General features: G+C 38.6%; 1 protein-coding gene and 1 long non-coding RNA gene across 2 annotated transcripts; both read left to right on the forward strand.

Moving 5' to 3' along the window:
- The first annotated feature begins 12,705 nt into the window (after nucleotides 1-12,705).
- On the forward strand, nucleotides 12,706-32,677 carry LOC124288770 (uncharacterized aarF domain-containing protein kinase 5-like). The gene is made up of 11 exons (XM_046725299.1): nucleotides 12,706-12,863; nucleotides 15,270-15,716; nucleotides 16,785-17,049; nucleotides 17,701-17,841; nucleotides 18,706-18,819; nucleotides 20,358-20,489; nucleotides 22,343-22,426; nucleotides 23,375-23,627; nucleotides 28,080-28,257; nucleotides 31,521-31,595; nucleotides 32,470-32,677. Exons 2-11 carry the CDS (start codon nucleotides 15,313-15,315, stop codon nucleotides 32,675-32,677), a joined length of 1,854 nt encoding a protein of 617 aa, XP_046581255.1. The 5' UTR covers nucleotides 12,706-12,863; nucleotides 15,270-15,312.
- Nucleotides 32,678-33,581: 904 nt separating this feature from the next.
- On the forward strand, nucleotides 33,582-37,806 carry LOC124288773. The gene is made up of 2 exons (XR_006901515.1): nucleotides 33,582-33,916; nucleotides 35,000-37,806. It is a non-coding gene; the product is annotated as an uncharacterized LOC124288773 (long non-coding RNA).
- The last annotated feature ends 34,283 nt before the right edge of the window (nucleotides 37,807-72,089 follow it).

Below are 72,089 nucleotides of genomic sequence, written 5' to 3' on the forward strand. Positions count from 1 at the left end.
TGCAAGTTTGATACGCTATTGCCGACGGATATAAGAGGTGTCCATATGTCTTTATTCCCAACCTCAACCATATGGACTCCCTGTGTGATTGAGAACATCCCAAGTGAGTCTTGGGTCAAGCCAGGCCATCTTGAGATATCCAACTACTGCTAACACTTGTGTGACGGAGTTCAAGTCTAGGATCGTGATTGGAGTGAAGGCCAGTGAAACGTCCACTGACGTCGAGTTTCCTTGGAACGGTGGAACAGCCTTATCCTGGCGTCCGAGATCGATTCCCCACATGGTTACAATGTGTGAAGCCCATTCTGGTGTTCCAGATATTGTTAGAAGCGTTGTAAAAAGTCAAATCACTCATTCACTCACTCATAGAGTACTTTCTGTGCAGTGAAACCGACCTAATTCTGTAGCATAGACATGCACCTACCATTGAAGATCCGGGATAGAACTGATCTTCAGTAGCCCATGCTTGTCGTAAGAGGAGACTAACGGGATCGGGTGGTCAGATTCGCTGACATGGTTGACACAAGTCGTATCCCAATTGCTTAGATCGATGCTCATGCTGTTGATCTCTGGATTGTCTGGTCCAGACTCGATAATTTACAGCCCGCCGCCATTTAACTGGAATATTGCTGAGTGCGGCGTAAAACTAAACTCATTCACTCGCATAGCCACCAGACACTGGATCAAATCGACCGTTGATTAAAACCCGACGAACTGTCTACATGACAGCTCTCCCTCGACTCTTGATTAACCTTTATCAATAATGGCTGCGAGATACCCCAGTGATTTCCCAGTCCCAACAGAATCATTAGCCAGATGCTCACTTGCCTAAGGTATCACATGTGCCCCGTTGTGGGACAGGGCTGAACTTCTAGAAACTCTAAGGGGTTAAGCTGCCAAACACGGTCACCCATCCAAGGACTCTTCGTGCCCAACGTTGCTTAATTTAAACTGCTTTGTGGCCTGAGCTCGATGCACAGGACCACACACCACCATCAAAACATCCTCATGAAAACATTTTTATTGTTTGTTTCATTTTAGAAACAATCATGTATAGGTGCATGAACTCGAAATTATCAAAATATAATAGACACATTATTGCCCTTACATGTGTCGAAACGTACTGTCGTGCAGTATCGTAAGGTGCAAAACAGAAATAAGTTGCTGTAATGGTCCTGTCCCGAGAAACCAATTATGGTATGAAGTTCGAAAGTACTCAAAGGTTTCAAATCACAATTGTCATGTCCGATAGATGCACTGTTTTGTTCAATGCAAAAACAGATTACCAGGAAATGTTCAAAGATAACCAGTTAATGTTATGTTTAACATCGTGAAACTCAATTATTCGTTACAAACACATTTTGTTGAGTGTAAACACAGATTACTAGTAAATGTTCACAGATTAGAAGTAAATGTTCACAGATAACCAGTAAATTTTCACAGATATCCAGTTTAAGTCGTAAAACTCACTTATTCGTTACAAACACATTTTCTTGAATGTAAACACAGATTACCAATGCATGTTCACAGATTACCAGTAAATGTTCACAGATTACCAGTAAATGTTCACAGATTACCAGTAAATGTTCACAGATAGCCAGTTTATGTTCACAGATAGCCAGTATATGTTCACGAATTACCAGATGATGTTATGTTTAACATCGTGAAACGCACTTATTCGTTACAAACACATTTTGTTGAGTGTAAACACAGATTAGAAGTAAATGTTCACAGATTAGAGGTAAATTTTCACAGATAACCAGTAAATTTTCACAGATATCCAGTTTAAGTCGTAAAACTCACTTATTCGTTACAAACACATTTTGTTGAATGTAAACACAGATTACCAATAAATGTTCACAGATTACCAATAAATGTTCACAGATTACCAGTAAATGTTCACAGATATCAAATTTATGTCGTAAAACTCACTTATTCGTTACTAACACATTTTGTTGAATGTAAATACAGATTACCAATAAATGTTCACAGATTACCAATAAATGTTCACAGATTACCAGTAAATGTTCACAGATTACCAGTAAATGTTCACAGATAGCCAGTTTATGTTCACAGATAGCCAGTATATGTTCACGAATTACCAGATGATGTTATGTTTAACTTCGTGAAACGCACTTATTCGTTACAAACACATTTTGTTGAATGTAAACACAGATTAGAAGTAAATGTTCACAGATTAGAAGTAAATGTTCACAGATAACCAGTAAATTTTCACAGATTACCAGTAAATGTTCACAGATGGCCAGTATATGTTCACAGATTGCCAGTAAATGTTCACAGAATAACAGTTACCAGTAAATGCTCACAGATAGCCAGTATATGTTCACAGATTACCAGTAAATGTTCACTGATAGCCAGTATATGTTCACAGATTACCAGTAAATGTTCACAGATTACCAGTAAATGTTCACAGATAGCCAGTATATGTTCACAGATTACCAGATAATGTTAACATCGTAAAACTCATTCATTAGCAATACATTTTATCTCCTACATAAACAGGATCAGGATGCTGCACACAGCCATTATCAGGGACACGGCAAAAAATACACAGTCAAGAAAACGTTCCCGGTCCTGGGTCTTGCACAGCCCGGAAGAAGGTTTTGTGTCCGCCGATGGTATTACCTTGGTCTGGGACATTTCTTTCTGGTGATGAACCACGAGTACAACGATAGAAGCAAAGATGGTGAGGAATCCTTGATCTCGTTCAGCAGCAGGTACAGAGACAGCCTGGATGTGTTATCTGAGGTCGGGGCATGTTGCTGTGGATCAGATTCAGGAACATTGTGTGAGAAACAAACACGGCCATCAGAAAACCAAGCTTCTCCCAGACCCGAGCTGGGATGAGGAACACGAATGGGTTAAGGATTGAAATGATACCCATGGGAAAGATAAAGTTAATGAGGTAGTAAACGTATTTCCTTTCGAATGTGAAGATGTATTCGGCGATTATAAATGTGTCTATTGATGAGATGTTCTTAGAAACGCTTCGAGTTTTCCATTCGCCATTTTCGCCCAAGAAATTTTCTGCTGGAATATTTTGATAATCAATTCTGATATTAATAGAGTATCCGTAAGGGGCGTGAGGAGCAGACGACAGCGCTGAGTATCGAAAGGAAACCGAGCAATGTTTATCTTACACTCTGTCCGAAAATCATCCACTACCTGCCATGTTACGTATCCTGAAGGATTGACGATAAGTGGTAGCTTTGTTTCTACTGGATGCAAGTTTGATACGCTATTGCCGACGGATATAAGAGGTGTCCATATGTCTTTATTCCCAACCTCAACCATATGGACTCCTGTGTGATTGAGAACATCCCAAGTGAGTCTTGGGTCAAGCCAGGCCATCTTGAGATATCCAACTACTGCTAACACTTGTGTGACGGAGTTCAAGTCTAGGATCGTGATTGAGTGAAGGCCAGTGAAACGTCCACTGACGTCGAGTTTCCTTGGAACGGTGGAACAGCCTTATCCTGGCGTCCGAGAAGATCCTTCCTCAGGTGACTTAAAGAGTCTCTTATTTCTGAATCGGATCTTGCACCCAGAAACACAAACACCAAGAGGCACATGCTGATTCTCACGTAAAATTCCATATTAAATAACCTGACTGCAACGCAATATAGCATCAAAACATTAAAATAATCAGTCTCGATTATCTCTCGAAACGGATTCCAAGTGGCGTTGGAGAAAGCACGTCCGTTGGAGGCTAGAGAGTTCAGGCGACTAAAGCACTATAAGCTCTGCTACTTCAGAGAGAGCGATGAAACTATGTTTGGTCATCGGTAACCACAACAAACTGTCCCGAAGCAATTTAATGATTGAAGAGAGAATCCCTATGGAATATGTGCTATTCGATGAGCGTATCATGAAACAAATTACCCCTGCAGATCGATATCCTCTTAAAAGGTATGTTTGTATTCATGTCCATGGGAAACCGTTAGTAATGTTACATGTACATTTTCTGATACAGTCTTTGCAGTTGTGAGAATAGGTTGGCATACAAACTTTGTGTACAATGGATTTGTTTCAGCATTTGAAGTTGAATTATGCATGAATTGTACATATTGTGTCTAGAACACAATAAAACAAAAAATCGTCGTAAAAACATTTCGACAGTCTGGGAACATACTCAATAATTTGCTTACAAGATATCCATATATCCAAAGAAGATGTTAATAAAATGAGAAATGAATGGGGATTGTAGAGTATAATTGCACCTTTCAAGTCCAATTCAAGAGGTGTTGCAATACTTTTCAATAATAATATTGATCTCACTATACATAAAACTCTGGAAGATGAAGGTGGAAATTTTATTATTGCAGACATAACTGTAGAAGATAAAGATTTACCCTCACAAACCTTTATGGACCAAATATTGATGACCCATTATTTTATGTAAAGCTTTTGAAAGTATATCCAATTTTGAGAATGAATCTCTGATTATGGTAGGAGATTGGAATCTGGTTCTTGATCCTTCCATTGATTTAGAAAATTACAAAAATATCAACAATCCCAAGGCCAGAAAAGTTGTTTTAGACACAATTGCAGCTTATGATCTTGTGGATGTTTGGCGTGATTCAAATGATAATCTGAAAAAAATTACATGGTTGAAAAAACATCCAAGACAACAAGCCAGACTGGACTTTTTTAATCTCACAAGATTTGCTGAACCTTACGCTTGATTCCGATATTCTACCAGGCTATAAAAGGGACCACTCAGCTATTAGCTACTCTTTTCAAATACTATTAACCAAGAAAGAGGGCGGGGATATTGGAAATTTAATACGTCTTTATTGTTTCAACCTGAATATAGTGAACTTGTTAGATCCATATTATAGGACACAGTTGAAGAATATTCAGATATTGATGTATATGATGAAAATGCTAATGACCTTAATATAAAACTTAAGATTGATGATAGTTTATTTTAGAAACCTTCCTTATGAATGTTAGGGGAAAATCAATTTCATTTTCAACCTTTCTAAAAAGGAAAACCATTGATAAAACCACAGAATTAGAAACTAAAATTAAAGACTATGAAGAATCAATAAGAAAGGACTTTCAAACTATAGATGAAAATTTATTATCTGAACTTGCAAAATATAAATTTGAACTACAACAAATTAAAGAAGATGAAATAAGGGGTATACAGCTCAGAAACAGAATTTTATGGTATGAAGAGGGGAAAAGCCAACCAAATGTTTTTGCAACCTAGAAAATAGAAATTATGTCAGCAAATCAATTAATAAGATTGTCACGGATAACAATGACGAAATTACTGATAGCTTTTCTATCTTAAATGAAGTAAAAACATTTTACAAAAAATTTACTCTTCTGGCAGGAAATATGAGGATGATACATGTTTACAAGATGTGGTAACTCCCACTTTAACTGACAATCTTAGAAACACATTAGAAAAAAGATATTGTCATGGAAGAAATAACATTGGCTGTTAAACATATGAAAAATAACAAAAGCCCTGGTGTAGATGGATTTTCAATAGATTTCTTTAAATATTTTTGGAAAGACCTTAAATATTGGATCTAAAGATTTATTAAAGAAATTTTTAATAAGAATCAAATGTCTTTCACAATGAAAAGAGGTGTTACTAGTATTACATGTATACCCAAGCCAGATAAAAAACAGAACCCTTTAAAAACTGGAGACCAATAACTTTATTGAATTTACTGTATAAAATAGTAAGTACTTGTATTTCTAATCTTTAAAAACAACCCTGTACTCTCTTATACATGAAAATCAGACTGGTTTTATACCTGGTAGAAATATAAGCGAAAACACAAGATTACTCTATGACATTATGTTTGAGACAAAAAGAAGAGACATCCCAGGTTTATTAATTTTGATCGATTTTGAAAAGGCTTTTTAATACTGTCTCTAAAGATTTTATAAATTTGGTATTAAAAAGTTTGGTTTTGGTCCCCAAATTATTAGGTGGCTAAATATCCTAACCTATAATACAACTTCTTGTGTTATTCAAAATGGACATCTTTCAGAATTCTTTTCAAATGAACGGGGCTGTAGACAAGGGGATCCGTTATCACCATATCTTTTTCCTTTTGTAGCTGAAATCCTTGGATGCATGATAAGACAAAATGAAAATATCAAAGGTATAGTAATTGATGATACAGAGTATAAATCAGGACAATATGCAGAGTTGTTTTTTGGATGGTACAGAAAATTGTCTATATTCTGCTGTTGATGCAATTAATACTTTCTATAAGATGTCAGGACTAAAAATAAATATTGATAAGACTAAACCTATCTGGATTGGATGTAAAGCAGGTTGTGGTGATAAACTATGTCAGGATTTGAATATTGAATGGCTAAAAAAATGAATTTGATGTTCTGGGAATTATACTTAATGCTGAACTGAAGGATCTATGGATCATCAATACAAAGAAAAACTAGAGGAAATTAACAGATTATTGGCAGTGTGGAGAAAAATACATTTAACATTAATCGGCAAAATCACTGCTATCAAGACACTAGCTATGTCAAAATTAGTTCATATTTTCAATACTTTAGCAAACACACCCCAAGATTTTGTTACCTCCCTTGATAAAATATTTTTCAAATTCATCTGGACTGACAAAACTTACAAAATTAAGAGAAGTACCTTGAAAAAAGATTATATACATGGGGTTTAAGAATGATCGACATAAAACCTTTATCAATGCCTTGAAACTATCCACTTTGAGACTTTAATTAAGAAAATCATCAATATGTAATCCATGCAATTTTCCGTTACATGATATCATGAAATTTGGTGCTAATTTCTATAATATTGCTGATATTCATAATCCATATTGGAAAGATGTTTTAAAAGCATGGAACATGTATTGTACTAACATTACCATAGAGGAAAACAACATTGATGAAATTTTAGCACAGCCATTATGGTTTAATCATAATTTTAAATACCAAAATCATTATATCAGTCATTGGGCAAATAAAGGACTATTAACCATCAAAGACATGTGTGATGAAGAAGGTTTGATGTCTTTTGAATCTTTAAAAGTAAATATGCAAATAAAGGGACAGAATTAGATCATAGATATGTTCTAAATAATATACCTGAATCATGGAAAAATACAATAACAAATCACAGGTGTATAAATAACTATGACATTAATCTTAACTCATATCAAAAGAATTTTATGAAATCATTACAAGGATCAAGATTATTTTGTGATATATTGTTATTTAACAATAATAACCCTCATATGTGTCATAAATGGGAGAATGTGTTTGAAGATACTGACTTTGATTGGCCAATGATTTTTAAGTCTTACAGACAAGACATTAATGATGTAAAACTCTTAGAGTTCCAATATAAAATTTTACACGGTATTATCTATACCAAAAGGAACTTCTAAAATGAACCTTATCCAGAGCGCCTCATGCAGCTTTTATAAAGATGAAGATGAAAACTTGTGCCATGTTTACTGGGAATGTAGTGAGACTAAAAAGTTTTGGAAGGATCTTCAAATTTGGATTAACACTTATTTGATACAAAAGTCAATTTGACAAAAATATAAAACCCATTACTTAATCATATAATCATTTCAGCAAAAAGACAGATCTATGTCTCTTCTTTGAAAAACAACATTCCAAAATGCGATAACTTTATAAAGACTTTAAAAGATATTTTTTTCTGTTGAAAGCTTCATTGCCAAAAGGAAGAATAAAATGAAGAAATTTGCTAATAAATGGCATCCATTATTCCCAGTATTCAAACCTGACCTGTGTATGCAGCAACCGCTTCTTTTGTAAAATCTTGATCTGTTTCCCCTTTTGAAAAATTATCTTTGTTTTAGTTATATATTGACTAGTTAGTTAATGGCACTGGTGTAACTTTGGGAACACATATTATAGGTTGGATATAAGACACAATATACAACACAATAAGCCGGATGTTGCGCAATATATAACACAACACATTGGATGTGACACAAGACACAGCATGACATGTCAGAATAATTGTGGCACTATATACAACACATGTTAGATAAGACATATTTACAATGTATATCAGATAATACACTATGTACAACACGATAGATTGGCCGTGACACTATATACAATATGCTATGTCGGATGTTGCACTATATACAGTATGATATGTCAGATGTGGCGCTATATACAACATGGTATGTCAGATGTGGCACCGTATACAACAAAATATGTTGAATGTGTATGTAATATACAACATGATATGTTGGATGTGACACAATATACAGCTTGATATGTCAGATGTGGTGCTATAAACAATATGATATGTTCATATATGATGCTATTTACAACATGACATATGGGATGTAATACTATATACTTATGATATATCAGATATGACATTATATACAACTTATTTTGGAAGTTGCGCAATATACAACATATGTTGGTTGTGACCCATATACAACATGCTATGTCTGATATGAGGCCATATACAACACTGAATACAACATGCTGCGCACGTTGATAAAACATGATATGTTGGATGTGGCACTACAAACAACACCCTATACACCATTATATATCGGAGGTTTAAGTGTGTCACAGCCTGATATGTTGGATGAATATATTCATGTATTTGTATGTGTCATTATGTAACGAATGTTATGATGGAAGACTTTATTGTTTCATGAAAAAAACCCCAAAACCCCAAAACAAAAACAAAACATGTTAAATTAACTGTCCATGTGATTTGTGATTATCCTCTAAATGTGGCATTAATACATGTAGGTGCGCTTGAACTAACAATGACTCATAGCGCTAACAACGAAGCGCCATCTGCTTCATTCACTTGTTATTTTAGTGTAGTTACATTTAGAGAGCATATGTTTACGCCGCTAATTATCTTCCGGCGACTACTTACATTGTACCCATGTTGGGAATTGGAGTGAAGAACGATCGCATTAACCTACTCAGAAATACCGTGGCCGTATTTTCACATTGAAATGCGAGATTCATTGGTCATGTCCATTGTAAAGCGTTTTAATACTCGTCCAATATGATGTTAAACTGTTTGAGTACACACACACTGGCATGCACACACATAATAGACATAACTATTTCAACCATCTCTTGTTCTATTTAAGTGAGGGGCAGTGTAGTAGTCCAGTGGTTAAAGCTTTAGTTCCTCACGCCGAAGACCAGGGTTCGATTCCCCATGGGTACAATGTGTAAAGCCCATTTCTGGTGTCCCCCGCCGTGATATTACTGGAATATTGCTAAAAGCGGCGTAAAACTACTCTCTCACTCACTCACTATTTGAGTGACCACACAAAACCGAGTTCATACATATCATATTGTAGAAATACATATTGCTTCTCGCATTTGAAAAAATATACAGGAGAAGACATGAACTGCAGGAACAAGCCGGTTTTAAATGCAATTAACTTCTTTGAGTGGCATTTTAGAAGTTGGGAAGTACAATATAGAACAAACTTTATGGATAACAACTTCTTTTTATTCGTGAGTGCGACGTTTCGATACAGATTCTTGTACCGTTGTCAATAATAATGAGATGGTTATACAATAGAGTTTATACAGTAGATTGGGCTTGGTGGATGAGTGCATCATAAGCGGATGGAATGAAGTATCCTTGGTCTCGGTTGATAGTGGGCTTTGGCGTTTGATGTGGATGGCTTCGGTGAGCTTGCGTTTAGTGAAGTCAATTTGTTTGTTAGAGAGAATGGTGATGTCAGACCACTCTATTTGATGATTGCGGCTTGCTTTGATGTGGTCGGAAATGGCTGATTTGCTGTCGGAATTGGTAACAGAGGTCTGATGTTCTTTGACTCGGGTGTTGATGGGTCGGGAAGTTTCGCCTATGTAGCTCTGCCCACAATCACAGTTTATTTTGTAGATGACACATTTTGGGTTGTTGTTCTTTACGGTGGCGGGTTTTCTTCCATAAACTCTATTGTATAACCATCTCATTATTATTTGTACATCATTGGCTTCCACGCCTGTCCTTTGTCTACTCTCTGGCTTTATCAGCTTTTGCCTAGCCAATTATGTTAATTATGTTGTTTTTCTTTGTTACATTGTTACATCCAGTATATATATACTTCCCCTTCTTCATGTTCCATTATGCTTGACAACGGTACAAGAATCTGTATCGAAACGTCGCACTCACGAATAAAAAGAAGTTGTTATCCATAAAGGCTTGTTCTATATTTAAATGCAATTCATTTATGCATTACTTTGATGCAGCTGCACCTGACCTGACCTGAAGAAATAGCATAAATATTGTCCCTCAATGCGTGCGAGTCGGCAGGTATGAAGATACGGCAAATAAGTAACGTTTTTCACCAAAATATGTAACCGCCCCAAGGCGTCATTTAAGGGTACGGGGCGGTCCGGTAGCCTAGCGGTTAAAGCGTTCGCTCGTCACGCCGAAGACCCGGGTTATGGGCATATTGTGTGAAGCCCATTTCTGGTGTCCCCCGCCGTGATATTGCTGGAATATTGCTTAAAGCGGCGCAAAACCCAACTCACTCACTAACCCACTCATTTGAGAGTATGCAAAACGTGAAGTACTTTAATTGACAGTCTCAGCCGCCAGCCATGCAGTAAATGTAGTCACGCTTCTGTTGATGACAAATGAAGGGTTGGTTCCTTTCTGCTGAGAAGCCGTTTGAGTTATTTATTAGACAAAAAGGTAATTTTTTTTTTATTGAGATTTATTCAGAAATTTCCCCATAATTGAAACTTGTTGCCAAAGATTAGTTGGGGCAGTGGGGTAGCTTCGTGGTTAAAGCGTTTGCTCGTCACGCCGAAGGCCGGGATCGATTCCACATGGTTACAATGTGTGAAGCCCATTCTGGTGTTCCAGATATTGCTAGAAGCGTTGTAAAAGTCAAATCACTCATTCACTCACTCATAGAGTACTTTGCTGTGCAGTGAAACCGACCTAATTCTGTTGCATAGACATGCACCTACCCGTGAAGATCCGGGATAGAACTGATCTTCAGTAGCCCATGCTTGTCGTAAGAGGAGACTAACGGGATCGGGTGGTCAGACTCGCTGACATGCTTGACACTAGTGTTGGGAATTGGTTGAAATCTCACAATTGATGAATGGTTCAATACCAACGACCAATCATCCAAAAAATTGGTTAGCGTCATTTTTAGATTTTCCTATTCAGGTTGTAGTTGCAGATAAGTATAAAAAAAATTGGTTCTCTCTGTAGTTGTTTTAGAAACTGCACAAATTACATTTGCAGATTTCACATCCAGTGTAAAATGATTCAGTTCCAGCGTAACATTGTTGACACAAGTCGTATCCCAATTGCTTAGATCGATGCTCATGCTGTTGATCACTGGATTGTCTGGTCCAGACTCGATAATTTACAGCCCGCCGCCATTTAACTGGAATATTGCTGAGTGCGGCGTAAAACTAAACTCATTCACTCGCATAGCCGCCAGACACTGGATCAAATCGACCGTTGATTAAAACCCGACGACCTGTTTACATGACAGCTCCCCCTCGACTCTTGATTAACCTTCATTAATAATGGCTGCGAGATACCCCAGTGATTTCCCAGCGCCAACAGAATCATTAGCCAGACGCATATCTGAGGCAGTAATTCTGTGAGCAGAGAGAGAGAGAGAGAGAGAGAGAGAGAGAGAGAGAGAGAGAGAGAGAGAGAGAGAGAGAGAGAGAGAGAGAGAGAGAGAGAGAGAGAGAGAGAGAGAGATGTTTATGCGCCGGTTACACCAGATGCGCACGTAAAATCGCTAAAATCTTGTACGTTCTGTTGTTTCCCCGGGCTCTCTTAAAATCATAATAATAATTTTCTTCGATATGTGATGAGAGTTATTCCGAATAAATTCTAGAATGGAAATACTGCAAGGAAAGGAAAATACACTGCACAATAACAGGTTGTTGCAGCTTATATAGTATAAATTTAGTACCGATTAACAAGAAGCCCAACGTTCGAAATACCTGCCTGCCCGACCGCCCGGGACCGGTTATTTTCAACACGGACTGCCAGATTCTCAAATTGACCTGCCCGACGGTTGGGTTAAAATTTAGACATGTATATGAAGATATCAAGTTCATCATATTTCTGGAAAATTATTTAAATCATTATTAATTCACACTTAAAATAAATGATGAATTCCAATTGGATGATAAACTACGTCGCTTGTCAAACCTAAATTTTTGCGGGCAGGTAAGTTTTGGTCAGAGCTGGCAAGTTTTACATCTAACCAGCCCTGTGGTCTGGCCGAAATTTTGGAGAGTTTCATACCTTGAGAAGCCCCTATTATGTTTGAATATAATTCGAAAGAAATGATTTGATGTCAATGGTAACATTTTATAGTGCCACACATCATGTACTATAAAAGGAAATAAAGTCAAAAAAAGGAATAAAGGTCATGCGTTATGTAACATTTTAGCTTTTTAATTCTGAAGAGATCTGATGTTAACATTCGTAACTACGATTTAATTTAGACCATCAATAAATAAAGAGGATACACTGCTCGTATTCCGTTTTAGAATCACTTGATCCAGCTTTTCTATGGGCTGCTTAGACTGGTATCTTGTCTTTCGGTCCGCAAACCAAGTGCAGTGAGAAGCGCAAACGCTCTATGTATGCAAACCAGTCGACTGTGTTGCCGAAGCCGTCTTTTGTATTAAACCGTACAGGTTACAACGCTTGGTAGGGGGATAGATCTGGATACGACAAGGTTGAGATAAGTGAGAAGACTACCGTAACCGGTTTTGTAGCTCATGTCTTCACTTGTCTACGAGATTCCACCAACTGTGAAGTGCTTGACATTAATTAAGCACATTCATTTGATTATTTCGTAAGTTAAAGCGAGAATGAATGGCGACAGTTCATGTTTCAAGTGACGTTCCTTCGTACACAGAAAATGAGACCTTATCAATCAAAGCTTATGACATTTGCAAATCGCACTGTCATTTTGTTAGATAGGACTCTCGCCTGCTAGAGATTGTGCGAGTGCTTAGGAAGGTCGAGTTTTGAAAGTACTTGTGGACTTGAGTTGAACGTAAAATACTCAAGTACATGACAACAAAATCTGGTAAGAGTTCCGCCCGTAACACTTATTGAACCCGCTGTTCCAGCAATGTCATGGCGGGGGACACCAGAAATCGTGCCCATGTGGGGAATTGAACCCGTGTCTTCAGTGTGATAAGCGGACGCTTTAACCATTAGGCTACCCCTCCGCTCGACTTTTCATAAGCCTTATGAAGGAGTAAGAATATACTCTGAAACATTGTGCTCATCACATCACGAAGTTGAGAGATGATGCAAGAGTGTGAATCTTCTCTCAAAATTCATGTTCCAGCTATTGCAGAAGCTGATAGCCACATATTTTCCCCTTTGTGACAATGTGGTGTTTGACATATTTCGTTCGAACTGTCATTTCAATGTTCATTCTGTAATGGTATTAATGACAATGAGGTGAGGTGAAATTGGGTTTATCGTCGTGCTTGAGAATATTTCGCTCATATGACGACGTGCATGCGTGTGTATGTGGGCTAGGGCGGTGGGGTTGCCTAGTGGTTAAAGCGTTGGCTCGTCACGCCGAAGACCCGGGTTCGATTCCCCACATGGGCACAATGTGTTAAGCCCATTTCCGGTGTCCCCTGCCGTGATATTGCTGGAATATTGCTAAAAGCGGCGTAAAACTAAAACTCAGTCAGTCAGTGTATGTTGGCTGCTTGTACTAGCCCAGACTGAAGCTGGTTTTATAGTGCTAGCACACTGAGATACCATGCCGCTGTGAAGCATGAATACCTCACTCAGACATATTATACTGACTCCGAGCCGACCAGTCCTTGTTGTACCCATTAATGCCGAGAGCCAGGCAGGGACCAACAAGTACCATATTTTAACGTCTTTTGGTATGACGCGGTCGGGGATCGAACCTGCAACCTTCCGCTCTCCGGGCGGACGCTCTAACCGCTACAGCACGGAGGCGGTTATTAATGACAATGAACAGTATTGAATGTGATATATCTAACCTGTCAAAACAGGCAAAACAGATGTTTACAAGGTTAGATTTTATTGATGGAAATATGTAGCAAATCAGTGCTATAAATGCAAGTTATTAAACTATTGAACATGTGACTGAGAATAGTGTGCCCAGTATATTCAAATGTATAAAATGGACACAAAAAAAGAATGTATGTTGTGTCAGGAGGGATAAACAAAATACATGTATTATATCAAATTCTTGCAAAGAAGTGTAAAGTTCCTGTAAGTGAAGGAATAATTAAATGTTAGAGAATTGCAAACTTCATCTTTTTCTTTACAGGATCCGCAATTTTCCTGTAAGGACTCTTGAAATTAGTATTTGGGGGTTCTCCTTACAAGCAGTAGGTGAAGGTCACACCATGGTTGTGTCTAGGGAAATAGATTATCCATCTAGGAGCAGAGTGGTTGTTGGTTTGTTGTTAAACGCCACACTTAGCAATATTCCAGCTATATGGTGGCAGTCTGTAAATAATCAAGCCTGGACCAGACAATCCAGTGATCAACAGCACGAGCATTGATCTACACAATTGGGATACAATGACGTGTGTCAACCAAGTCAGCGAACCTGACCACCCAATCCCATTAGTCGCCTGTTATGGCAAGTTGTTGAAGACCAGTTCTAACCCGAGGAGCAGGGTAGACATTGCAGAGTACAGCTGCACGTTGATACACTCCCTTTGCAATGACCATGACTCATAATATTCCTGTTGGTTCATTAGTTTATGAAACAATGTTAAACAAAGATGTGATGATATTATGTCTTCTTTTCACATTTATGTGATAAATTATATCGGTTTAATGATGTAAAAAACAAATGCTGTAAAAACAAATGATTAATAACAGAAATCTCTTAAGAAAATGATTATGAGAATTTTCTAGTATTCATTGGTTGGCTTTTATTAGCAAGACGTTCACAGCCATTATGTTTTTGCCCTAGATTTATATCTTGCTCAATTAAATTACTGACTTATGGTTTGTGAGTTAAATGCATAATGGGAAAGTATATGAACTGATAAAATAAAAGTACTGTTTGTGCATATAAATTGTATTGCATCCATATTATCAGCTAGCATATTGTACAGTGGGCCCACCATAATATTAAACTTCTTACAAACTTAAATTCTCATAAGGGAAACAAGTTATTTGTACACGTTTAATATTCCACTGTCAACTATGACACTGTTACAATTGCTTTGTATAATTGTTTCAGATTGATGGCCTACAATGCAAACTAAGAAGAAACAAAGAACACCATGTTGTCCAGGACTAACTTAGCTTACAACATCCGTGTCATTCTGCCATCAGTACCGACATGTGTAGAAGCAAGCCCAAGATCAACCTCAATATGTTCAAGATGGCTTATTCCCATAAAACTAGGGCATCGTTTTCACAGCCAGTTGCATTCACAACCAAGTGTAGTGATCAACAGATGCCTGTGCAGGAAACATCCTAGGGCATCACTATGGCAATCTTTGAAACCATTCCGTCATAAAAGCAATGTTTCTAACCCTTCTGCGAAAGTACGTAAATGGCCAAAGCGTTTTTTATTGACTCTTGGAATCAGTTCAGGAGTGAGTGGAACTTATTATGCATATTTGGAAGAGAAAGAGCGGAGGAAAATACGGGTCACAATTGGTGGATTTAGGCGATTCTGGAGTTAAGTTGCATTGTATTTTGTTTGTCTTACGTCAGTATAATCTTTCCATGCTCAATGATCATTCGAGAGAACATTCAACAAGATTTTCCAAATTTACTTGACTTAAAACTGAATTACTTGAGTAGATGCGATCTATCTTGTTTAAATCGGATTGTATGCTCTGTTATGATGCCTCCTTTTATAAAGATCTGACAATGCCTCAAATATGGTTATGTGTCAGGTGACCTTTTATCACTCAATCAAAATCGTAATGTTTAGGTTCTACATTTGTAATATTTTCTTTTGGATTGTATTTGTATTTCATGGAGTACCTCTCTCAGCAGTATTCCTCATTAATATAATGGTGGTCGTATAGATGATCCATTTTGCATAGTATCCTTGGACAAGATACTTAGATTCACATTGTTTCAGTTCACCCAGCTGTAATATGGGTACCTGTGAGGATGTGCTGGCAATGTGAATGTTTAGTTCATTGCGTCTAACAGGCAGTATGATCCCCAGGGAGTTGAAAAAGTATCGGAAGGTATGTTAGTGTCCTACGACCGGGGATAGTAATGTACGTAGCACCTTGAGCAGGCAATGTGTCTAGATATGAGAGCCATATAAGTGGACAATTATTACTATCCAGCCTGGAAGTAACACACTTGAGTTAATGTGAAATGCAAGTGACACCATTGGGATGCATCAATATGCTCTGTACCGTATCACCAAGTCTGACCTTCTCATTCATTCAGTTGGGGTGGTGGTTGGGTAGCCTAGTGGTTAAAGTGTTCGCTTGTCACCCTGAAGACCCGGGTTTGAGTCCCCACTTGGTTACAATGTGTGAAGCCCATTTCTGGTGTCCCCTGTCTTGATTTTGCTGGAATATTGCTAAACCTAACCCCACTCATTCATTTAGTCACGTTTTACAACATGGATAGGTTGATTTAGAACAATTCTAACCTGGATTCCCCATGAATATGGTCAAGCTGTACCTATTGTCATTGTATCATATCACCTCTAGTGACCATGATAATGCTTGATGCGGTTTAACAGCAAATATTTATCAGTATGATTGTGTAATTTTAGGTCTTTAGTGATTGGTACTTTGATCTCTCTGGACTACAAATGGTCACTATGGAACCTGGATGAGGATGGGGAGGAGTATAATGGAGCGATCAAAGGATGTCATCGACGGGCTGCTGAGAGGATGTTGCTCGGCTGCTTACAAAACGGAGGGCTGTATATAAAACTTGGACAGGGTCTTGTGTCTCTGAACCACATCCTACCTCGAGAGTATGTCGATGTGTTGGTTGCTCTGCAGGATAAGGCGCTGGCACGGGGACCACATGAGGTAAGTTGAGCAAATCCATTACCCACTTTACTACCCCACCACCCAGAAACTGACTAACATTTGTATGCAGTTAGAATGATTTAATTGCTTAAGTTCATGCTAATGATGGGTCATTGGTTGTCAAAGCCACTGAGATGGTGTGCAGAGTGGATTCAAATGCCAAATGGGGATATTTCTGTGTATCATTGCCTATTGAGCTACCTCATCTATTTACCCATCAAGATCCGGGTTAGAATATGTCTCTTGCCAACCATGCTTGTCGCAAGATTCAAGTGGGATCGGGTGGTCAGACTCGCGGACTTGGTTGGAACATGTCATATCTCATTTGCGCAGATTGATGCTTATGATGGTGATCGCTGGATTGTCTAGTCCACACTCTTTATTTACAGGCCACTGCCATATAGCTGGAATATTGCTGAGTGCGGCTTTGAACAAGAAACAACAATCCAACCTCATCTATCAGCTTACAAACATGTTAAACATCTGGATCTGTATGACTAACATCACTTCAGGCTTTCTACACTGTGATATTACTACAAGAGGTGTTAAACTAATCTCACTCATGCAGAAAAGTCTTGGTCATTTTATTATTTTTGACCATAGTTTTGCTATATCACGTTTATCAACACAGTCGGTGTATCATGACTTCAGGTTGAACAACTGTTTATAGAAGATTTTGGAAAGACTCCTAAGGAAATGTTCTCTGAGTTTGAGGAGGAACCAATCGCTGCTGCCAGTCTTGCTCAAGTCCACCGAGCGGTCACCCATGAAGGAGAGAGGGTAGCAGTGAAGGTACATCACACATAGGAGTACTTACCATTGCTAACCATGTATAGACCCGTGAAGATCTCAGTTAGAATTGATCTTCAGCAACCCATGCTTGTCGTAAAGGCGACTAACGGGATCAGGTGGTCAGGCTCGTTGACTTGGTTGACACATGTCATTGTATCCCAATTTCATAGATTGATGTTAATGTTGTTGATCACTGGATTGTCTGGTTCACACTTGTAATATCTGCGGTCTTGGAGCATGCATGCGACCCTCGTCCACAGACAACAGTTGAGCATGCATGCGACCCTCGTGCATTGCTTCCTACAGACAACAGTTGCAATTAATGAAGGGGGCGTGGTCATCTGCAATCGCTGTTGTTACAAGACTCAATTACTTCCAGACCGCCTCCATATAGTTGGAATATTGCTGAATGACGTTAAACAACGAACCAACCAACCAAACCAATCTAAATCCTAATAATGCACTGTATTTCTCACTGATGTTGAAATAGATATTTGAAAGGTGAGGTGAGGTGAAATTGGGTTTATTGTCGTTAGCTTGAGGTCAGCTGCAATGTGTATGTGTTGTTACAGCCCAGACTGAAGCTGGTTTTATAGTGCTAGCCCACTGAGAAACAATGCGCAGTGAAGCATGAATACCCCACCCAGACACATTATACTGACTCTAAAGTCCTTGTTGTACCCATTAATGCCGAAGCCAATGACCAACAAGTACCATATTTTCTCTTTTGGATGTTCGGGGAAATAGACCTTCCTATTTGGAAGAGAGCGGTTAGATATTTGAAAGAGAGCCAAGAACTTGAAATTGTAGTCAGTATGACTAGTATTGGTTACCAACACTATTAGATGGCTTGTGTTTTTCCAGGTACAGTACATTGACCTGCGTGATCGCTTCAGTGGAGATATCCGAACTTGTGAGATCCTGCTGCGTCTAGTTGGCTGGATTCACCCCAAGTTTGCCTTTGCCTGGGTCATAAAGGTGACTAGCTAGAAGATTCTTTACAGAACAAATACTTTTAAAGGCTATTTAACTAATAATGATATGATGATGAGAATCATTTTCAGAGAAAAGCTGCTTAAAGGAGATGCCAGTTTTACCAATATGTTAGTATGCTTGGACCCCAGAAATTCACTTGAGTCAAGCTGTAGGATGTGGTTGCTCGTTAAGCGAGACTCACTCGGGTTGGCACGCATCGTATCAAACTGCCAATTTCCATACTATGAACAAGATGTTCGGTGGTTGTAACGAATATCGACTGATCGATTTGCTACTTCTCGCACATTTCAATCTGCCGATATTAGTGTCGAGCCTATAATATCTCGCGCTATTTTGTTTCCATGTTATCAAAATTGTCTGAAGCAGACTTAGCAGCAGTTATCTGTTGCACGTTACTGTGAAGAAGACGGCAGTGACTTTTCTGGAAATGCCAAGCTTATCGCCATCACCGCAGCATTCCTCTTTTCTCTTTTGGAATAATCCCTGCTCGTGATATTCCATAGTGTTTTGTGACTCATATAATGAGCCATGAAACACTCTGTTTCCTACCGTGAAAAATTGAGGTGTGGTTCCTTTGAAGCAGACAAATGCATGTTTTGGGCTTGTATATAAACATTTCCCACGTGAGAACAAAACGTAATTTGATTGGCCGCACCACACCCAACTTGCCAAATAACTAGAACAGGCTCTACACAACTTGTTTGAGTGGCATTTAGAAGTTGGTGTGATGAACATCAGAGAGAGTTCTATGGATAAACAACATTATTTATAATATAGTCATAGAACTCTATCCATTGTTGAGGCTCTACACATTCGTGATGCAAGTTTGAGTAGGCGATTTTTACCAATCGTTGAATTTGATTAATCACTCAGATGATACGGCTTGGTCGGATTCGGCATATCGATTCGACAGGCCGACCCATGTGAGTCCGCCTTTAACCTACTCTTGACAACTGACTTGACCTTGTGCCACGTGGCTATTTCATCGTAAGTATATTGGGGTGGGCGATAATATCGGTTTACCGGTATATGGCAATTCGAACTTCACAATACGATATATTGCGGTACACTTTTTGCGAACTGGTTTACCCGATCGGCAGTTTCCGTGACCATGATCGGTAACTTTCGTGATGTAGTAAAAAAACCCAATAACATTTGTATTTTCTTTCTATTATTATGCATTAATAATTTTGAGAATGTTTATTGGTCATATAACTGTATTTGCATGACTGAAAAAAAAGACACTTTTTCTCGAGTTCCAAGCTTCAGAGCGAAATCTTCTGTTTAGAAACATCTTCAATTGGTCTCTTGTACAATCACATCTGAGTCCTGAAAGTGGCCATTGGAATTGTTTCAAAAGAAAGGAACAGTAATTTCATTACCCTGAACCATGTGTTACACTTTCACAATATAATTCAATACATATTGCAATACGCCAACACATATCACAATATATTGCAATATGAAAAGTTTGGCAATACCCAACCCTAAAGTATATGCATATTTATATATGTTTTTAGGATCTGAAGGTAACGTTAGCTCAGGAGCTGGACTTTGTGAACGAGGGTGGTAATGGTGAGAGGTGCCAGAAGGATTTACAACATCTTAAGTATGTCTACGTCCCCAAGGTACACTGGGATAAAACAAGTAAGGTAGGTGGACTGTGTCGGCATGTTTTTCTGAAGCATATGATTTCACAAAAATATAACACAACAGTAATGACATGTGAATGAAAACTGAGCTTATATGTAAGTGTTGGCTGATATGGTTGTTGACAAATTTGGTTGTTTAGCACATCTTCACCACTGTAGCTTTATAACACTGAATAGAGGTGTGGTTCTCAACTTCTGTACCTCTGTACTCTGATTTTTAGAATATTTGAAGTAATTTTGTGAGCTAAGACTCAAATCTGATTGTGTTTATTGTACTTATCATCACTGAAAAAAAATGTTTAGGTTAAGAGAGAAAGATTTTTGTCCCCGCCAAGGCGGAATGAGGGACTATGTATTCAGCGGCGTCCATCTGTCCGATGCGTAGGTCCCGATTCTTGTTAACGCAATATCTCATGAACTGTTATGAACTGTTGTACCCAATGCTTCAAATTTGGTGACAGCCTACTCTTCAAATTTGGTGACAGCCTACATTGGGGAATTGCGCAGGCACCAGTCGAATTGGGTCACCTTGACCCTATTTTCAAGGTCACCATGACACTTTGACCACTTTTCAAACTCTTGTTAGCGCGATATCTCATGAACTGTTGTACCCAATTTCTTTGAGAGGCATTTTAGAAGTTGTATAGATGAAGGAAACCCAAGTTATATGGATAGTCAACTTCTTTATTGCAATGAGTGTGACGTTTCGTTTATTTCCTCAGCCTATCACCATCTAAGTAAAGATCAGGGGTGGTGGGGTAGCCTAGTGGTTAAAGCGTTGGCTCGTCGCGCCGAAGATCGGGTTCGATTCGCATGTGCACAATGGGCCCATTTCTGGTGTCCCCTACGTGATATTGCTGGAATATTGCTAAAAGCGGTAAAACTAAACTCAGTCAGTCAGTAAGTAAAGATCACCAGTAATCCACCCATACCTCGTCCAGTTGGCTTCTATGCTCCCTTTTGTGTATTGTAATCACATCCAATCAATGTGTACATCAACCTACTCTCTTTAACTCACGATTACCATCTCAGTGTACATCAACTCATCTATTGTATAAACTCATTCTGCATATTGTTTTAATCACCATCACTCTGTACATCAACCTACTCTGCTCAAATCACTAATTAGCAATCCAATGTATATCAACCTTGTCAATTATATATACACACTATGCAGCTATGTATATATTTTCCATGTCAAACTCTTTGTATCACTTGCTTGATAATGGTGTTAGTACCTACACCGAAACGTTGCACTCATTGCAATAAAGAAGTTGACTATCTATAGAACTTGGTTTTCCTTGTTTCACCCAATGTCTTCAAATTTGGTGACAACCTACATTGGGGGGATTACGCAGACACCAGTCGATTTGGGTGACCTTGACCTTATTTTCAAGGTCACCACATCACTTTGACCACTTTTCAAACTCTTGTTAACAAGATATCTCATGAACTGTTGTACCCAATGTCTTCAAATTTGGTGACAGCCTACATTGGGGGGATTACGCAGACACCAGTCGATTTGGATGACCTTGACCTTATCTTCAAGGTCACCATGACACTTTGACTGCTTTTCAAACTTATTTAAACCCGATATCTCATAAAACATTGCACCCAATGTTTCAGTTATGTTGACAGCCTACATTGGGTGATTATGCAGACACCAGTCATTTCAGGCATCTTGTATGTGACCAAAAAATAAAAAGTAGTAAATATAGATATTCCATTCTTTAGCGGTGGGGGACATTGCCATATCAGTGGCAAACACTTGTTAGTGTTTAGTTTCACAGGTTTTTCAGTTACAGTAGACTACATCATGTATTCATTGACATGTATTTGTTTTTCTTTGCTAGAGAGTCCTCACAGCTGAATACATCGACGGATGCAAGATCAGCAACATCGCTGAAATCAAGAACATGGGTCTATCATTGAAAGATGTAAGCAGACTATTGAAAACTATCTTGTGTTTAATACGATATAACTGTCTGCATCAAGACGTCAGGTCACCTCCTTAGATATTCATGAAACAACTGAAAATGACATGGAAACAATAGACTATACAAATATCCACCACAATAAAAGTGTTTGGATTTTGTCAGTTATGTCTGTTTTTTTAATAGGGCAGTAAGAAATGTCTGTCTGAATACTTTGGACACTGGTACCAATTGCGCCTGTAAAACAACTATATGGCTAGATAATTATATTAATGTAATAGAAGTGAAAAGTATTGCTGACAATGTCAAAGTCAGGCATTTTCCTCCCTGTCGCCACTCAAGCAAAGGGAAGTAACTCTAATATGAAGTTGTCAAATTCCATGCTTGTCACCACACATCAAGTTTGGATTCTGGCTGTAGACCTTACTGTGCACAATTTGTGTTTTACTTATAACTAATTGCAACCATTGAATCTTGTTATTATGTATATCATCAGTAATTCCAGTGGTAATTCCATCAGCATTTATGTTTTAATTCCAGTGGTAATAGTATAATAGACAAAATTGTTAATTGTAAACAATTTAAAGTTTACATCAATATAGTTCGATATATTGTTAGACTCCTACTTGTGAAACACATCCTCCCTTCCTGAACTTACTGAAATTAGACATGCGCCACTTTATTAGTGCTGTTATGATTAAATCCTCACATATTTGGTGAATCAAACCATTCCTGAAAAGTTTCCTGAATTTAATTTATTCTTTTAGGGCTCACTACAAACTGAAAAGAAATATTAGTGCTGTTATGATTCATATTTGGTGAATCAAAGGTTTCCTTAATTTAATTTGTCTTAGGGCTCATCCCATACTACCTGGCGAATGGCTGTGTAACTAAGATTGTCCCAAGTTCATTTTATTACCGTCACTACTTATCGTATGTGTTGCTTTTCAGGTAGATACCAAGCTGGTCAAATGTTTCTCGGACCAGATTTTCCTGTCTGGGTTTGTCCATGCTGACCCCCACCCTGGTAACGTGTTTGTACGGCGGTCGAAACACGGCGGTGCTGAGTTGGTGCTATTAGATCATGGTCTCTACGACTCCCTGACACCTCCTCACAGGGAGGCCCTCTGTTATCTGTATAAAGCCATTGTGATGAAGAATGAACAAGACATGGAAACATACTCCAAGAATCTAGGTGTTGAAGGTGACGAGAAAGTACACTTTGACCAGTCTTGTCGTAATTGTAATGGATATTCATGTTCTTTTTAAAAAGTACATTGTGAAATCCGGCTCAATTGGTTTTCAATCATATTAAGCCGAGATCCTCTGATATAACTGGAGTAATGTTTAAGGTGTTGAACCCAACTCACTCATTTACTTAATTTGGGATGCTGTTGAAATTACTATGGCACGCTTATCAGTTATTTATTTTAATCGGTTGTTATTTATGTACATTAATGAACAAGTTCTTGGTAGCCTAGTGGTTAAGCGTTCACTCATCAAGATATTTCTGGAATATTGCTAAAAGGGGCATAAAACAATATTCACTCACTCACTAATGAATAAGCCATAGATTTTACTGATGCATGTAGATAGTCATTTGAAGAGTACCCATGAAGATCTGGGTTAGAATTGGTCTTTAGTATTAATAGTAAACTATACTTGTCAGAAGAGGCGACTAATGGGAACAAGGCTGACACGTCATCGTAGCCCAATTGCTTATATCAATGTTCTTGCTGTTGATCACTGGATTATCTGGTCCAGACTCGATTATTTACTGACCGCCACCATATACAGTAGAACATGGTTATAGCGAACACGGATATAGCGAACAAATTTAAAAGTCCCGTCAACAGTCCTTTATAATATCATTAAAATTATACGTGAATAACGAACTCGTGAGTAGCGAATTAACGGCTATAGCGAACTGATTTACTACCCCCAAGACCCAATTAACGACGTGATTAGCGAACTCACTCAGTGTCAGCTCAGCCACTTAGCGGTACAGTACGGTGAATCAACATTGATTGATGGTCATTAATTAATTAACAAAACAAACATATCGTGTTTAACCCATTCAACAACCGATTTTCGTTGACGAGGACGGTATCCATTGCCGTAGTTTGATTGGCTGCCTTAGGTCACGTGTCTGATTTTGACCAATCACGATCCTTATAGCAGACTGTGGCGAAAAAGCGTCATTAGAAACCAATCTTTATCCAATAAAATCGCTTTTGACAACTGTAAAAATACTCTCGGCGAGGGTACAGTGATATTGTTGATGTTCCAGAGCTGTCGAACGATACCAGACACCACACGATTCGCCTCGCATGTTATTCATACGAAGCTTCGAAAACGGAGGTATTTCCCGTTGTTGTGTCATGTTAACGAACGGAAAGCCTGATTACATAAAAATGAAAATATAAAAGAAAAAGGCACAGGCATGTTATGACATGTCACAAATGGAAAAGAAATCTCTACAGTTTTTGCTTCTTTCGTGGTTTATCTGGACATTATAAATGTAAGCTTGCATTTTCATTAAAAAATAAATTTATTTAAGTTGTAGTTGTATTATTTCAATTTTATTATAAAAATAAACTTCATATTTATCAACATGATATAGGTAATGTCTGTGAATGTCTACATCTCTACAATCCAAGATGGCGGTCAAATGTGAATAACGAACAACGGATATAGCGAACTAAATTTCTTGGTCCCTTGGAGTTTGTTATATCTGTGTTCTACTGTAGCTGGAATATTGCTGAGTGGGACAACACTCAAGCAATCATTTGAAAAGTTGCTACTTTAAGGATAAAAATGTGCTGGGTCAAAGTATCTGTTGAAAGTTGACATTAATATTACAATGCCTTGCTACTCCTCAGATTTCCACATATTTTCCATAATGCTCGTACAGCGGCCAGTTAGAGTGAAGAACAAGCCTTTGCTCCGCACCAAACCCTTCTAGCGTCAAGAGTGGAGAAACATGTCCAAAGAGTTACAAGATCAGCTCAAGAAGGAATTCGTAGTCATTCATGATCGTGTTTTGCAGGTCATGAAAGATATGCCTAAAGGTCTTCTTTTGATATTTAGGTAGGAAATCTCCATGTTAGTTGTTGAGTGGCTTTACTCTATCCTCAATGGTTGGTGTCACTATATGTTCGTCATGACTATTTCTCTCTTTCCACTGTGTCATGTCTCTCAGATTTTGCTGAACAGTTCCACATGTGCACTCTCTCAACTCTGAATGTTGTGATATTATCTGCTTTGTTAGCACGCTATGGTTGTGTTAAGATGCAGGTTGAGATTCATGAGGTTGCAATGGTAGCCATCATGTACTGTAGAACAGTGTGTTGCTAGTCTGCATGTATCTAATGGCAGCTGTTGGGGGACATAGGTTTGTGTTTGCAGGATAGTCATGATAACACTTTCCTTGTTGTAGTGTTATGATGTAGTGCTTGCTAAAGTTCGGCGAATGTAGTTGTAAAATAGAAAGCTGCACCCGTTTGCTTCTCTAGGTCAGTGATTCTGGTTGGTTTACTTCTGCCAGACTTGATTGAATCATGTCCCCTATGCCCTTGAAGTGTGTCCCCTATGCCCTTGAAGTGTGTCACCTATGCCCTTGAAGTGTGTCACCTATGCCCTTGAAGTGTGTCACCTATGCCCTTGAATCATGTCCCCTATGCCCTTGAAGTGTGTCACCTATGCAGAGATCCCAACCACTCCGATTTTGGAGGAGTTACTCCGATTTACAAATACAAAATCCACTCTCCGATTTGTCTATAAAAAACTCTGATATTTTTAGAAAATACAAATATGTTTATAAATTTAGAATATTTGGAAGAATTTTAGTAAATAGCCATTTAGATATGTTCATTTGAGTTAAGTATTATCTGGTTAAGTATGCCCAGAAATTTCATATTTCCAGGCTACATCTAAAGATTTTTCATAGGGGAGGCGCCCCAGATCCCAAACCATCACAAGGGGCCCCTCTCATGCTCACCCCCAACTCTCGCACCGTCAGGGCTCGGGAATTGCTTTTAGCAAGGCATGACTCTGCTTTCATTTGATTCAGGGTTGGCATCTCGTCGGAATCGGCCTAGTGCTTTGTGCCATGTTGTAGTCACGTTGAGTTTTGCGTTCGATACTTATAAAGGTAATAGTGATCGGTGAAACTGACCTAATGAAAGCAAAACAATCTAGACAATAATCCATTTGACAGATTTTTAGAGGGGAATATTTAAAAGAAATGCCATATTTTTAAAGGACATATAGACAGATAGTGTTGGATTTTTAAGTCCAAACTATATTTTACTGGAGAACATAAGGTGGCTGGAGAAAGGAAACACTGCTCGTGCGTTCTTTTTGCTATGGTACTTTTGAAATAACAGATTTGTTTAAGATTACTTTGTATTCTTTGAATGCAAACTTGATTCCTGAACATGTTGTAAGGACGGCTTGGCAAGAACAGTTTTGCTAATGTAGCTTTCATTGGAATAAACGTTTGTTCTGATGTAGGTTGTGAGATGAGTGTCTCAGAATATCTAAATGGACATGTGCAAATGACATTTCTTGTCAGTTTGTTGTTTAACAAACGCATAGAAACCAGTTACAAACAATATTCCTGTCTAAATTGTGTTTTGCACTAAGCGTAACTTGCCTCAGTCAAGTTTGATTTATGTGGGAAGTTATTTTACCTAAAGTAGTAATCTTAGCTTGTAAACATGCTGAATATTAACAAGATTTATTGGTAAAATTTGTTTCAAATGAAGCTGAAAGACATAGTAGGGCTAGGTGGTTCATTTTATATAAATTCAGAAATATGCAATACTTACTGAACTTTGCTGGTATGTGAACAGCTAATACATTAATGTTTTAACACAACTATTAATGTATATATCAGAGTATAGGAGTTTGATTCCAAACAGAAATATCTTAATTACACAACCTTGCAAATGATATTTTCTTACTTAAGGACATGAAATTCTTCAAATGATGGGGGCGGTGTCCTGGGTTCGTTTCCCGACATGGGTACAATGTGCCCATTTCTGGTGTTCCCTGCTGTGATATTGCTTGAATATTGATAAAAGAAGTGTAAATCTAAACTCACTCACTCACTCACTCACTCACTCTTCACATGAAGATTCAGTATTGCATGCTTGCCAGAACATCATTGACTGGCGAAACAGCAGAAACAGTGATTGTTTTGGAATGCATTTGTGATTGTGGACAAGATTCGCTTTTGGTATTTGGTTTTAAGTGACAGTACTGTGTTAGCTAGATTCTAGTGTTACAGTTATATGTTAGTCCCAAGGGTTTATAGCAGAGATTTGCGTTTTTTCTAACCCTAATGTTCTAACAGAAGCCATATTAACCACATACAAGTGATGGAAATTTCCAACCATTTGACAGCTTAACCTAGTTGAAACCTGTTCTAAAACATCGCTAAGCTTTGCAAACAAAGTCTGACCTGTTATTACTTGCATTATGAAGCCAACTCTGCTATCTCTTGAATTATGGCCACTTTGGAAAGACTTGTCAAACTTTAAAACGTAAGTAGAAAATGTAGGTGGAAAGGCTTGTTCTTCATCCTTGGGAAGCGGAGGCTAATGATGATGCTACCATCTCTCTTATCCCTTGGTGACGTTTGTTTCCTTAGACCATGGTGTCTTCTGTGAGATTCTGGTACAACGCCCGATAGCACGCAAGACGCTTTACTTGCCGAGTCGAATGACAGAAAGAGACTTGGAACATATGCGAGTGATGGCAGGCCAACACTTTGACAAAATTATGGCTGTGCTGAAAAGTATGCCACGAAGTCTGTTGTTAGTCATAAGGTGGGTGAACAAGTGGTTGCTTCAGGAGCAATTGTTTTATCGATAGACTTCTTTATTACAATGGATGTGATGTTTTGGTGTAGATGCTAACACCGTTATCCAGGGGTGGAAATAACTTTAAGATTGCTAGTGTACTCTGGCACAGTGGCACATGTAAAATCACTTGCCCTGATAATTTTTCCACTGTACCGTCCGTTTTCTTGTTGATTTTTTAAATAAACAACATATTTAACATTGGAAAGTCAACTGGACACCGGTACAGTGTGATATACAAATTTGCTTGCCCGACAGGAAAAAACACTGGATCGGACTTCGGGCAATGGGTTATTTCCACCCCTGTTATCAAGCAAGTCATACACAACATTATGAACAAGTTTGGTAGGTTGGTTTGTTGTTTAACACCGCACAGCAATATTTCAGCTGTATGGCAGCTGTCTGTAAATAATTGAGTGATCATCCAGTGATCAACAGCATGAGCTTCGATCTGTGCAATTTGGATATGATGACACGTCAAAGTCACGGAGAATGAATATCAAATAACTCAACCCAACGGTCAACAGAGATTAAGGTTATTACATCCCTACACACTAATCAAGATTAAGCAGCCCTTCACTTTGTCCATCTGGCTTCATACCGTTATCTATTATCACAACAACTATTAGTAATTCATCACACTGTACATCAAGCTCGTTAATTGTATGAAATCTAATATCCTTCATGTATGTTTCTGATAATGATGTTAGCATCTACACTGAAACGTCGCATCCATTGCAAAAAAGAAGTTGTCTATCTTTAAGAAAATCGTTCCTGTTCATCATACCAGTTTCTAAATGCCACTCAAAGAAGTGGTTGCTTTGTTGAAATTTGTTGTTATTATCAGGATGTATTTCCAACAGAGTAAGAGGGCTGTTCACTTTGCAGGAATATATCAATGGCATTTGATTGGATGAACAAGCAAACATTTTAGGGCTCGTTTCCATAAAAAGTAAGCCCTGCCTGCTAGCTGATTACTGTTTCTCATTGGCTGTTATAGTGGGTAGAGGTTGTGTTGCATTATCGTGCAGAGTGATTTTGCTGATTTCCTATTGTTTATCCCAATTTGTGTGTGTCAGCGATTAAGCAAGCAGTGTTGTAATGATTAGGAGATGCCTTTTGATAGTTATGTTTACTTCTTTTGTATCTTGACGAGATTGAATGAATTTTCAAGACCTTTTGATCAGGGAGAGTAGTTCTTGATCCTCATGCTTCTGGTTTGTTTCTGGGGCGGTGGGGTAGCCTAGTGGTTAAAGCGTTGGCTCGTCACGCCGAAGACCCGGGTTCGAATCTCCACATGGGTACAATGTGTTAAGCCCATTTCTGGTGTCCCCCGCCGTGATGTTGCTGGAATATTGCTTAAAGCGGCGTAAAACCAAACTCAGTCAGTCAGTCAGTCTGGTTTGTTTCTGGGTATCAAGAATCATTTTCACTTCTCAAGCTTCGGTATTTTCTTGTCATATCTGCAGCAATGAGTCTGTAAATAAAGATGGTAGTATGTCATGCTCATTGGAAAGTGAAATGGGAATCAGATGGACATAATATGAATCCAGTGGACAAATCTGGAAAAAATGTTACAATGGTGATCAGATGAACAAAGTGAGGATCAGATTGCCACAGTGGGGATCAGATGGACAAAGTGGGGATCAGATGCACAAAGTGAGGATCAGATGAACACAATTGGGATCAGATGGTCACAATCGGGATCAGATGGACACAATGGGGATCAGATGGACACTGTGGTATCAGATGGACCAAATGGGGATCAGACGGACATAGTGGTATCAGATGGACAAAGTGGGGATCAGATGGACACAATGGGGATCAGATGGGCAAAGTGGGAATCAGATGGACACTATGGTATCAGATGGACAAAGTGGGGATCAGATGGACATAGTGGGGATCAGATGGACATAGTGGGGATCAGATGGACATAGTGGGGACCAGATGAACTCTGTGGTATCAGATGGACAAAGTGGGGATCAGACGGACATAGTGGGGATCAGATGGACAAAGTGGGTATCAGATGGACATAGTGGGGATCAGATGAACACTGGTTATCAGATGGAACAAAGTGGAGATCAGACGGACATAGTAGGGATCAGATGAACACTGGTTATCAGATGGACAAAGTGGAGATCAGATGGACATAGTAGGGATCAGATGGACATAGTGGGGATCAGATGAACACTGGTTATCAGATGGACAAAGTGGAGATCAGACGGACATAGTAGGGATCAGATGAACACTGGTTATCAGATGGACAAAGTGGAGATCAGACGGACATAGTAGGGATCAGATGAACACTGGTTATCAGATGGACAAAGTGGAGATCAGACGGACATAGTAGGGATCAGATGAACACTGGTTATCAGATGGACAAAGTGGAGATCAGACGGACATAGTAGGGATCACATGAACACTGGTATCTGATGGACAAAGTGGAGATCAGACGGACATAGTAGGGATCAGATGAACACTGTGGTATCAGATGAACAGTGGGGATGAGATTGGCACAGGTATCAGATGGACACAATGAGGATCAGATGAACACTGGTATCTGATGGACATAGTGGGGATCAGCGGACCCGATCTCCTCACAATTTAAGGAGTGAGGATCACATTCTCAACACATAAGTTTGTCGTCTGATTTTTAATATACTGACACAAACCATTCAAAACTACTGATGACAGCACCTGTTTTACTCATATTTAGGGTTGCCACCATTACATACAGTTGGCAGTATATTTACCTCTCTACTGATAAAGCCTTTTAAATCTCGTACTTTGTGGTCCTTCTTTGTACTTGAGATGTATGATACATCATGGGTAGTCTGTAACCCCTGTAAAGGATATATACCCACACATTGTTGAATGTTGTTCGTGCTATCAATCCCTCACTAACATGGTCCAAACAGTCCAGTACACTTAATTTCCAATTTGAAACCCTTCAAGGACCTTTCTTTGTAGTATTGTGAGACATGGGTATTGCCAAATTAACATGCAAAACCTAAAAAAGAAAACTATGGTCATTGATTGAATGTTAAAAACCCCAAGTTTTTCTGTCATTCATTAAAGAATTCTATAATATATTTCTCCAAACAAAGGATAAGTCATTGTGATTTTATGTGTTTAGTTTTCAGTATAGTCTTTGATAACTGTAGGATGATAAAGGAATACTGGCTTTAGAGATGTAGATAGTGCTTCATTTCTGAATGTTTCTTCTCCAGGAATCTTAACACCATAAGGGCAATCACAAGAGAACATGGCCACCCAGTTGACAGATATGGCATCATGGCTCGCAGGTAGGCGACATGGATGCCATTTATACTATGCTATTGTTTACAAATATGGAAAATATGAGTCTCTTGTATGCTATGTGCTTCACCCAGGTCAGATGCCTTTGGTTGTTTGGCCTTGTTTTAGCATGAAAATTTCCAGACACAACAGAATACAACCATGAATACACATTCGTTTTAGAAAGTGGTCTGAAGTGATGAATGTTGCCTTTTGGATAACACTTTCTTATTACAAATTCTAGTACTTAGTTTGGCTGAGTCCCATCCGGATTCAAACCCACGTTCTCAGAGTGAGGCACCTATTCGCCAGCATGCTGAGTCCGCAATCTAACCTCAGCCACGAAGGATTCCAGGAAGTGGATGTCTGAAAACTGGTGGTCTCCTACTTTGTGTACCCCTCTGATTCGAGTAAGCTGCAAGAGCTTCCATGCTGTCAAGATCCGTGTTAGAATTGGTCTTCAGCAACCCATGCTTGTCGTAAGAGGCGACTAATGGGATCGGGTGGTCAGGCATGCTGACTTGGTTGACACATCATCATATCCCAATTGCATAGATCGATGCTCATGCTGGTCCAGATTCGATTATTTACAGACCGCTGGCTGAAATACTGTTGCTTGCGGCATTAAACAACAAACCAACAAACAAATCCATGCTCAAATGCTATGAAAACACCATTCCTTTCAGAAAGTGGTCAGATGTAACCGAAATGTTTTATTAGAGCAACACTTTTTGAACGAAGTACAAGTTCTATTTGTTTGGGGGGGGGGGAATACTTTTTGTGTGCATGAAGTCCACATTGTTAACATTGCTTCCCTACTCTTTTGCACTTTCTTTCTGTAATGTTCAGATTTTGATATGGCTCCCAAATATATTCTTCCAGCGCCATATCAGGGACAGCCCGGCAGCTGACAGGCCGTTTAAATGTTCGTGGGCAGCTTAGGGCATGGTGGGAGAGGTGTGTGTTCGACATCCGTATCCACACTGAGAATGTCAAACACAAACTGACAGTGTTTCTGGCTTTGCCTCCTCCTCGAAAGTGCTGGAGTTTCTGGGCAGAGCACCTTCCTCAAGTCCATCAAACAGATTGAAGAGAAGGAAGAGAAGAGGTATGATGTATTTGTGTTTTATGTTCACTTGGTAAGAGGGGTGATGGGGTAGCTGAGTGGTTAAAGCGTTCGCTTGTCAGGCCGAAGACCAGGGTTTGCTTCCCCACATGGGTACAATGTGTGAAGCCCATTTCTGGTGTCCCCCGCCATGATATTGCTGGAATATTGCTAAAAGCGGCGTTAAACCATACTTACTCACTACTTGCCCACTTGGTAATAGTGAGTGAGTGAGTGAGTGAGTGAATGAGTGAGTGAGTTTCGTTTTACGCTGCACTCAGCAATATCCCAGCTATATGGCGGTGGTCTGTGTATAATTGAGTCAGGACTAGACAATCCAGTGATCAACATCATGAGCATCGATCTATGAACTTGGGATACGATGACATGTCAACCAAGTCAGCGAGCCTGACCACCTGATACTGTTAGTCACCTCTTACAACAAGCATGGGTTACTGAAGATCAATTCTAACCCAGATCTTCACATGTCCACTTGGTAATGCAACTTTATTTTGAAATAGGCAAGCTATTACTAGTATTCTGCACCCGTGAAGGTCAGTAACTCATGCTTGTCGTAAGATGCGACTAACGGGATCGGGTGGTCAGGCTCACTGGCTTGGTTGACACATGTCATCAGTTCCCAATTGCGCAGGTCGAATCTCATGCTGTTGATCACTGGCTAGTCTGGTGCAGAGTCGATTATTTACAGACCGCTGGCTGAAATACTGTTGCTTGGCGGCATTAAACAACAAACCAACAAACAAATCCATGCTCAAATGCTATGAAAACACCATTCCTTTCAGAAAGTGGTCAGATGTAACCCGAAATGTTTTATTAGAGCAACACTTTTGAACGAAGTACAAGTTCTATTTGTTTGGGGGGGGGGGAATACTTTTTGTGTGCATGAAGTCCACATTGTTAACATTGCTTCCCTACTCTTTTGCACTTTCTTTCTGTAATGTTCAGATTTTGATATGGCTCCCAAATATATTCTTCCAGCGCCATATCAGGGACAGCCCGGCAGCTGACAGGCCGTTTAAATGTTCGTGGGCAGCTTAGGGCATGGTGGGAGAGGTGTGTGTTCGACATCCGTATCCACACTGAGAATGTCAAACACAAACTGACAGTGTTTCTGGCTTTTGCCTTCCTCCGAGTGCTGGAGTTTCTGGGCAGAGCACCTTCCCTCAAGTCCATCAAACAGATTGCAGAGAAGGAAGAGAAGAGGTATGATGTATTTGTGTTTTATGTTCACTTGGTAATAGGGGTGATGGGGGTAGCCGAGAGGTTAAAGCATTCGTTCGTCATACCGAAGACCTGGGTTCGATTCCCCCATGGGTACAATGTGTGAAGCCCATTTCTGGTGTCCCCCCGCTGTGATATTGCTGGAATATTGCTTAAAGTGGCGTTAAACCATACTTACTCACTACTTACCCACTTGGTAATAGTGAGTGAGTGAGTGAGTGAGTGAATGAGTGAGTGAGTTTCGTTTTACGCTGCACTCAGCAATATCCCAGCTATATGGCAGTGGTCTGTGTATAATTGAGTCTGGACCAGACAGTCCAGTGATCAACATCATGAGCATCGATCTATGAACTTGGGATACGATGACATGTCAACCAAGTCAGCGAGCCTGACCACCTGATACTGTTAGTCACCTCTTACAACAAGCATGGGTTACTGAAGATCAATTCTAACCCAGATCTTCACATGTCCACTTGGTAATGCAACTTTATTTTGAAATAGGCAAGCTATTACTATTATTTCAGCACCAGTGAAGGTCAGTAACTCATGCTTGTCGTAAGATGCGACTAACGGGATCGGGTGGTCAGGCTCACTGGCTTGGTTGACACATGTCATCAGTTCCCAATTGCTCAGGTCGATGCTCATGCTGTTGATCACTGGATTGTCTGGTGCTGGGTCGATTATTTACTGACCGCCGCCATATAGCTGGAATATTGTTGAGTGCGGCGTAAAGCTAAACTCACTCACTCACTGTAAGTGATTTTGAACAACCTTGCATTTTCAAATTTTCAGAATACTTGTCAAGATGAAATACATCGTTATTCTGGTTACACGCTGATTACTAGTATGACAAGGGTATTGGTTATAGACCACTATCACAGGATTGTCTGGTGCAGAGTCCATTATTCACAGACCGCCACCATATAGCTGGAATATTGCTGTGTGCGGTACAAAACTGTAGTCACTCACTCACTCACTAGTATTTCAGACCTGGAATTCCTAAAGGGGCCTTTGAAGATAAGACAATCGATATGGTTATCCTTGACACTGTGTCATCTTTTACAGATTTGATACATTGTGAGACCTGGCAATGTGAAGCATCTTCATCAATGTGACCATAGTCATCGACAGAGAAAAAACAGCAAACAACCTGGAACTTATTAAAACTGACTGTATGATGACCAGGGTGTTGATCGCATAGCGGAGTGTAATTCTTGTGCTTGGTTTGTTGTGTTACTGGTGTTCAAAGACGGTGTCAGTGCTATAGAAGTTTGAAGCAAAAGCTTTATAATATTAGATGCTATTGTAAGAGTAGATGTTAATAATTAATTTTATGTTTAGAGGAATAATTTCTCCGTGATCATTGGAAATTGATTTGTATCATATAAACATGAAAACATACATCACCTTATACTGAGGAAATATAGGCTATGCTAAGGGACTGATACGTTTATTACCATATTTTCTTGTGTATTTTGCAAACTTTAAAAAAAAAAGTAATTTGAATTTTGATATTTTTTATGATTCATAGTCATTACCACAGACACGTAACACCACAAACGCCATGACAACAAATCCCAAACTAAATTAGCAATTTTCCCCTGTAATTACTCTGCCTAATTATAAAATGTGTTAACTGTATATCTGGAGTTGTGTTTTTAATCTATTTTATTACATTTATTCAAAATTTAACACAGTATTTGGTTAATTGTGTTAGCAAGTTATCGGCAGTGAACCAACCCATCCGTGTATGCAGCAACGAGTCAGATTTTGTCTATTGACACTTTGAAAAGAAACAGTGTGTGTTGGGGCGAGGGTGTCAGTGATATTGGTCTGTATCAGATTTTGCTGGTCCTCTATCTTGTGTAATGATGTTTTATGCCCCCATACATGCAAACAGAAATCATGCACCCCTATAATAAATTTTCCTATTCAAAGATATTTCTTTAATGTGTCTTATCCTTGCTTGTATAAGCACTTAGATCAATATTGAGAGCTTCAGAGATTTGGTTGTTTTATATATAATATATGTATGTTTATTATATAATGTCAAAGATAGTTATTAGTATTAGTTTTCTACCTTGGTCATGTGAAACTGTTAATTTTATTTGTTTCCTGAAATTGTTGACTGTTGATTGTTTATGATTCATAGATATGTATGTTGACAATGTTGCATGTGTGGTCAAATGATGAGGCACCAATGCCGAGTTGCGGATTATTGATAATTGTTTCAGCTATTGAGGGTTTACTCATAAGTTATCATAAACTTTGTGTAGATAGGTTTCTTTTTTGGTATCCAGTACATTTGGTATCCAGTACATGTTTACTGCATTGGGTCCCGTCTAGTGGGTATTTTTAGTCTTATAATTTCACATTTTAAACTTGATTCTTCTTGAAGTCTTGTTTCAGCTGACTTCTGATTATCTTTCTGAGGCAGTCCTAGGAGTATCACTTGTTCAGAAACTGAAAGCAGCGAGATGCATATTGAATTATCTATAAATGAGGTGTATCACTTTGTTTTTATATTATATACAGCAGTGAGCATGTAAATGACAGGAGAGCAAGCTGAAAAGTTGATCCATTGATTAGGCGATGTTGTAGTTTACAATTACTGGGGTTTTGACATTTTCATGCCTATTTGTATGCAGGCAACTCAAATTAAATTTGGTTGTAGTAAATCTTTTTTTTGTATATTGTACAAGAGCTTTTCTGGAGCTTTTGAAAGTGGCATCCCCCAGAGATGACAGAAGCTTCTAGTGTGTTTTTCTAAGCCCTGATTTTTTTTATCCTTTATCTGTCAACACCATGTGGATTTCACCACCTTGGTAAAAGTCTACAACCTGTATCAATGTCGACTTGCAGCATTGAACCCAACTTTCCAGTATTGTTGGCAACTGAAAGAATGAAAAGTATCTGTGTTTTTAAGTTTTTCTAAAACCTCACATAAGGAACAATTTCATATCTGATGGCTAAAGATATGATTTTTAGTTTGAATTAGCAAAAGTAATTTGAGGATGAAATGATATTTTTACTAAATTTTAATGATGAAAACCAAATTATAAGAGTTATAGTTTTGGATTCCAAATATTTGAATAATTATATTGGGGAGTTTTCCTAAATTCTACTTGGAATTACTCCTGTACCAGAATCATTGCTTATATTCAAAGCCAATTTGAAAAATATATGTTATATTTTTGGTTGGTGCATATTGGCTTTAAAGATTTTGAGGATATGTTTATGTCTCATACAGATTCACTGCAATGTATTAATGATAATTATGTCTTCCACCTGAGCAATCAACAAGATCACTGAACAACGAGGAGAGTTCTATGGATATACAACTTCTTTAATATAATATGAGTGACGTTTCGGTGTAGCTACTAACACCGTTATCAAGCATTTGCTTGATTCATTTGCAAGCATTTGCTTGATAATAGTATTAGTAGCTACACCGAAACGTCGCTCATATTATATTAAAGAAGTTGTATATCCATAGAACTCTCCTTGTTGTTCATCACACCAACTTCTAAATACCACTCAAACAAGTTAAGATCACTGAAGTATGTAAGATACTATTTGGTGTGTTTATTGTTTGTCAGAATGTTTTCATCGAAGCAGTATGTTTACCTGAAGGGTATTCAAATATGATTTGTGTGAATAGTTTGATTAATATTCTTCCAAAATGTTGGTTTGCCGTCAAAATGTGAAAATAATGATTCGAAACTGAGTGGTGTAAGATTTGCAAGAATATTACCATAAATACTATACCATGTAGTCTTATAGGTTCAGTGAGTGTGTTTGCTTTTCACTGTGATATGCAAGAGTTTAATGGAGCAAGATAGTGTTGATGAAATAAAATGAGTATGACATCACTTTTGTTGTTCAACCTCTCAACTCAGTTTTTTGCTAAAGATCTTCATGTATATATCGTACAAAGAGAAATGGTGAATTGAGACTAACCTTTCATCTTGGGAGAAAACTTAAAATGAAGACTGAAGTGTTTTTGACTTGGGTATGTTGAAAGCATGTTGTTAAGTGTCACTGTTCCAATAAATTTATACATAACCAATTCAGGGTGGTCACGTAGTGAAAGTGTTTGCTATCTTGGGATCAATTCCCCACATGGGTACAATGTTTGAAGCCGAAACAAGTTTCTGCAGTCCCTTGCTGTGATGTTGCTGGAATATTTCTAAATATGGCATAAAACCATACTTACTCACCGAACTATCAGGTACGAAGATGCACAGACCAGTCATGAGCTTTAGTGTGGATCTGTGAACGATGATGTCTGACCAAACTGCTGATGGAGATACCCAATGCGGTCCTTCAGTTCCACAGCAGCCCAGGGTCGGTTCCTCAAAGCGATCGTAGCGCTACGACTGTCATAAGTCTAATATGTAAAAGTATGGGAGTTACGATCACCTTAGCGCTAAGATCGCTTTGAGGAACGGGACCCAGGCCTGCTGTATAAAGTGTAAAAATAGTTTCCTTTCAAAAACCAACTTGAAGTAGGTTTTCAGTTCTTGAAAAGTGACTGGGACTCAGTTTGTCTGAAGGTGACTGGAAGATTGTTCCATAGAGCTGGTGCTGCTACAGAAAATGCTGTATCACCCTTTGAGGTTTTAGTACTTGGCTGTGTCAGTCTGAGCGTGTCCTGATCTTAGTGCTCTGGGCCTAGATTTTCCAAGCTCTGGTGGGTACATGCAGATGTACAAGCTGGCGAAGGTAGTCACAGGACTGGTCATCGTAGGGGCAGATATGCGTCAGTAGATGAATCTTGAAGAAAATCCTGTACTTAACAGGAAGCCAGTGAAGGGAAGCTGGCCTTGGCCCGCACTGTGTTCCTTGTTGGTCCTTCCATCAAGTATCCGTTTCCAGAGAAAGCCATTGCAGCGCGAGTGCCACAGTGTTGGTAATGAACACGAAGACATTGGCGAAAAGGTTAGAAATGTACTTCAGCAAGCCATGTTTGCGTAAGAGGCGACTAACTGGCTCGGTGACTAGGTTGACACATGTCATCGTATCCCAATTGCGTAGATCGATGCTCATGCTTTTGATCACTGGATTGTTTGGTCCAGACTTGATTACAGTCTGTTTGAGTCAGAAACGGACCGACGAACTGCAAATTTTATCATTGTACAAAATTGCCACATAAATATAAATAGTACACGTTTATCATTTACTAATACCCAACAGCTTTCTTATATTTGAAAAATTTCCGGACTCCACCGAGAAAGTTCTTTAAGAAACTATCATTAAAATTTTGACACAGTTCACTAATTGTTACGAGGGAGGAGTGCAGATAAAGGGACAGCCAGGTGTGCGAGAAAGGATGGAGACGGCACAGCACAGGCTAATGAATCAATAACTTGGTGGGCACTTGTGAAGGTGCTTCTCTAACACCTGGCTGTCCCTTTCTCTGCACTCATCCCGCGTAACAAATAGTGAACTGTGTCAAAATTTTAATGATAGTTACTTAAAGAACTTTTTTGGTGGAGTCCGCGGAAAATTAATAAAACTTGTGACATGACATATGACTCAGTCGTAAGTGTGTTGTTGGTTTTTCCTGAATGATCGTTTTCCATGAAAGTTAACTGGCATATAACTACAACTTTTTTGGGTGGAAGTTTATTACCATTATTCGATGTTGTCATGTGAATCCATAGTAATCAGAGTAGTTCGTTTGTCACAATTCCATGAATACAACCCATGATTATATCGCTTGAAGTTGTTGTGAGAAAATTGTAATCTGTAATGTATTCGAGAAAAATACATCCTGACACGATTGACTGATCAGATTTAAGTCCTTTCTTGTTGGTCCAATAGGAATCACGTGCCTTTGATGTTGAATCGACACTATGGTCCTTGAGAAATGAGTTGTCAATCTGTGCTCTTTGTTCTGTATGGGTTAGAATGTTAATATGATTTTATGAGATATTATTGTGCTGTCTTATTATATATTGTTTTTTTTTAATCATAGCCGAAATTAATTTTCTTAGACTTCATTCCGGCCTACATTGGACGAAGAGCATAGATTGTCTGTTAACACATGTGTAGTATCAACATTGATAGGTGAAGATGGAAACTGTTTCACAAAAATAAATCAGGTGCAAATAATCAAGAGATTACGATAATGTTTTCTTAGAATTGAAGTATATGATAAAAATAGACAATCTTTATCTCTTGATTAATTGTCTCCGTTTTATTTCATTTGTGAATTGAGGGTCTTAGGTAATGGTGGTATCTATCTATTCTATGAACATAGCAAAAAAACAAAACAAACAAATACTTATAATTAATTGTTTATTAAGAAATGATTAAAATATTGATTCACATTAGAATGTCGGATCATATTGGAATAATGACTGACTAATAATGGAACATTGACTGATTACTATCAGATTACACTGATGTAAACACATTCCAGCAAGAAGTCTTCTCTATCTGAAATGAAAGAGTAAAAATATAGAAGACTAATGATGATATATTTACAACGGTCATAGATTACAACTAATGGGGATGATAATCTGTTATCTTGACACATGGTTATTAAGGATAAACTTATGTTCTGATTCACCCGAGAAAACTAGTATATAATGTGAGATTCTAAGATAAAATAATATCAAATAAAACCTTACACCACTTTGCATTTGCATAAAGAACATTTGTGACATTAACTGCTATACAGTCAAGTACATTATCCTTAAACATTTGAAGAATTGAGTAATATTTTATTATTACTCACCTAAGAAGACAGAGATTGTGTCAGGGCTTCCGGCATTTCCTCTCCGTCCTCTTCCTCCTCCTAATTAAATCCATCTTCCATGCAGCAAAAAAATTCAAGTTTGGTGAAGGTGCGATTATTTTTTGATGGGGCCTGTCCCTTGAATACCAGATGTGTTGAAAACTCTAGGGCCTGTGTGTATTGGTTGTTTAGTAGAATATCAAAACGACGAGAGTCATCCTTCTGCGTGTAGTACCTGTGCGAGTTGCTGAAGTGTCTGGGGCTGAGGGTTACGGCGTCGCACCCGTCTGTCCAGGGCATTCCACAGATGTTCGATCGGGTTTAAGTCCGGTGATCTTGAGGGCCAGGGGAGCACATTGATGTTGTGGTTCTGGAGGAAGTCTCTAGTGTGACGTGCTGTGTGGGGCCTGGCATTGTCCTGTTGAAACAACTCCCTCTGGCGATCAATGATTGGAAGAAGGTGTGGGCGTAGGATTTCGTCACAGTACCGTTGAGCTGTCAGGTTGCCCTGGATCATCATCAAATCACTTCTCCTACGGCAGGTGATCGCTCCCCACATCATAACACTGCCCCGGCCGAATCTGTCCACCTGGGGAACGCAAGCGTCGGCGAAACGTTCACGTCGACGTCTGTACACCCGCATTCTTCCATCGCGTCGTTCCAATAGATACCAGACTGAACCAGATTCTACGGTAAGTTCCAGGCCTGAACGTTGGTGCACCATTGAACTCGATGTCGACGATGTTGTTGTCGAAGCATAGGGCCAAAATAAGGTCTTCTGGCACGTAAACCAGCCTCTCTCGACCCGTTCCTGACGGTCTGTGCAGAAAGCCTCCTCAATCCGGGTATTTGTCGAGCGGTACTGGTCGCCGTAGCTGTTCGATGACGCAGGTGATGTACCCGGATGTAGCGATCCTGCGCCGCAGTGATCGCTCGAGGTCGCCCACTACGAGGGGCATCTGCTACCGAATTCTGCCGGCGATATCTCTCCCAGAGCCGTGAAATGGTGCTTTGGTGAACATTCATGTCGGGCAACTGCACGTTGAGACTGGCCAGCTTCAAGCAAACCAATGGCGATATGACGGTTGGCTTCACTTAGACGTGGCACTTTGCGTCGTCAACAATATTCCAAATACAGTGAATAATCGACAGACAGCGACCAACCTATTATACCCATCATTGAGACTATCTCATCCCCAACTTCCACGTGCATTGCATGTGAATTGTGTATTCTGTGACACTACACGCCGAAATTGAAAATCATGCTGTTAAATACGGGTATTTTACGGATGGTGCGTTTTGTTGTGATGTTTCAAAACATAAACACCATAGGACTCATAAACAGAGCAAAACCTTTTGTAAAATGAATCACGTTTTAATTTATTGCTACATGAAATTGCTATTTTCATGATGCGTTTCTTTTTGGGGAGAGTATATTTATCAAAATTATATTGGACAATATAAATATCTGTTGACAAAGGCCAGTAAAATAACAAGGCTATCACAGATTAAGACGTAAAATTGGCATGTTACCATAAAAGAATAGTTACGCACGTAACAATACAATGTGTAAAACCAGGCTATAGATCGCCAACAACTGATGGTAGATCACCATGCTAGGGACCACGGGGACTTACAGTGCCTTTGCTACCTGCATGGACTCCAGCTGGATTTACACCAATCCTTCAGATGTTAGCGATTTTGATGAAGTTGGCCATGAATTAAATGAACACCTATCCTTCGATTAAAACACAGAGAGAAGGGCCCTGTTACACTGGTTATGGTATCTTTAACTGATATAACGGAGTCTGTGGTATTAATGAAGAATGAAAGAATAGGGATTAAATAAGAGTAAGCGAAGTAGCTGGATTTAACGCCGCTTTGAACGGAATGAATACACAATACCATTTAGAAAGTGGTCAGATGTAACAAATGTTATATTTAGTATTACATTTTCTCAGTAAAGTACAGATTGTTGTACGTTTGTTGGGTTGAGTCCCATCCGAGATTCGAACCCACATCCTCAAAGTAAGGACAGACAACTCTAAATGGCAAACTGGAAAAGGCTTATTGCCAGCACACAAAGTCAGAGTCCTAACCAACACAGCCAACTCAGCCAGCGCGGCTTCCAGTAGTCCACTTTTATCATGGAGTGTCAGCTGATGTGGGAGAAAGGCCCGAAATGGAGAGGAAGTTTACCATTTTGATGAAAGCAACAAGGACGAGCGTGGTGCTGATAAACCTAGACACCTAGTCAGGGCTAATGAGGACCAATATTCGATTTCACAATCATACTACGTTTTTGGTGTACCCAAGGGAGACAACTCTGCACGACAAATTGCGACGTATTCGAAGACTGGGACACGCAACATGCCGACCAGATAAGAAGTCAAATTTAAAAGTCAATCCTGTCCTATCGATTTTAGGATTGTTAAATATCCTATGCAAAAAGACGTTTTAAATTACACAGAATTTGGAATCCAGCATAAGTACGGCTCAGATGTTCCAATATAGCTAACAAATGAATTTTTAAGTAACATATGAGGGACCCAAGGGACGCAACTCTGCACAACGAATTGCGACGTCTTTGAAGACTGGGACTCGCACCGTGCCGACCTGATAAGAAGTTAAGTCTCAAAGTCAATCCTGTTCTATCGATTTTGATATTGTAAATTATCCTTCACACAATCACGTTTTAAATTACACAGAATTTGGAATCCAGCATGTGTACGGCTCGGATGTTCCAATATAGCTAACAAATGGATGTTTAAGTAACATATGAGAGAACAGGGCAACTTTAAAGATCATGTTAATCTTTTACAGAGACAGCAATGTGTTTTATATGTTCAATCTCTCATGGTGAGCCAATGCTGGTTTATGAACATATTTTAACCCGAGAACTGAGCCAGGGCCGAACCGTATGCTGGATTCCAAATGGTTTTGGTGAATGGTCATCAATCTCACTGGTGTTCTGGCTGCATAAGACCCGACAGGACGAGTTGATGTCATAACGTAGATTCCTGTTAGATATGTCTCAAGCATCCATGACATAAGCTCTTAAGATCACTGGATAAGAGCAACCTCTACTTTTCCCACATATGTAATACTTGTTCCACTGTGAAATCCAATGGCTGACAGGCCAACATTCAGAATCCCTTCACGGCTCTAAAAGCGATATGCAGTCTTAAGAGGTTTTATGACTTAAGATATTGTTCTGTTATTTTGGTCGAGACTGGAGTCAGGTTTATATGGCTTGATTAATTACACTGAAGAGACCTGTGAGGTTGAAAGAAAGAGACAAGGCAATCAGAGATTTTGACAGACGCCACCGCAAGAACGCCATTGATGGAATTCCCACTTGTGTCACCCTGAGGTGATTTCATCATCCCTGATTGTTCGACGGGCAGCATGTGTCTTCAAAGGAATAATGACCTGCTGCTCTTTGTCGTTCTCCTTACATTATTATTAATGCCAGACTGCATGTGTCTCATTAGCTGTTGAAGGACAATGAGAAACCCCAAGGTCGAAGGAATGTTGACAATCAGAGCTGGAAGTATGGTTGTAAAATGAAATGCTATTACTATTTAGAATATTTCGTAGCTGGACCAGGATCTATGAAGGATTTCGTATGTGTGACAATTTTGAAACTGACAGAAATTTTGTTGTATTTTTTAGTTCTATTTTGTCCAGTGCTGTTGCAACTATTTGTAAATATTTACCTTTTGAAAATATCAGTGTTGGGGTGGCCCAGTAGTTAAACCGTTAATCAGGCCAAGGTATTATGTATTACAAATTAACACCAACGCCAGTGAACATTCTGCTTAAAGGACTAAAAGGTGAATTATTGCCGGAATATTTCCGACTTTGATGTTAAACAAGGGAAACGACAAGCGCGCAAACAAAACAAACATCCCAACAGGAATGTGTTATAAGGTTACTAATGTTCAGAGCCCACTAATGGTATGTCGCATGAATTTAAATTGGAAAAACTCTGTTATATGCTTGACGTCGACATAAGTGGTTCTTTTAACTTGAAGCGCCAGCGAATTACCATTGTGATATTCCCGATCGTTAAACATAAAGACTTCACATTGTCATTTAAAAGCGGACCACAGTGAAGGAGTAGCAATACAAAATAATCATGCTGAAAGTGATTATGAGTTTCGGCAGCGTTCAGAAACATTCAACGTTCAGAAATACGGCGACGGGCACTAATTGTAAGAACGAGCTTTCTTTTGTCCATTTGAGGAGGAATAGGGCTGCCTCGCCAACCCTTGAGAATGAGACTGCTCAATTGGTCCTTGCCCTTGTGAGCTGTGTGTTGGTTTGTTTGCTGTGTAACGCCGCACTCAGCAGTATTACTGCTACATGATTCCGGTGTGTAGATAATAGAGTGTGGACCAAACAATCCACTAACTGACATCATCTATCTACGCTACGGGGATACGATGATATGTGTCATCCAAGCCTCTTATGTCAAACATGAATTGCTGAAGATAAATTCTCACCCGGATTTTCACTGTTATAGAGAGTTAGTATTCTGCATGTAACAGTGATTTGTGACAATTCCTCACTTTCGTTTTTGTCTGCACACGATCGGAATCGGATTTGTTGCTTAATAATATCCATATCACGACATTGATCTAATGATAAAATATCAATACGATGTTTGTCTCGCACACCTGCTTGTGGTTGTCAGCAAACTGAAACATGAGTCTCATAAACTATTCAGACAATGACCTACTTTTCAGCCGATTCGAATTTTCTCGTGTGAAAGTGAAAATAGACATCACAAACAACTATGGTTACACTGAATTCTAATTCCCTGTTTCATAAGAAAATGGTATTTACAAATGAATTTTAAATTTAAACTTTAATAACATATTTCTATATTTTATGGCGAGGTGTAGGCAGCATGACCTTAACTAAGACGTCACAGACTGCCCCTGTTTGATGAGGTCGTAAAATGATTCACAATGCATCTGGCACACTAGGTACACCTGTTATGTGTTTTTTTGCGCTTATTCAGTGTAGTTCTGTAAAGCATAATGTGATTGATATAATATCAAGTCCGTACCGGACCGCCAAACTTTTCTAGCGGGAGAGCCTCGTTTTGAGATTTCCACGATTTCCAGGTTTCCGTTTGTCAGAGCTCGCTGTACGACAGAGCACGCTGCACGACGTGTTTGCAAGGATTAGAAGGAACGTAGTGTTGCACTATACAAGTGCTTAGATGTACCAAATAATACTGATTAATAATTATGTATCCAGAAAAATGAATTGGTCCCAAAATTCTGGACTGGTTATTGTATCATGTTGCGCAATAGGACGGGACCCAGTCAACAGGAAACGAGACTGCTGTGTAATCAATGTTTTGACTTGTGTAATTCAACATTTGAGAGCACTCCAAGCCTCACGTTTAAACTGGTAGTGATGATGTGTAAAGGGTGAAAAGCAACAATGTCGCTTTGTGGAAGGTCACTGACATATATTATGTCTTTAACGGATACTCTAAACATGAAACGCAGAATGAGATCCATCAGCTACAACGTGTCGGAAATACTCATAATAACACAAAGGAATTAAGATGTTTTCGTAAATATGGAAATTTCCATTAATAAAAGTTAAATATAATTAATCACATTTTCGTGCCGAACTAATAAGACGATGAGTGACTATTTGAGAAAAGTGTACGTAAATAGAATGAACATTACCATTGCCAAACTGATTTGTTTGACATTCAAGAACTCTCGAGTCAGATCCTATTTACATAAGGGCATGTCAGTCCAATGACGTCAATTGATATACAACTAAAGCATATTCGTTTATGACCAGACAAATGTGAAAATGTGCACGGAAATGAGTTTCATTTAATGCCTTTTTTCTGTAATAGCGCCGTGCTGAACTCATGTAATCAGTGTTGTATGGAGTTGGAGTTATTGAGCGTTGATGCATTTGCAGGCCGTCAGTCCTGAAGGTCAGGCTGTACAGATGTAACTAAAGAGACATGTCCGAATATGCCCCATGGTTAAAGTGTTCGCTCTTCACGCCAAGGACTCGTGCTCGATCTCTAAATTGGTACAGTGTGTAAAGCCAATTTCTGGTGTTTTCATGTCACCATAGTGCTTGGATATTGCTAAATGCCGTATAAAACCACACACAACAAAGAGAGAACATGTTAACACTGTTTTTCACTCTTCTAGGGAATGTACAGGATATAAAGTCTTATGGTAGATCACTTATTCCTCGCTGACCTGCTGGAAACCCATCAACTTTATATTTATTCAAGGCTCAACCAAACATAGACCTTCGGCGATCTTCTGGCAAGATAAAAACCAATTTTGATATTCCCAAAATAACATCTTCAGCCGGAAAGACCTTGAGACGCACGGAAGACACGTTTGTGAGATAAAACATGATCACTTGTCTTGTCACATACTTTTGGCTTCACTAAAACAGCTACTAGTGTGAACTGTTTAAAGAAACACGAAGATGAGCAACACATGGTGATTCTCAAGAAGACGACTGAAACAAGGCATAGCATCCTGTTCATAGTAAATTGAAAAGATTTTTCTTGGACAGCATCGGCACAACTATACTAATTGCTCAAATTTTATTACAAATAGGAGTGAATGTTTACAAGAACAACAAGGCCTAACGCCTCGGATTAAGTGTTTTGGATAACACACGCACGCATGCACGCAAATACACATCTCGGATATCGTTCTAAAATAATTTAGGATCACACATATCGATTTTATGTAATATATAAACTGTAAGCTGAACATTCACGCATACCGAAAAAGTAAATTAATACACAAGTTTATGGTTAATAACGGTTGTTTTTTAATGTAGGGACGTTTCTATGTAGAGTCATACATCATTATGAAGCTAACTATAAACAAGAAAAGAAAAGTACATATGTATAATATATTATGATACAAAAAAGATTAACATCAACAGTACCAGCAGCAGCAACAACAACAACAACAACAACAACAACAACAACAACAACAACAACAACAGGTAATAGATAACAAGTAGGGCTCTGATATAGCTAGATGTATAGTAAGAATAGCAAATAGCGCACAAATGATGCTCAAAAGGAACATTTGCTTTAGATTGTTGGTAGCCAAAAAGGAATTGTTACAAACAAAAACACATTGGGGTGTAATAAGCTTTAGTGACAGTTATCACATAACTGGCGCTTTGGAGACTGACAGGGAGCAGGTAGAAGGCAACACAGTAGCATGTGGAGAACAAGAAATACAGAGGTGGCTGTCAGGTTGCCAACGATCTTGGTTCGAGTGTGATCAGATTAAGCAATTTAAAAAAAATAATTATCAAAATGTTGATTCTACTGACATTGTTTTAAGATATCTTCTTCACAAAGCTTTGGTCAGGAAAACAATACTGAGACGCCCAGCCTAATCACTATTTGTTCATTCTCTGAACTCACATGTTGATATGGAACATTTCTAAATATAATATAATGGCAAAGAGGGCGATTGAGGCAGAAGAAATCTGCCCACATATGCTAGAAGGCTTCGACGATAGTCACACATGTTGCTTAAGGTAGGCCCTATCACTGCCAGAGCATAGTAACCAGTGATCATTAAGGAAGCCGCTTTGAGACACCATTTCTGTTTTAACTCTTTGAATTGAAAAAAAATCAGCGTCAGAATGACATGTACTGGGGCACACAAGAAAGATTACAGAGTAAAAAAAATGGATTGAACTTTACTGACATTTTCTATCTGTAGTATTCATGAAGAGTTATGGTTATGGATTAAATCAGAGTAAGTGAAGAAGCTGGGTTTAACGCCGCTTCGGACAGTGTTCCAGGGCTTTTACTAAGGAAGAACCTTTGTTTGATCGAGTGTTGAATGCTCGACATGTATACAAAAACGTCAATTAATAGTCCGAATCTCTACCGGACAGTTTATGTATTTGCATCATGGCCTTCGATCTATGATCAAACTCTCATCTCCACAGAGGTAAGAACGCCATAACACTGGTTAATGTATCTTTAACTGACATTTAGAATCTGTAGTATCAAGGAAGAACGAAGTAAGATGAATTAAATAAGAGTAAGTGAAGTAGCTGGGTTTAACGCCCCTTTGAACCGTAGTCCAGCAGTAAGGAGTGTCAGCTGATGTGGGAGAAAAGCCCGAAATGAAGAGGATTTGAGAAGTTGACCATTTTGACGAAAGCAACAAGGAGGAGTATGGTGCTGACAAAACTAGAAACCTTGTCAGGTCTAGGGAAAACCAGGATTCGATTTCACAATTATACTAGGTATCTGGTGTACCCAAGGGACGCAACTCTGCACAACGAATTGCGACGTCTTTGAAGACTGGGACTCGCACCGTGCCGACCTGATAAGAAGTTAAGTCTCAAAGTCAATCCTGTTCTATCGATTTTGATATTGTAAATTATCCTACACACAATCACGTTTTAAATTACACAGAATTTGGAATCCAGCATGTGTACGGCTCCGATGTTGCAATATAGCTAACAAATGAAATTTTAAGTAAAATATGAGAGAACAGGGCAACTTTAAAGATCATGTTAATCTTTTATAGAGACAGCAATGTGTTTGACATGTTCAATCTCTCATGGTGAGCCAATGCTGGTTTATGAACATGTTGTAACCCAAGAACCGAGACAGGGCCGAACCGTATGCTGGATTCCAAATGGTTTTGGTGAATGGTCATCAATCTCACTAGAGTTCTGGCTGCATAAGATCCGATAAGACGAAGTGATGTCATAACGTAGATTCCTGTTAGATACGTCTCAAGCATCCATGACATAAGCTCTTAAGATCACTGGATAAGAGAAACCTCTACTTTTCCCACAGTAATGTAATACTTGTTCCACTGTGAAATCCAATGGCTGACAGGCCAACATTCAGAATCCCTTCACGGCTCTTAAAGCGATACGCAGACTTAAAAGGTTATATGAGACGACTTAAGATATTCTTCTGATATTTTGGTCGAGACTGGAGTCAGGTTTATATGGCTTGCTTAATTGCACTGAAGAGACTTGTGATGTTGAAAGAAAGAGACAAGGCAATCAGAGATTTTGACAGACGCCACCGTACAACGTCATTGACGGAAATTCCCACGTGTATCACCCTGAGGTTATTTAATCATGCCTGATTGGTCGACGGGCAGCATGTGCCTTAAAAGGAAAAATGACCTGCTGCTCTTTGTCGTTCTCCTTACATTATTATTAATGCCAGACTGCATGTGTCTCATTAGCTGTTGAAGGACAATGAGAAACCCCAAGGTCGAAGGGATGTTGACAATCAGAGCTGGAAGTATGGTTGTAAAATGAAATGCTATTACTATTTAGAATAATTCGTAGCTGGACCAGGATCTATGAAGGATTTCGTATGTGTGACAATTTTGAAAATGATAACAAACTTTGTTTTATGTTTGAGTTCTATTTTGTCCAGTGCTGTTGCCAGCTTTGTATATATTTACCTCTGGAAAACATCGTTTTTGGGGTGGCCCAGTGGTTAGAGCGTTTATCAGGCCACATGTGTGATCGGCTGCCCACATAGGTATAATGTATTGCTAATGAAAACCAACGCCAATGAATCTACCGTAACATTCGACTTAAAGGACGATGGATTAAAATTTAAATGGCGATGGAAAATATTGCCGACTTTGATATCAAACAAGGGAAAGGACGAGCACGCAAAAAACCCCAAAAATCCCAATAGGAATTTGGAAGAGGCTACTTAGGTGCAGAGCCCACTAATGATATGATCCATGAATTGAACTTGAAAAAATCCGTTATATGCGAATGACACATCGCTTGACGTCCACATAAGTGGTTCTTTTAAGTTGAAGCGCCAGCGAATTACCATAATCAAATTCCCAATCGTTAATCATAAAGACTTCTCATTGTCATTTGGACAGGAAAGTGAACAACAGTGGAGGAGCGGCAATACGAAATAATCATGCTGAAAGTGAATATATTTTTGATTATTGGTTTTGGCAGCGTTCAGCAATATTCAGTAATAATACAGCGACGAGCACTAATTGTAGGAACAAATTTTCTTCTGTGCAGTTGAGGAATCAGATCCTTAAAGAATCTGGCTACCTCGCCAATCTTTGAGAATGAGACTGCTCAACTGGTGTTTGCCGCTAGTGAGTTGTTTGTTTGTCTGTTGTTTAACGCCGTACTCATCAACATTACTGTTACATGATACCGGTCTGTAGATAATCGAGTGTGGACCAGACAACCCAGTGATTGAGATCATGTACGTCATCTACGCAACTGGGATACTATGACACCTGTCAATCAAGTCAGGAGACTGACCACCCGTACGCGTTAGTTGCTTCTATCGAAGATAAATTCTCACCTGGATCTTCACGGGTCTGGAGAGTTAGTATTGGGCAAGTAACAGTGATTTGTGGCAATTCCTCACTTTTGATGTTTTCTTCACATGATTTGAATCGCATTTGCTGGTTCGTATGTTTGCTGTCCACGCAACCCTCTGTAATATTCAATATAATACTGAAGCCTGTCACAATGCGAGTCTGGAACAGAGAAACCAGTGACTGATATTATGAACAACGATCCACGCCGCTGGTACATTGATACAATTCTTCAGCCATGTTTCCTACCCTGACCGCCCGAGCCATTCAGTCCAACATATCCTCACGAGTGTCCATAGATAGGAATATAATTACCTCGTGATTACAACATAGACAATAGTGTTGGGAATTGGTTAAAATCTCATAATTGATGATTGGTTTATTACAACCGATCAATCATCGAAAAATACTGGTTAGCGTCATTAATGAAATTTGTTAATGCACATAAAAATATGGAAAAAACATGTAGTTCTTTTGGATTTTTTGGGCAAAATTTCACATCTTTAAAGGATGACTAGTATGTCAGGAACATAGATTTCTTGGAATCTTTAAGATAAATTCAATCATGACTTGAAACGAGCTTGTAGTGCTTATGAAATGTAACAGACAAAACCAACCTTGTGAAAAATATTGTTTATGAAAACAAGTGTTCCAGAATTGTTTGTGTTCGATTATGAGAAAACATGATCGATTGCTTGGTCGTTTAGATACTGCGACCAATCTTCGATTATTTCAATTAATCGGACCACCACTAATAGAAAAATATACAATATTGATTTTCACTTTATTTCATCCTACTCCCTTCTGAGATCTGAGGACATGTAAGTGAAGGCCACGTCCAGATAAACTAGAACAGTGAAAACTAAAGCATTACTCAACATTCACCCACTTTTCTATATGGTATTTAGACAGACATTAATAATAGCCATATCACGACATAGCTCTTTCATGGAAAACAATCTCTTTTTTATTTTCTCATTGCTAGTTCTTGTTGCAAAGAAGAGTATTGTATTGCAACTTCTGAAGTCAAAGACGTAATAGTAAACATATTCTTAAAACTATAAATATATATCAAAACCTGTTTGAAAACTTAGATTTCACTTTATATACCAAGAGAAACAAAATCACTTTGAAAGTCTTTATCGTTTCAATAGGGTTGAACGTGAAAAATGTGATTTAGATAGCTCTTTAGAATCTGGTGCTGCTATTGTGTGACGTTGGCCGATATCAATACACAGATCGAACTTGAGCCATGCTGCTGTGTTTCACATTCCCTCGTAGTTGTTTTTCAAATTTATCCATATGTGGGTTTCAAAAGATGGAAACTCTGATCCCATGAAAGGAAAGAAAGGCTTTTGAAAATATCCATTTTGTTAAAAGGACTGTAATTAGAACTCGTGTATTTACGTAAGATTGGTTTCCTAAATAATTATGAGAGATGAAATATAATCCAAACCTCAATCAGATAAGGATTATCTAAAAGTAACGTCGTCGGGTTTCAGTTGATGTTTCCCAACTTACAAAAGGTTTTCTTCACATCTTCACATTGATTGATCACACGTATACAATTGAGTGAGTGAGTGAGTGAGTGAGTTTAGTTTTACGCCACACTCACCAATATTCCAGCTATATGGCGGCGGTCTGTAAATAATCGAGTCTGGACCAGACAATCCAGTGATCAACAGCATGAGCATCGATCTGCGCAATTGGGAACCGATGACATCCAGCAATTTGGAATCCAGCATGTGTACGGCTCCGATGTTGCAATATAGCTCACAAATGGATGTTTAAGTAAAATATGGGAGAACAGGGCAACTTTAAAGATCATGTTAATCTTTTATAGAGACAGCAATGTGTTTTAAATGTTCAATCTCTCATGGTGAGCCATTGCTGGTTTATGAACATATTTTAACCCAAGAACCGAGCCAGGGCCGAACCGTATGCTGGATTCCAAATGGTTTTGGTGAATGGTCATCAATCTCACTAGAGTTCTGGCTGCACAAGATCCAATAAGACGAGGTGATGTCATAACGTAGATTCCTGTTAGATACGTCTCAAGCATCCATGACATAAGCTCTTAAGATCACTGGATAAGAGAAACCTCTACTTTTCCCACAGTAATGTAATACGTGTTCCACTGTGAAATCCAATGGCTGACAGGCCAACATTCAGAATCCCTTCACGGCTCTTAAAGCGATACGCCGACTTAAAAGGTTATATGAGACGACTTAAGATATTCTTCTGATATTTTGGTCGAGACTGGAGTCAGGTTTATATGGCTTGCTTAATTGCACTGAAGAGACTTGTGATGTTGAAAGAAAGAGACAAGGCAATCAGAGATTTTGACAGACGCCACCGTACAACGTCATTGACGGAAATTCCCACGTGTATCACCCTGAGGTTATTTAATCATGCCTGATTGGTCGACGGGCAGCATGTGCCTTAAAAGGAATAATGACCTGCTGCTCTTTGTCGTTCTCCTTACATTATTATTAATGCCAGACTGCATGTGTCTCATTAGCTGTTGAAGGACAATGAGAAACCCCAAGGTCGAAGGGATGTTGACAATCAGAGCTGGAAGTATGGTTGTAAAATGAAATGCTATTACTATTTAGAATAATTCGTAGCTGGACCAGGATCTATGAAGGATTTCGTATGTGTGACAATTTTGAAAATGATAACAAACTTTGTTTTATGTTTGAGTTCTATTTTGTCCAGTGCTGTTACCAGCTTTGTATATATTTACCTCTGGAAAACATCGTTTTTGGGGTGGCCCAGTGGTTAGAGCGTTTATCAGGCCACATGTGTGATCGGCTGCCCACATAGGTATAATGTATTGCTAATGAAAACCAACGCCAATGAATCTACCGTAACATTCGACTTAAAGGACAAAATTTAAATGGCGATGGAAAATATTGCCGACTTTGATATCAAACAAGGGAAAGGACGACCACGCAAACAAAACAAAAATCCCAATAAGAATTTGGAAGAGGCTACTTAGGTGCAGAGCCCACTTATAATATGATCCATGAATTGAACTTGAAAAAATCCGTTATATGCGAATGACACATCGCTTGACGTCCACATAAGTGGTTCTTTTAAGTTGAAGCGCCAGCGAATTACCATAATCAAATTCCCGATCGTTAATCATAAAGACTTCTCATTGTCATTTGGACAGGAAAGTGAACAACAGTGGAGGAGCGGCAATACGAAATAATCATGGTGAAAGTGAATGCATTTTTGATTATTGGTTTTAGCAGCGTTCAGCAATATTCAGTAATAATACAGCGACGAGCACTAATTGTAGGAACAAATTTTCTTCTGTGCAGTTGAGGAATCAGATCCTTAAAAATCTGGCTACCTCGCCAATCTTTGAGAATGAGACTGCTCAACTGGTGTTTGCCGCTAGTGAGTTGTTTGTTTGTCTGTTGTTTAACGCCGTACTCATCAACATTACTGTTACATGATACCGGTCTGTAGATAATCGAGTGTGGACCAGACAATCCAGTGATTGAGATCATGTACGTCATCTACGCAACTGGGATACTATGACACCTGTCAATCAAGTCAGGAGACTGACCACCCGTCCGCGTTAGTTGCATCTATCTAAGATAAATTCTCACCTGGATCTTCGGATGAAAGGAAAGAAAGGCTTTTGAAAATATCCATTTTGTAAAAAGGACTGTAATTTGAACTCGTGTATTTACGTAAGATTGGTTTCATAAATAATTATGAGAGATGAAATATAATGCAAACTTCAGTCAGATAAGGATTATCTAAAAGTAACGTCGTCGGGTTTCAGTTCATGTTTCCCAACTTACCAAAAGTTTTCTTCACATCTTCACATTGATTGATCACACGTATACAAGTGAGTGAGTGAGTGAGTTTAGTTTTACGCCGCACTCACCAATATTCCAGCTATATGGCGGCGGTCTGTAAATAATCGAGTCTGGACCAGACAATCCAGTGATCAACAGCATGAGGATCGATCTGCGCAATTGGGAACCGATGACATGTGTCAACCAAATCAGCGAGCCTGACTACCCGATCCCGTTAGTCGCCTCTAACGACAAGCATAGTCGCCTTGTACGGCAAGCATGGGTTGCTGAAGACCTATTCTACCCAGATCTTCACGGGCCACGTATACAATTAAAACGGTTGAAAAATGTTTGTTTTTCTCCGCAACCAATCCTAACCCGGAACTTCACGGGTGCTATACCATGACGACGATGAGCTTGTGGTCGTAACGTAATTAAATAATATCAATACGATGTTTGTCTCGCACCCCTGCTTGTGGTTGTCAATTGCAATTCAGTCTTTGATAGCACTCCCCTTTTAAACTGGAAGTGACGATGTGTAAAGGATGAATTTACGAAAAATGCAACACCGTGCCTTGTGAAAGGTCGCCTAATATATATTGTTAAAAAAATGAAACGCACAACCCAGAAATCTGTTGCGCAAATGTTGTATTTTCAAACATGTATAATTGATTTGTACATCAGTTTAAAGAAGGAAATGGATAAGTGGATAATATTAGATAACGGAGACATTGAGCGCGATGGTGACGACGTAGGCGTCGGGTCTCCTGGCTCTCAGTCCAATCTCCTTCACCGATTTGACCGGACATCCTCCGAAGTCCAGGCACCCTAGCTGCTGTGCTCTCAGCCGTGGCAGTACGATCACGCAAATGTAGTACCCGTATGTACCAATCTTGGGCTGCAGTGGTGACTCGAGGTCTGCCTGTACGGGGACGGTCATTTGTTATACTTGTTTGGTTGTAACGAGCTGCAAGCCGTGATATCGTGCTCAGAATAACATTCAGACGCATGGCAACAGAAGATTGGTAATCTCCAGCGGGGATTCCTTTAATGGCGATGTTCAGTGTCGCAGCGTCAAGATGTAGCGAAGTGATTTGACATTGAAACTCCTTCAAAACGAATGACGATTTCCGAAAGTAATCTGGATTTTTATAGCCAGACAGCTGCACAATTTCAACTGGAAGGTGATTTCTGTTGCGTTGTGGCGATGCCTTTATAATCCTTGTAAGAAATCTCTTGAAAATCAACACTTTCAGGTAAAGTCGATTTATTACTTGTGCAATTGTGTAAAATCATGTTATCAAAACTTTTGTTACATATTTTAACGATTGTTTGAACACAATAGGTAATTAATAGATTTTAAAAAATACAAAACACCTATGCGTTTCTTTTTTGGGATAGTATATATGCCTTTAACGAATCCTCTTAGCATGAAATACAGAATCAGGTCCATCAGCTACAACGTGCCGGCAATACTCACAATATCATACAGAAATTAAGGTGTTTTTGTAGTTATGCAAATGTCCATCCACATGTGGATAAAGTTAAATATGATTGATCATATTTTGGTGTCGACCTTCAAACACGATGAGTAACTTTTATAGGAAAGTGTGTCGTTAAATAGAATGCACATTAACATCTAAGATATATAGACATAGAAGTTACCTGTCTTCTTTTAAAAGATAATTATAACATTTTGAAATTTGTATGCGAATATTTGAAAACTCGAGAATGTCTGTTTTAATCATCTTTAACTGATTTGTTTGACATTGACGAACTCTAGAATGAGGTCCTATTTACATCACGGCATGTCAGTCTAATGACGTCAATTGATATACTACTCTAGCATATTAGTTCAGGACCAGATAAAGTTATTTGTTTCACCTTCATTATGTGAAAATGGGCACCGAAATGAGTTTCATTTGATGCTTATTTTGCAGCTACAGCATCCCGCTGAACTCATGTAATCAGTATAGATTGACGGTGCAGGCTGATGGTCTGGCTGTATAGATGTAACTCACGAGATATGTCCGAATCCTTCTGTGGAAAGGGGAAGACGGTTGGGTGACCCCGTGGTGAAAGCTCTTCACGTCAAAGACTTGGGTTCAATTCGTTAAATATGTACAATGTTTGAGCCGATTCTGGTGTTCTTCTTTTGCTTGAATGTAGCTAAAAGTTGCATAAAATCACACACAACAGAGACGAGATATATTAATTCTGTTTTCTTCTTATAGTAATATATGAGAACATGGGATTCAAATTCACGATCCTAGTATTCTGAACGGATGTGAATCTAATTAACCAGTTATGGTGCCATCGATTATATTAGTTGAGTGAGTGAGTGAATTTGGTTTAACGCCGCTGTGTACACATGCAGGGGTATGGTGATGACACTTTCTGACGGCTCCGGAATCAAAGGGAGAATATTGCTCCAGAACAAATATCTGTCTTATCCGACTTACTTAGGTGAGTTTTATGACCCTGTAAGTAGGATTGCTATCATCGGAAACAAAACCAGCTGGAAAACGTATCTAGATGTCTCTTTTTGAACAATCAGTCCTTTAACGAACCTTGCAAGAGTGTTCCAGTTATATCATGGCGTGTCAGCATAATGGTTTTGGAATGTCCGAAGTGATCCAGGTCCGCCCGCCACTCTTCCAGGGAAAACACAGGATATAACGTCTTATGATGTATCACTTATTCCACATTGACCTACTCGAAACCCATCAACTATATATTTATCATTTTGGTGTTCGGTGGTCAAAAACTGTTTCCTTCTGACAAGATAAAAACAAAGTTCGATATTCTTCGATGTACGTGATGACATGTCCCGCCGGAAAGGCCTTGAGACGCTCGGAATATACTTTTGTAAGAACATACATGATGGCTTGTGTTGTCAAAAACATTTTGCTTCCCACCCAAAATAGCAGCTATAAGTGGAATCCTTTCAAAGAACACCAAGTTGAGCAACGCAAGATGATGGCAGGTACAGCATTTTGTGCAGAGTAAATTGAGAACTATTTGTTTGAACTGGACAGTATCGACTCAGCTAAAATAGATGCTCATGGTGCGTTACAAAAGTAAACGTCATCCTTTTTCGATTTTTGCTAAATAATAGTAGATACTAGTGACAACCGTTAAATGAAACATTCAACATGAGCAATAAAACTATACATCAAATTATCGTGACCTGATGCATCCTTGGTGTAGTGGACAGAACATACATCCAGAGAGGAACATCAGGGTTACTGCCCCCTCTGTGTCATACCGAAAGCCGCTTAAATTTAGTATGTGTTGTTTCGCTGTCTTGTGCCCATCATGAAGGGTATAAATCAAGGCCAGAACGTCCTGGATTCAGTGTTTCTGAGAAAGTGTTTCCGATTTTGGTTCCTGGTAGGTATCCCTTAGACTAGCTTCATAAAAACGGTGTCACTTCGGACTAGAACAATCAGTCACATTTACACCAGCATACACGCATGCAGGCAGGAACACACACACGCGAGGGCACATACACGAACACACACTACCTTATGATCAAAAATGTATATTTTGTATAACATATAATTGTGATCTTCATCAACATTCAACATTTACCAATTCCCTAAAAGTAAATATATACACAAATTTATGGATAACAACGTTGTTGATTTTTACATATAAGGAAGCTTTTATGAAGATTTGTATTATAAAGCTAACTATAAACAAGTAAGGAGAGGTATATATTAATCTATTGTGATACATATTTAACCTTAACAACAACAACAACAACAACAACAACAACAACAACAACAACAGATTATAGATAACAAGTTGGATTTGAAATTTGATATGGCTAGAAAAACGAAATTGCCAGAAACAAAAACACATTATACTGTGAGATGCTTTCGTTAAAGAAATCGTTAAAGTACGTCTCCTGTAACCTATATAATAGCTACTTTCAATGCGTAATCTCTCCACCGGAATTTCGTATTGTCGTTTTGAATTCTAATATTTAACTGTTTTTATTTCATATTGTTTTATACAATATATTTATACATTCACATTTGAAAACTAAACCTGAGATTATCGTTGGCAAGACAGAGAATGCAGCTGGATAGAGATGCCTGCACGGTGCTTCAGTGACAGTTATCACATTACTGGCGCCTTGGAGGCTGACAGGGTGCAGGTTGAAGGCAACACAGTAACACATGTAGAACAAAAAATACAGATGTGGCTGCCAAGTTGTCAACGATCTTGGCTCGAGTGTGATCTGACTATGCTCTTTCAACAAAAATATCAAAATGTTGAATCTATGGAATTCATGAGTATGGCTTTGACTTTTTCAAATGCAGACTGACAACTGCAATTTTACCTTTTTCCCCAAAAGTTTGGTAAGTGGTGATACAACATCTGAGAAATTTTGACAAAACTTTCTATAATACTAGTAACCTGCCATACCCAAGAATCTCATGAGTTCTCTCTTAGACTGAGGTACTGGAAAATGTACAATTGCTTCAACCTTAGCATGAACTGGCTGTACCTGGCCTTTTTTAGGGACATATATCTTTCACCATTTACAGGCAAAGCGTAAACAGCAACTGTTTGTAATGGTATATGTGTGATGAATCTATGTAGGACTCTGAACAAAAATTTTCATTTTCCCATGTTTGCCTGACAAAAACCCAACGTCATCATGCTGTTGGGTTTCACAAAAGTGCTAAACGGGCAAGACCTGAATCTTTTCGCTCTTTCCTGAGACAATGAGCTAACACGCTGTGATATAATTGATCACTGAATAGCGATGAAAGCAAAATCACTCAAGGACAATGAACGAAATGATTGAGTTGGAGGATTCGTGAAATGATCGCAGCAATGTATGATACAGCTCAATCGCACTCCCTTCATAATAATTACATATCCTAAAATAATGTTCACATAGTTTAAGTTTTTATTTGCCAAAAATATTATAATATGTATAACTGTCATGTACTCACTGAATAGTTGTAATATATTTTGGAAACACCCTCTTTGATTTTGTCATTATTCATGAAACCCGTTCCACACATTATGCATGAGATGTACATATGAGTGCTCATTTACCATCAGTGCTAGAGAATATAAGTCGCGAACAACCAGCAACAGAGATTCCATTCGGCATAATAACCAATATAGCTGTGGCAATTCAAGATGTATAAGGGCTTACCAGAAAATGAGACAATAAGAAATTTGATGGGACAAATTTCAGAACCCTCACCTTCACACTGGGTTACCAAAATTAAGTACTAGTATATAACATCAGTACGGTGTTTGTCTCGCAACCCTTATGATTGTCAATTGCAGTTCCACCTTTTAGAGAACTCCAAGCCTCACTTCTTTACTGGAAGTGACGATGTGTAAAGGATGAATTTACAAGAAAAGCAACAATGTCACAATGTCACATATATATGCCTTCAACGGAAGCATGAAGTACAGAATCAGATCCATCAGCTACAACTTGTCGGCAATATTCATAATAACATAAAGAAATTAAGATGTTTTTCTAAAATATGGAAATGTCCAGCCACATGCGGTTAAAATAGTATTAATCCCATTTTGGTGCTGAACTAGGAAGACGATGAGTAACGTTTAGGTAAATAGAATGCACTTAATCATCTAAGACATAGATGCTTGATTGGCATTTTAGAAGATGCTATTTGATGAACATAGAGATTTTTTCTGGGTTACATCTTCCTTTTATTCTTGAGTACAACGTTTCAGGGCTTGTTCTGGCCCCATCATCAGGTAACTACTGAATTCAACAGTAACTGTTAACTCACTGTGTCACAATGTTTATGACGTCACAATGCTATGACGACGCAATACATGTGGATGTCAATAGATACAGCTAACAGGGCTAATAGAATACATGTTATAATGAATACATAAAATGTCGATACTTAATTATACAAAATTGTTGATTGATTTAGAAATGTACAGAGACTTATTTATAAACGTATAGAATGTAAAGTAATAGCAGTGTATACATAGAAAATATAATTTATACATGGTTTATACCTGGGAACAGTGACGAGGGTAGGGTATTGTCTTATTGTTTTATGTACCATGCATTTGGGAGGTACACACCCTGATCACTGTTTATTGCTGGCTTTGTGCTTTTGATGAAGATAGCTTCAATCAACTTGCGTTTCAGTGACTGGCGGAAACGCAAGTTGATTGAAGCTAACTATCAGAAATTGTCAGAAACAAACACACATTATACTGTAGGATGTTGTTAAAAGAAATATCTTTCCTTTCATGTAGCGGAGATAATAACTACACTCAATGCAAAATCTCTCCACTTGCTCCATAGAATTATGCCTTTCAATGGGTTTTGAATTCTAATATTTAATTATTTCTACTTCATATTTAATTCTTCATATTATATATTTACACATTCATATTTTGAAACTAAACCTGAGATTATCGTTGGCAAAACAAGGAATAGTTACAGAAGTTGCCACAGGTAGGCCCTATCACTGCTGGAGCATATATTAAACAGCGACCATTAAAGAATCCACTTTAAGACAACATATTGACTGGATATTCTTCATTTCTATTTTCAATGTTTTTAATCTTTGAATTGAAAAAGATGCATCATGTTCAGAATGACACATAACGCTGGACAAAAGACAGGATGCACAATGAAAAACATTGGATTGAACGTAAAAATCACAAATAATATCAACAAGTTATGAGACTGTCAACAATAACTTAAAACTTAAGGTTCTAAACACAACTATGATACACTTGTCAAAGACAAATTACTTATTTAGTTTGTTAGATTTCAACTACCATCAATATTGGGGGTAGTTTCTTTTGTCAGGTAGTGTACTCGCTAATATCGAAAACAAATACAGCTTGAAGATTGATATAAGCTGTTCATTGTGAGAACACCTGCAAATCTGCCCGTTGAGACGCGATCGATTTCTGTCCTAATACCCAGATGGTCTGGACTTCGCTCATCTTCTACCAATATCCGATGAATAATATACAGTTGTCGTTGACATAAATAGTCAGTGTCAGTCTTTATCTGGATTATTAAGCTAATCAAAGTTGCTGTGTAATGTGTACAGTGTCCAGAACGCACTGTATGTGCTGATCTGTTTCTCTGAAGAGTTCGTTTGGCATTGATAACCCAGTGTGAAGGTGAGGGTTCTGAAGTTTGTCCCATCAAATTTCTTATTGTCTCATTTTCTGGTAAAATAGTGAAAGAGTGGCCACCAGAAATTGCCTTCAAGCATTGTGACTATGTGGGGAATCGAACCTGGGTCTTTGTTGGGACGATCGAACCACTTCGCTACCCAACCGCCCCTGTAACCTAAATTCGAATGTATCTGACGCTCTTTGGCGTCCTTTCTTTGAACTACAATAACCGTTGTGTTCTTGTAATCTGAAATTACAACATGCCTGATACAACGGACTATGCATCCAATCACAATGTGCTTGCAGACAGAAGCAAACTACTAAATATCGTCAGGATGGAATTAACTGGAACAAAGGCAGTGTAACTCGGCTTATTGTATATCAATTTTGGAATCGTAATAAATGTTAAAACTAAAATCTATTTCCAAAACGGACAGTAGTTCTGTAACATCTGAAGAAAACCAAATGGCCCTTAAATATTTGCTCCATATGATATTGAGAATATGTCTGAAACACTTTGAACAAAGCTGTCATACCTGATGATGTAGATTAGAACGAAAATATAAGAAACTGGCAAGGCGCGAAATACATGTAATAAAGTGGCGAGCTGCAATGTAGCGGTCTAAACGTGTTACACTAAATCCATTGGGAGAATACTACTGCAGCCTATTAAAAGCACGGATGGGACTCAACCAAAACAAGTATTTGAATTCGTACATGGCAACAAATGGCAGATTTTGTTCTTTGGTAAGGAAGTGAAGTGCGTTAGATGGCCGACATTGATTGTTGGCAATTTGACGCTTCACTTAGTGAGAGTGGGTTCGAAAGACGGATTGCACTCGACGAAAATAAGTACTAGAATTTGTACTAAGCCACAAATGCAAAAAAATGTGCTTTGCTAAGGAAGTGAAACCCGCAAAAGTCTTTCGTTATGTCTTTTATTAACCCCTATAAGTCATAATGCTTGAAGACTATTTCTCTTTCACTATGTTACCAGAAAATGAGACAATAAGAAATTTGATGGGACAAACTTCACACTTTCTTCTGACGAGACAGAGAGAGAGAGAGAGAGATCTCGCGACTTTTATTCTAGCACTGATGATGTATGAGCACGCATATGTACATCTCATGCATAATGTATGGAACGGGTTTCATGAATAATGACAAAATCAAAGAGGGTGTTTCCAAAATATATTACAACTATTCAGTGAGTACATGACAGTTATATATATTATAATATTTTTGGCAAATAAAAACTTAAACTATGTGAACATTATTTTAGGATATGTAAATTATCATGGGGGGAGTGCAATTGAGCTGTATCATACTTTGCTGCGATCTTTTCCAACTCTATCATTTCGTTCATTGTCCTTGAGTGATTTTGCTTTCATCGCTGTTCAGTGATCAATTATATCACAGCGTGTTAGCTCATTGTCTCAGGAAACAGCGAAAAGATTCAGGTCTTGCCCGTTTAGCACTTTTGTGAAACCCAACAGCATGATGACTTTGGGTTTTGTTCAGGCAAACATGGGAACAAGGTCCAGCACTGTTACAGTACAGCATAAACTGGACGAAAACAGGATTGGACGACTGATCCTATGTTGTTTGGAACGCCTGAGAGGTATTGAAATGACGTGCATGAGGTTTACACCCATGTTCGATGGTGGTTGAAAGCGAAACAGACAGGAAGTTGATATTCATCACGGGTTTGATACTGACAACTCAAGGGGATGCAAATCTGCGCCGCTAATAGCGTCATTTGAGACGACTGGAACATTATTCCCCACAAGGAGCTCGAAGGTTTTCAATTAGGTAGATTCCACTAACAATGCGCTAAAGTGTATCTTTCGCGTTAATTTTTATTCCAATATTCTCCACGATTCATTTTCGTCCACTTTAAAGCATACATAGGATCATCTTGTAAACAACCCTTCAGGTATACCAAACATAACTGAATTTTGAAACGTTTAATCTTTAATATGACATCGAAATACATGTACAATAAGAAAGCAAACATATAATTATTACAATCAAATCTCCAGGTAATGAAAATAATATGTAGTCATTGATTTGTGGGTTTTGATGTTATTTGCAAGCCATGTCTCTAAAGTTACAATTTGTCAGATGATCATGTCTCCCTCAGACTCACGTCACATATCAACAGAAATAAGTTTGCATTTTAAAAATGACTTGACTTGAAATTTCCCCCACATAGTTGTTTTTCAGATTCATCCATGTGTGGGTTTCAAAAGAGGCATGAAAGGAATGAAAGACGTTTGAAAATCCATTTTGTAAAAAGGACTGTAATTATAACTCGTGAAAGAAAGTAAGTTTAAGTAAGAGTTTTTTCATAAATATTTATGAGAGATGAATTATAATCGAAACTTCAATCAAATAAGGATTGTCTGAAAGTAATGTCGTGGGCTTGGAGTTGATCTTCCCAACTCACAATTTTTTGTTCAGAGTCTAACAGATTAATCACGCATATACCATTACAAACGGTTGTTGTTTACGCTTTGGCTGTAAATGGTGAAAGATATATGTTCTTCTCCCTTAAAAACCCGATCTGACACAGACAGTCTGCTTTTTGGCGAGAAGTGCGAGAATGTTGTTCTATGTTATTGTTAACAATATTTCAGCTATATGGCGCAGGTCTGCATGTAATCGAATCTGGACCACACAATCCAGTGATCAACAGCATGAACATCGATCTACGGAACTGGGAAACGATGGCATGTGTCAACCAAGTCAGCGAGCCTGACCATCCGATCCCGTTAGTAGCCTGTAACGACAAGCATGGGTTGCTGATGACCAATTCTAACCCTGTTCTTCAGGGCTGCCGTTTTACAGCAATTAGCATATGGACACAACTTAATTATATAACATCAATACGATCTTTGTCTCGCAACGATGCTTATGGTTGTCTATTGCAATTCAGTCTTTGAGAGCACTCCAAGCCGCATTTATACACTGGAAGTGACGATGTGTAATAGATGAATTTACGAGAAAAGCAACACTGTTGCTTTGTGAAAGGTCCCCTTATATATATGCCTTTAACGGATATATGCTCTAAACCTGAAATGCAGAATGAGATCCTTCATCTACAACGTGTTGGTAATACTCATAATAACAAATAAATTAAGGTGTTGTCTTAAATGTGGAAATATCCATCCATATGTGGATAAGCTTTAATATGATTGATCACATATTGGTGTTGACCTTGAAAGACGATGAGTGATTTTTATAGGAAAGTGTGTCGTTAAATAGAATGCATATTAACATCTAAGATATATAGATATAGAAAGTACCTGTCTTCTTTTAAAATAACATTTTTCAAATTTGTATTCAAATATTTGCAAAAATCATTGGTAAAATTTGAGAATGTGTCTAAGTTTTGCTGCTTTGATCATCTTTAACTAATTTGTTTGACATTGAAGAACCCTCGAGTGAGGTTCTATATACATCACGACATATCAATCTAATGACGTCAATTGATATACTACTCTAGCATAGTCGTTCAGGACCAGACAAGGCGATTTGTTTCACCTTCATAATGTGAAATTATGCACCGTAATGAGTTTCATTTGATACCTTTTTTTCGCAGCTATAGAATCCCGCTGAACTCATGTAATCAGTATTGATTGACGGTGCAGGCTGTAACTGACGAGATATGTCCGAATCCTTCTATGGAAAGGGGAAGGCGGTCGGGTTGCCCCGTGTTGAAAGCGTTAGCTGTTCATGTCAAATACACGGGTTCAATTCCCTAAATAGGTACAATGTTTGAGCCTATGTCTGGTGTTCTTCCTTTGCTTGAATGTAGCTAGAAGCCACAGGAAACACAACACAGGGACAACATGTTAACGCTGTTTTACAGATACATGGTGTCAGCGGAATGACAGAGGGCAACCAAAGCTGACGTGATGGAGTTATGCTTTTAAATAATGTTACAGTAATATATGGGAACCAGGGACTCAAATTAACGTGTTCTGAACGGATGGCAATCTTATTAGCCAGTACTGGTGCCATGGATCACATTTAGTCGAGTGCGTGAGTGAGCGAGTTTGGTTTAACGCCGCTGTGTACATATGAAGGGGTATGGTGCTGACACTTTGTGACGGCTCCAGAATCACAGCCAGGGAGAATATTGGGACAGAAGAAATATCTGGTTGTTAGTTCTTGAAATGTGCTCTACTAAACGTATTAGGAACATCTCGGAAATGTCTTATGAATTAATCTGTGTGTCGTTTGTGTATATATTATGCGTAATAAAGTTTAATTTAAAATTTATAATTCAGATTTACAAAAAAAGAGATGTTTTAGTGTAAAGATTTTTAGTTAAACTGAAACAACCCGATAAATAGGACATGTGAAACTCGGCACGGATTTTGTTAACAAGTCAGAGTGAAAACTAATCTTCAGAATTTGTGATGAACACCATTGAGTTCAGAAGGAGGAAAGTCGTGTTTTGAAACATCTTTTACATGAAGGGTTCTCAAGGTTTCTTTGCACAAAGGTTTGGCAGTTAAAGGATGGTTCGTGGGTGTAAGGTTTCTAACTGACTACAAAGGGTCTAATATAAAACATTGGGCTCTTGAGAAATTACTCCACTGTTTTAGATGGCGCCGTACGTGGAAAATGCTGACAAATTGTAAAACCCTTTTTATGCCAGCGTTGTACATTGTGCTTATGCGGAAGTTTTCTACACTCAAGACTCACATTGCGAATGCTACTAATGTCTTATCCGACTTACTTAGGATTCATTTAATGACCCTCGAAGAAGGAGTGCTATCATTGGAAACAAACCCAGCTGCAAACGTATCAAGATGTCTCTTTTTGAAGAATAAATCTATTACCGCACCTTGTAAGGGTGTTCCAGTTATTTCACAGCGTGTCAACATAATGGTGGTGAAATGTCCGAAGTGATCCAGGTCCCAGACGTTTATCATTTTGACTAGACCCACGATAAGGGATGTGGTGCAGGCAATGCAGATAATCCGGGCAAAATGGGATTCAATCATAGGTTCCGTACGAATTCCGTCTCCCCAGACGACTGCGCCACCAATGCACACACCCACCCGCCCCCTACTCTTCCAGTGAAGATACAGAACATACCGTCTTATGGTGGATCCCCTATTCCACGCTGACCTGCTTGAAACCCATCAACTTTATATTTATCTCTGCCACAACCGAATACAGATGTTCGGTAATCAAAAACTGTTTTCTTCTGACAAGATAAAAACAAAGTTCGATATTCTCTATTTAGGTGATGACATCTCCTGTCGGAAAGGCCTTGAGACGCTCGAAATATACTTTTGTAAGAAAATACATGATGGCTTGTCTTGTCAAAGACATTTTGTTTCACATCCAAAATAGCAGCTACTAAACAAACATTAAGCTGAGCAACACAAACTGGTGGACAAGATAGAACACAGATATATATATATCTGTAAGTGAAACGTGGTATAGCATTCCGTGTAGAGTACTTTGAGAACTATGTACTGGAATTGGACAGCATCGACACAGCTAAAATAAATGCTCATGGTGCATTACAATAGGAGTGAACGTTTTCAAGAACAACATGTAGTCATCGTTTTTGGATTTTTACTAAATAATAGCAGCTACTAGGGGATAGCGTTTAAAGAAACATCAAGATGAGCAATAAACTTGTATATTCCTCAAATGACCTGACGCATCCTTGTCGTAGTGGACAGAACATCTATCTGGAGAGAGGAACATCAGCGTTACCGCCCTATCTGTGTCATACCAAAACCCGCTAAAATATGGTACGTGTTGTTTCCGGACATGGTACTCATCACCAAGGTGATTAAGCAAGGGCTGAACGTCTCGTATTGAGTAAAGTGTTTGGGGGTTTGGTACATGGTATCTCAATGGGCTAGCACCATAAAACCGCTATTAGTCCGGACAAGACCAATCAGTCACATCCACACGCATGACAGGCACAAATGTTATCAAAACGTTATGGTACTGAAAAGAGCCACTTAAAACTTAAGGTCCAAAAGATTGAGTGAGTGAGTGGGTTAAGATTTAAAGTCACATCGGAACACACACACACACACACACACACACACGCACACACACACACGCACGCACGCACGCACGCACGCACGCAAGCACACACACACACACACACACACACGCACGAACGCGCACACGCCTCGAGTATCATTGTAAATTACTTTGTGATCACATATATCGTCCTTATGCATTATATAAAATGTAAGCCGATCATTCAACAATTCTCAAAAAGTAAATATGCAAACATCGTTATGGATAACAATATTTGGTGTTTTAGGCATATAGAGACGTTCCGAGATGTATTCTGACACTGTTATCAAGTTGGCTATAACCTAGTGAAGAGAGGAATCTTTTGTGCTACACTAGAGATTAACATTAACAGCAGCTAGATGTAACTGGATGCGCCTTAGGAATAGTAAATAACACACATAATGCTCGAAAGAAACATGTTTGTTTTCGAGTGTTGGTAGTGAGAAGAAATTGTCAGAAACAAACGCACATTATACTGTAAGATGTTGTTAAAAGAAATATCTTTCCTTTCGTGTAGCGGAGATAATAACTACTTTCAATGCAAAATCTGTCTACCTGCTCCATAGAAGTATGCATTTCAATGAGTTTTGAATTCTGATATGTCATTATGTTTATTTAACATTTAAGTCTTCATATTACATATTTATACACTTATATTTTGAAACAAAACGTTAGGTTTTTGTTGGCAAGACAAAGAATACAGCAGGATATAGATTCCTGGAAGGTGCCTCAGTGACAGTTATTACATCACTGGCGCCTTGGAGGCTGACAGGGAGCAGGTTGAAGGCAACACAGTAACACATGAAGAACAAAAAATACAGATGTGGTGTGAAGGTGCCAACGATTTTGGCTCGTGTGAGATCAGATTAAGCAGCTTCAACAAGAAATGTGCTTAAATATGCATATATAAAGAATATAATGTTGATTCTATCGGGTTCGGATATTTTCTTCACAAACCCTAAGTCAGAAAAACAATATGGAGATGTCACTCCTAGCCACTTTTATTTCATTCTGAGGGTTCATAGGAATAATGGTAATGATCACGATTGAGGCAGTAGTTATCTGCCAACATGCTAGAAGGCTTCCGTGATAGTCACAGAAGTTGCCACAAGTAGGCCCTATATCACTGCTGGAGCATAAAATAATAAGCGACCATTAAAGAAGCCACTTTAAGACAACATATTGACTGTGGATATTCTTCATTTCTATTGTCAATGTATTTAATCTTTGAATTGAAAAAGATGCCTCATTTTCAGAATGACATAACGGTGGACAAAAGACAGGATGCACAATAAAAAAACATTGGATTAAAAGTAAAATCACAAATGTTATCAAAACGTTATGATACTGAAAAGAGCCACTTAAAACTTAAGGTCCAAAAGATTGAGTGAGTGAGTGGGTTAAGATTTAAAGTCACATCGGCAATATTTCAGCCATATCGTGACTAAAACTAGTTCTAAATTCATAATACATACATATAATATATAATACCCTGTCAGCAAAGGACAGTAAAACCAGTAGATTATCACAGATTGAGTTAAAACTAGCTAGCATATATCTTTAAAAGTATAAAACTATTTTTGGACAATACAATGTAAAAATGGGCTATAGATCGCCAACAACTGAGGGTAGATCACCATACTAGGAACCATGGGGACTTACATTACTTTTGCTACCTGCATGGATCCTAGCTGGATTTACACCATCCCTTCAGCCGCTGGCGATTGTAGGAAAATTTAGCAAACAGTTAAAATAACAAAAATACTACGTGTAAAATGTGATAATTTATATTTTACTTTGAAAGTTTTGGGGCTTACATACCCTCTCAGGAGGACAATATTTTTACGCTACTTCAACCCCCTTTGAGGGTACAGCCACGAACAATCTCAGTTTCTAAACTAAACAACCAATAATAAAATATTTAGCTATTTACAGATCAGTCAACAAGTCTAATTCTTTTAAAAATTCAACTATTAAATGATAACTAACATTATATCCTAGTATATATACAAGGGATACAAAACGGAGGATCCTCACCTTTTAATAGGTACTCATGAGTATATCGTGTGTGGCCAATACGACATCGTCGTATGATGACCTCTTCAAATCTGGACTGACAACCCAAGTAGGTGTAACCGATAGTTGGTTTTATTCCATGTAATTTATTTATACCTACTTGGGTATCCCACTTCTTCTGCATCAGATCACGGATATAAGATCTAATAGCAGCTTTGTAATCAGAGTTCGGGATCAGAAGTGGTGTCACAGGTTTGTTGAGTGCTGCCTTGGCAGCAAGATCAGCCATTGTGCTGCCAGAAATGCCAACGTGGTTGGGTAACCAACAAAAGACAATGTCGAATTGGCCAGTAGCAAGCTCATTATACAATTCAATAATTTCTAATAAAAGTGGATGTTTACAAGAAAGATTTTTAACAGCCTGAAGACACGAAAGAGAATCGGAAAAGATAATGTATTGTTTATATTTACAGTGTGTATTAATATATTGAAGAGCTGTTAATATGGCATTAGCTTCTGCTTTGAAAATAGAGCTGTTATTTGGTAGTCGAGAAGAGATTGTTTTGGATCCAATAACGGTGGCACAAGCAACCGCACCACCATCCTTAGACCCATCTGTAAATAAGGATTTGTATGTAGAATATTTACTTTTTAATTGATTAAATTCTTGTTTATATTGTAATTCATTTGTTTCTGAGTTTTTAAATGTTGTCAGTGTAAGGTCAACTTGTGGCCTCACCAACTGCCAAGGAGGAGAAGAAATAAGACGGGAAGGAGCTATATGTTCTAGCTCAATGCCAGCAGCAGAAAGGAAAGGTTTCACTCTTATACCAAGAGGCGGAACAAGAGAAGGCTTCTTGTTATACAGATCTTCATATATAATGGATTAAAGACACAGTTATAGGCAGGGTTTGACGCATTGGAATAAAGTTTTGTTATATACTGTAAAGTTAATTTTATACGACGTTGGTTAAGTGATGGCTCATCGGCCTCGACATAGAGACTGTCAACAGGAGAAGTTCTAAAAGACCCAAGACAAAGTCTTAGGCCTTGGTGGTGAATAGAATCTAATAGTTTTAGGTTACTGCTGCAGGCTCCACTATATACGATAGAGCCATAATCAAGTTTGGACCGGACTAGTGACCTATATAGGTGTAGGAGGGTAGTTTGATCCCCTCCCCACTTTGAATTCGAAACTACTTTCAATAAATCGAGTGCCTTCAGGCATTTATTTTTAAGGGATTTAATATGCGGCAGAAAAGTTAAATGGGAATCGAAAAGTAGACCAAGAACTTGGCCTCTTTGACAACTTTCATTGGAGTGCCATTTAAATTTAGTTCTGGATCCTTATGTGGCTTATATTTTCTACAGAAGTGTATACAATTAGTTTTTGACGTTTTCAAGACACCGTTTATTTAGTTTGTTTAAACACAATTGCAGTTGCAATAGTATGCATATTTTTACCACGACAAGAAATGTTAAAATCATCCACAAACAGCGACCCATCGATTGAATCATTTAAAACCTTGGACAAACTATTTATCTTTATGCTAAAAAGTGTGACAGACAAAATACTTCCTTGAGGGACACCCTGATCCTGATTGTAATAATCAGACAGGGTAGAACCCACGCGGACTTGAAATTGCCTGTCAGTTAAAGACCTGGATATGAATTGAGGCAAACGGCCTCGCAATCCAAAATCGTGTAAATCTCTTAAAATCCCATGTTTCCAAGTAGTGTCATATGCTTTTTCTAAATCGAAAAAAATCGACACTGCATGTTGTTTTTGAATAATGGCATGTTTTACAAAGGATTCTAAACGCACTAAATGATCGATAGTACTTCTATTTTAACAGAAACCACACTGGAAGGTCCAAAAGACAGCTATGATACTCTATTGGGGGTAGTTTCTTTTCTCCGGTAGTGTACTCGCTAATACTGACAACAAATAAAGCTTG

This window comes from Haliotis rubra, unplaced genomic scaffold (assembly GCF_003918875.1).
Source record: "Haliotis rubra isolate DU_JTF1 unplaced genomic scaffold, ASM391887v1 Scf424, whole genome shotgun sequence".
In the NCBI taxonomy this organism is placed as follows: Eukaryota; Metazoa; Mollusca; class Gastropoda; order Lepetellida; family Haliotidae; genus Haliotis; species Haliotis rubra.

Excerpts from the sequence above, each read along its gene's own strand:
- LOC124288770 (XM_046725299.1), top strand. The coding sequence starts at position 15,313 with ATGTTGTCCAGGACTAACTTAGCTTACAACATCCGTGTCATTCTGCCA. Across the intron at positions 17,842-18,705 it reads GAGAGAGGGTAGCAGTGAAG|GTACAGTACATTGACCTGCG; the intron begins GTACATCACACA and ends GTGTTTTTCCAG. Across the intron at positions 28,258-31,520 it reads AGTCTGTTGTTAGTCATAAG|GAATCTTAACACCATAAGGG; the intron begins GTGGGTGAACAA and ends TTTCTTCTCCAG.